This window comes from Carlito syrichta, unplaced genomic scaffold (genome assembly GCF_000164805.1).
Source record: "Carlito syrichta isolate Samal-C Ts95f unplaced genomic scaffold, Tarsius_syrichta-2.0.1 Scaffold76130, whole genome shotgun sequence".
NCBI classification, from domain to species: Eukaryota; Metazoa; Chordata; class Mammalia; order Primates; family Tarsiidae; genus Carlito; species Carlito syrichta.
The window spans coordinates 96121-160890 of record NW_007020226.1 but is presented as its reverse complement, the minus strand read 5'-3'; the positions used below and the strand labels follow the sequence as shown (position 1 = coordinate 160890).

The 64770-nt window shown below is 39.4% G+C and overlaps 1 protein-coding gene across 3 annotated transcripts; it reads left to right on the top strand.

Moving 5' to 3' along the window:
• The first annotated feature begins 22118 nt into the window (after positions 1–22118).
• Positions 22119–57671, top strand: ATL2 (atlastin GTPase 2). Of its 3 annotated transcripts, XR_002481690.1 has the most exons (14): positions 22119–22361; positions 40685–40819; positions 41068–41172; positions 44455–44505; positions 44805–44861; positions 46361–46453; positions 49319–49457; positions 50299–50426; positions 51797–51853; positions 52786–52857; positions 53513–53944; positions 55351–55365; positions 55463–55695; positions 55954–56031. XR_002481690.1 is itself a non-coding variant. In XM_021710194.1 (13 exons), exons 1-13 carry the CDS (start codon positions 22161–22163, stop codon positions 55568–55570), a joined length of 1593 nt encoding a protein of 530 aa, XP_021565869.1. In that variant the 5' UTR covers positions 22119–22160; the 3' UTR covers positions 55571–57671. The 3 variants fall into 3 exon arrangements, 2 of the variants coding, with proteins under 2 accessions (XP_021565869.1, XP_021565875.1); XM_021710194.1 differs by having other exon boundaries at positions 55463–57671; XM_021710200.1 differs by lacking the exons at positions 55351–55365; positions 55463–55695 and having other exon boundaries at positions 55954–57671.
• Positions 57672–64770: the final 7099 nt, after the last annotated feature.

Genomic DNA, 64770 nt, shown 5'->3' with positions numbered 1-64770 from the left:
CCCCCCCCCCCCGTTTCCAAGCATATGTATTTGCTTACCACAGGGAATCCTGACACGGACTTGAAAATTGCCAAACTAGAGAAGGGGCACCAGGAGGTGGAGTGGGGCACTCTCACTTCTTGTTCCTTTGTTTTTTTCAAATTAGTCACATTTTATCTAGTTGGAAGGACGTTTATTTGTCTGTTTTTGGCACCATTCCCTTCTTTTCACAGCTGCTCTTGTAGTAGGAATTTTGCCTGTATGGAGCCAAGTCTGGAATTTGAGTGAATTCTTCTCTTTTTTAAACTGCTGCTGTAGCAGTCATCTCAAGTCATCTAGAGATGTGGCAAAATGGAACTTAGTGTCTGATTTCCAGAGTCTTGGTGCATATCTTTTTGAGATTTGTCATGATAACCCTATTCTGAATTTAAGTGTAAGTGTGTGTGTGTGTGTATGTGTATGGACAACTCCTTTGTTAACTGGTTATTCCAAATTTCATGGCTCCCTTACAGGTTGATATCTTACAACTTCTACCAAGTTAATTTTGGGGCCAAAAAGGAAATGCTTAAGCTGCTTGCCTGAGTCAACGAAACCTGGTTTTGATGGATTCCTGATCCCTGTGTTATAGAGTCCTTGTACCAAAAATGCTTTTGGAAATGAGAATGTAGTGCACTGTTGTTTTATGGAGGTTTATAAGAAAATAGAATGTCTCATAAAACACATGGAATGATTTAGTGGTATCTGTTGCCTAGGCCAAAGAGACCAGCTCTTCCATGCATCTCTTGCCTTTTTTCCTGTCTCATCTTGACTCTGGGCTGCTTCTTGCTTTGTATCTGATGTGTTTAGACTCCCATTACACTTCTTACTTACTCATCACTTTCAGTTTATCTCTGCAACACAACTTTGATCCTGTTCCCAAAATTCTCAGTGGCTCTCCTCAGGGGGAATTCCTGCATTCTTGGCCTAGGGTTTCAAGGTTGACCTTAATCTGACCCTGGGGGTCCAGAGACATGCAGCCATCTCCCAATGTCTCCATTGAAAACCCTAGTTTAAATATCCAATATAGTGCTGCTTTTGTTTACTCAAATAGCATTTTTGTTATACTATAGTATCTTTTTTTACTTGTTTGTGTTAGAACCTTAAGAGTAAGGACTGTAACTGTTGAATTTTACTTCTCTATGAAGTGCCTTGCTCTCTAATTGTTAGCTTGAAGTAGGTAGGGTGGGGGGCCTTCCTCAGTATTCTGACACATTGGATAGGTGTACTGAGCATTGTTGGAGTCAATGCATATGAAACACTGAGTTGCAGGTTTACTTATCTATAAATATATATGCATATCTTACCAGAGATGGGCAAATATACTTTTATTGCATCTCATATTTTTAAGGTCTGCAATTTAAAACTTGCCCTTCTAGAAAGTTTATGAAGAAAAAAAAAGTGTTGTTCAAATGTTGGGAGACTGTAAATGATTTGCTGACTGTATAAATAAGCATTGACAAGGACATTTTTGGAAAAATAGCTGCCGGCCAAAATGTGCTGCAAAGATGAGAAATATCCTCCCCACCTCCTGTTTTATAAACAAGCTGTATTTTTGGTAACTTTTTTCAATTTCTAGAAATAATAATAATAATTCAGATCTGAGTTGTAAAGATACTCCTGTTTGGCATAGTTGGAAGATGATGGTCTTGACAATCACAAAGACCTGGCTGTGCATCCTGACTTGATCACTTATAAAATATGTATCCAAGCCGGGCTCAGTGGCTCAGCCTGTAATCCCGCGCCTTTGGGAGGCTGAGGTGAGTGGATTGCCTGAGCTGCGGGTTCGAGACCCTCCTGGGCAGTGAGACCTCATCTCTATAATAAATCAAAAAATTAGCCGGGCGTGGTAGTGCATGCCTGTAATTCCAGCTACTTGGAAGGTTGAGGTGGAAGGATTGCCAGAGCCCAGCAGGTTGAGGCTGCGGTGGCCGGGAGCGGCCACTGCACTCCAGTCTGGGCAACAGAGTGAGACTCCAACTCAAAAAAAATAAAAAAAATAAAAATAAAATAAAATATGTGTCCTTGTAGATTGCTTTGTCTGAGTTTCTGTGTCCTCCTTTATGAAATCAAGGGAACTCACAGCTGCCCCACAAAGTGATTGTGAAGTTTAAAGCGGTAATATGTGGTCTTGGCACATAGTGCTAAAGCCCCGCAAGTCCTTTCACCTAATCCTGCGTCAGAGTTGCTGTTGTGGCCGCTAGTGGGGTGCTTGTTAAACATGTAGACTTCTGGCTTCCAGGCCTGGTCAGCTGATTCCAGTTCTCGAGCTGGGGCCTAAGAATTTGTATTCTGAGCTAGCCACCTGGATGGTTCTTCAACTTAGTGGGCGTGGGACTCACTGTTTCATGGTGTTGCTGTGGCTAATTAAATATGGACAGTATAACTCAGTTGCAGACACATTATAATTAAATTACAGATGGGTCGACTGTTCTGTAGCAGACAGTTTTTTCCCCAGCCCGTTAAGGAGGGGTTATGTGTATCTGTAGTTGTGGTTATTTTGGTTACTGTCGTTTTTGTCCAAAAACCCAGTTTAATTTGGAACTTCAGGGATCTGGAAATCTCAGAACCAGATGTTAGTCAGTCCACCTCTGTCCTTTTAAACCCACCCATATTCTGTACTTGTCATTTTTACTCATAAGAATAGATGAGCTAATATTAGTGATTTATTTTCAATTACATGCATCATTCAAAAATGTGGCTGGTTTGAGTCTCTTTACTTTCTGTGGCTATATCATGAGAGAACACTGATTGATCTTTTTAAGAATTATCCAATATCAGTGAAAGGCAGTTTGGTGTAGTGGAAACAGCATAGGTTTAATAAAAAGGTAGAAGATTGAAATATTGATGTTTATACTACTTTTTAGCGGTAGAATCTTGAAGAATTTTTAAAATACTTCTTTGAATACACACATTTCCTCTCTGAAATGGATAAAGCTGAGTCACAGGGGTGTTGAGAAGATCATTTTATTGAGTCACTCAGCAAAAGTTCTCTTCCCTGTGGAGGTAAATTTTGAGGAAACTGAAAATGTTTCTTTAAAAAAATTGTAATGTATTTCAAGTTTACCAAAGTGACAGAGAAAGATAAATAGATGCCCAAGTACCCATTGCATTGATTTAACACATAATATTTGCCATATTGATTTTGAATTCTTAAATAAAATGTTACTGTACAGTTGAATAGTTTTCCCAGTACCCTTCTCTCCTCCCCTTTCTCCATAGATAACACATCTATCCTGAAAGTAGTGTGTATGTTTTGTTTTTTAACAGTTCCATAATACATATCTATATCCTAAATAATATAAAGTATTTTGCTGTGCTTAAAACATAGTAAGTGGCTCATACTATGGATTCTTTTGTGACTTGATTTAGTTTTTCATTTCACATTGGTTTTGAGGCTTATCCATATGTAAATATTTAGCTTCTAAGCATTACTTTCAATTCTCTGACTTATCTCATGTTTTATTTACCAGTGGTTATTTAAATTGCTCCAAATTTCTTTTTTGGAGTTACAAACAGTACTTCAGTGAAAAAGGAGTGATGTCTCTTTTTTCATGGACATATGTGCAGTAACTCCTAGGACATAAACAACTTACCTAAAAAATATTAAACCAAAAAAGTTTCACTACTGTATACTCTCATTCTTTAAAAACCTAGAACAAAAATATACTCTCCTTTACCTGCCCCCAAAAAGTACTAAGAGCAGATGTAAAGACTCTTTTCATGTCTTGACTTGAGGTGAGGTTTTCTGCAAGACTTCTTTGTAAAAGAAGATGACGAAGACCTGTAGTGTGAGGACTTGCAGAGCCTAAATAGAATGTTTCTGAATTTCTGTCTTGTTGCTTAAAGTTCCCTGAGCCATCATTCTAGCATCTCTTAAGGTGATAACAAAGTTGACTTCATAAACTGCAACCTTATTTAAAATAGTTTAAATTCCGTATTTTTTAAAAAGTACACTTATTTAAGTATAACGTTTAAGAACTGGTTAATAGCCGGGCTCGGTGGCTCAGCCTGTAATCCCGCACCTTTGGGAGGCTGAGGTGAATGGATTGCCTGAGCCCGTGGGTTCGAGACCTGCCTGGGCAGGGAGTCTTCATCTCTACAATAAATCAAAAAATCGGCTGACCGTGGTAGCGCATGCATGTAATTCCGGCTACTTGGAAGGCTGAAGCGGAAGGATCGCCGGAGCCCAGCAGGTCGAGGCTGTGGTGGCCGGGAGCAGCCACTGCACTCCAGTCTGGGTGACAGAGTGAGACTCCAACTCAAAAAAAAAAAAAGAACTGGTTAATATTTGGTGATATACTTTGGGAAATTATACATTTATAATCTATTTTACATTTTTCTTCATCTATTTAAATAAATGCATAAAAACATGCTTATATCTCAATGTTCTTTAAGTGGGAACAGCAAAAATTCTGTGACATCAGCTCTAGTTACTATGGAAACGGGGTAGATTTCAAGTGGAAAATAATATGTGAATCTTATGGGAAAAACAACTCTTTGTCTTCTGGTTTGATAGTAATGAAGGAAAGAGATGAACAACAGTTATATACTCTTTAAAACCTGAATATTTTAGGATAGCTTTTTGTTGTTGGCCCATGGGGCAGGGCTAATGGGGGCTAAAGTATTTGATAACTGACTTTGTTAATAGGTCCTTTTCTGGAGTCTTTAAAGTTTTTATTTTTGCAGTTTGCATTGTAGTTCCAATTTTGTATGAGAGAAATTTAACTTTATAAATTCTTATTAATGTTTTATAGGATCAAATTGTTAAGTTAAAATCTGTTCCTGTAGTATCTTTTTGACTAATAACTGCTTCTTTCCTTATTGAAGTCCAAGTTTGTGTCCTTGTCAGTGTTCTTATTCCAGGCCTCGTCAGTCTGGGGTCGAGGCACAACACTTCCATAAAAGCTCACCCAGGTCACTGATGGTCATTCTAGATCAGTAGTTTTCACCCCTAGCTGTATATCATTTCGAGACAGTTTCTACATCTTTTTTTTTCCTAATGGGGATTGTTAATGTACCTTGTTTTTTTGAACTTTATGTAGAATCCTCAATAGCTAGGCTGGAATGGTTAGTTGTATCAGAGTATTAGGTCTCCTGAGAAGAAGAATGGAGCATAGTTTAGCTCGAAAACTTTATTCCTCCCTTGAAAACTTTGCTTTGACATCATTAGAAACTGTATGAAATTATAGTAAATGAATGTCATTTACATACTAAGCATCTGTGAAATATCTTGACCCTTGTTATTCCATATTTCCTGAGCACCAGCAATCGTCTTGGAGTTGGCAAGGCCCTGTTTCAAGCTCCATTCCAGATTTATTGAGAGTATGCACTTTAATAAGCTCCTCAGGGCCAGGTGTGGTGGCTCATTCCTGAAATCTCAGCACTTTGGGAGACTGAGGTGTCAGGAGGATCACTTGAGCCCCGGAGTTTGAGACCAACTTGGGCAACATAGCGAGCCTTATCTCTACAAAAAAAGCCAGACATGGTGGCACATGCCTGTAGTCCCAGCTACTTGGGAGGCTGAGGCATAAGGATCACCTTAGCCCAGGAGGTCTTGCCACTGCACTCCAGCCTGGGTGGCTCAAAACAAAACAGAAAACAAGATCCTCAGGTGATTTATATTCCTGATAAGCTTGATAAGAACTGCTGTAGAGGAAATAACATTAAATAAGATCTGACTCTGTTCTTCCCCACACAGTGCTCTAATCATGTTTTCCTTATCTTGGAAAGGAATTGGGCTGCATTATCTTTAAAGCCTCTGTGAATATGTTAAATTTAATATAAGTATTGAGACTAATTTTTTTTTTTTTTGACTTGGAGTCTCATTCTGTCACCCAGACTGCCCAGAGGAGTGCAGTGGCCGCTCCCAGCCACCACAGCTTCGACCTGCTGGGCTCCGGCGATCCTTCCACCTCAGCCTTTCAAGTAACTGGAACTACAGGCATGCGCTACCATGCCCGACTAATTTTTTTGATTTTATTGTAGAGATGAGGTCTCGCCAAGTTGACCAGGTGGGTCTCGAACCCATGGGCTCCCATAGTGCTGGGATGACAGGCTGAGCCACCGAGCCCGGCTAATTTTTTTTTTTTTTTTTTTTTTTTTGAGTGAGGGTTTCATTCTCTTGTGCAGACTGGAACGCAATGGCATGGTCATGGCTTACCACAGCCTAGGGCTCCTGGGCTTAAGTGATTCTCCTGCCTTAGCCTCCTGAGCAACTGGGACTACCGGTGCACACCACCACGCTCAGCTAAATATTTGAGCCACCATGACTGGCTCAGGCTAATTTTTAAGAAGATGTACTAGAACTTGATTGTCCTCATGTGTCTTGACATGGTATGTATTATAGGGAGTTGATGAATATTCTATTGATGCTTGAAACACTTATAGATCTTAGAAAGTGCTCAATATTAAACAATCACCTCTAGAGTTCTTTAAAACAATGGATGTTAGTAACTTCATAATAACTTTTTGTTTTTTAACCAAAATATCTTGGCATGATCAGTTACTGTATTCATAGGAATTAATCCAGATGGAATGAATTTGTCATCATTGGGGACATTAAAACTTATGTTCAAGGCTCTATATTCAGATCATGAGAGAATATTTTGAGTTTGAGCAGTGTCAGAATTGGTGGGTAGTTCAGTTTTTCATCACATTGGTGCAACCTTCATGGGCAATTACTCTTGAAGGGAACTAATTAGAATATTTTTGTTCTAGAAAATGATGAATAAGTTCGTTGTATTCTTTCATTCTTTTGTTTAATAAATGAAAATGCTAAGGGGGAAAAGGATCTGATTTTTAAAAATCTGCCTTGTTGAGATATAATTTACATAAACTCACTGATTTTTGGAGTACAGTTTGATGAGTTTTGGCATATATATAGTTTGTAACCACAATCAGGATATAGAACATTTCCATTACTTTAAACAGTTTCCTTGGTAGTCAATTTTCTTTCTATACCCTCAGCTCCTGGCAACCACTGATCTGCCTTCTGTTACTGTAGATTTACTTTTTTCTAGGCTTTCATGTAAATAGAATCATACAATGTGTATGTATATGTGTGTGCCATTGATTTAGCATAATACTTTTTAGCCTTGTGTGTCTTTTACATATCAGTTACTTCTTTTCTTTGCTGAGTAGTAGTTCATTGTATGGATGTAACACAATTTATTCAGTTTTTAGTAAATGAGCATTTGGGTTGTTTCCAGTTTTTAGCTATTAAAAATAAAGCTGCTCTGAACATTTGTGGTCAAGTCTTGTTGCCATATGTTCTAGTTTCTCTTTTCAGTACTTAGGAGTGTGATTGCTGGTTATAGCTGTTTATTTAACTTTATATAAGATATTGCCAAAAAAGTTTTTGAAGTGGTTGTATCCTTTCACACTCCAGAAATGTATGTCATGGCCAATTACTCTCCACCAACTCTTTTGGTGGTCTTGTAAATTTTAGCTAGTCTGGTGATTGTGGCATTGATTTGTATTTCCCTAACATCTCATGGTTTTGAGTTTTTCTTGATTTATTTACCTTTGGTAGATCTTCCTTGAGCTGTCAAAATCTCTTGCTCAGGCTAGGCTCGGTGGCTCAGTCTGTAATCCCAGCACTTTGGGAGGCTGAGTTGAGTAGATTGCCTGAGCCTGTGGGTTTGAGACCAGCCTGGGCAACTTGGCGAGACCTCGTCTCTACAATAAATAAAAAATTAGTAGGGCGTGGTAGTGCGCACCTGTAGTTCCGACTACTTGGCTGAGGTGGATGGATCGCTGGAGCCCAGCAGGTCAACACTGAGGTGGCGGTGAGTGTGCCACAGCGCTCCAGCCTGGGCGACAGAGGGAGACTCCAACTCAAAAAAAAACATCTCTTGCTCATGTAAAAATGCAATAGTGGCTGGGTGTGGTGGCTTCATGCCTGTAATCCCAGCACTTTGGGAGACTGAGGCGAGAGGGTTGCTTGAGCCCAGAAGTTTGAAACCAGCCTAGGCAACATAGTGAGAGTATGTCTCTATTTAAAAAAAAAAAAAAAAAAAAGAACTGGATGCAGTGGCACAGGCTTGTAGTCCCAGCTACTAGGAGGCTGAGGTGGACGGATTGCCCGAGCCCAAGACATTGAGGCTATGATGAGCTGTGATGGCGCCACTGTACTCCAGCCTGGGTGACAGAGTGAGACCCTCAAGCAAAAACAACAAAAAAGAAACAATAGTTCTAATACAGTTGTAAGAGTTATTTATATATTCTGAATACTGAGTTTTGATTAAAAATTTGATGTCTGTTCGTAAGATATTAGTCTGTAGTTCGTTTGTTGCAGTATCTTTGTCTGGTTTTGGTATTGATAATACTAGCTCCATATAATGGGAAATGTTCCCATCTCTTTTTTTCTGGAAGAGTTTGTTTGGTAGAATTCACCAGTGTAGCCATCTGGGCCTACATTTTTTTTTTGGTAGGGTATTTAATGGATTTGCTTTTACAGCTGATTATTTTACTTCTAAGTTTTATTATTATTGCTTCTAAGTTTTAAGAGGCAATAATTGGTGAGTGGTTAGAACTCTGCTTTTGGAGAGAAGGTCTAGTGGTGGGGCAGACACAGAATTTTAGAATCACTTGGCTTTGTCTTAATATATTTTGAAAACACGTTTGATTCTTCATGGCAACCCTCTGTCCCTTCTAATCACTAAAGTGCATGGAAGTAGAAAAAAGGTTGAAAAGCAGTGCTAGGATATTTGAGAGACCCTCCCTGACCTCCAATAGCACTGGCCTGTGTCTCTATCTTTGGTACCCAGATCAACTTCATGTCTCACTAAGCCCTTTATTTGAATCACTGCTTAAAAAGAATATTCTATTATGAGCATTTTCTATTTTGGAAAATGTTAAATTTAAAAAATTTTAAATACAGAAGGGAAGAGAGCAATGTTTAGGAACCTTGTGTATACATCTCCAGACCCGAAGATTATCACATAATAGGAACTTTGTTTGATCTGTTCCCCCGTAGCCAGCCTCCTGCCAGATTATTGTGAAGCAAATAGCAGATTGTATGAATGGGTTTTTGTTGTTGTTATTTGTTTGTTTTTGAGTAGGAGTCTCACTGTTGCCCATGGTGGAGTGCAGTGGCATGCTCACGGCCACCACAGCCTCGACCTGCTGGGCTCAGGCGATCCTTCCAAGTAGCTGGAACTACAGGTGCACACCACCATGCCCAGCTAATTTTTTGATATATTGTAGAGATGAGATCTCGCCAAGTGGCCCAGGTTGTCTTGAACCCGTAGACTCAGGCAATCCTCTCACCTCGGCCTCCCAAAGTGCTGGGATCTACAGTTGTGAGCCACCATGCCTGGCTGATGTTTTACTTATGTCTTTAAAAGTTAAAGACTCTTAAGAATATACCCACATTACCATTATCACACCAGAAAAATAATTAATGTCAAATATCCAGTGTTTAAGTTTCCCTAATTGTTTCAATTTTTTTTTATAGCTCATTTGCTTGGACAAGACCAAATACTGCCTTTTGTTGATACATCTTTTAGGTCTTTTTACTTTTTTCTATAGGTTGTCCTTTTTCCTGTCTGCTTTTGCAATGTATTTGTCCAGGTTTTGGTATCTAGTGGAATTTCCCATGTTCTGGATTTTTCTGACTTCCCCTTTGTGGCGATGTTTAACACGTTCCTCTGTCTCCTATATTTTCCTTCTTGTAGCTAGATCTAGATGCTATTTCAGATTTAGATTTAAAAAATTTTCCCACCAATACTCTATAGGTGAGGTTCCATGCTTCCCGATATATCACATTAGGAACCGTCACATATCCGATGAGCTCCTTGTTAAGTTGTTTCGGGGGAGTTCGAAGTTGATCTATCTGTTATAATCCACCCCTTCAGCTTGTCACCCTTTGGTCTTAGTCACTGTGCCTTGCTGCTTTTTTGAAGACCACATTTCTAGGGAATAAAGATTACCTGGGTTCTAATTAGGGAAGACCTTAAACCTTACTTTTAATTGGTTCCTGGGGGTAGCAGTTTTAAGTGAGATCATTAGTGCATGTAAATGCATTATTTCTAATTGGGATCCTTCTAGAAGTTTTTCATTTTATGTCATGCTTGATCTTGAAAATGATCTTGAAAAGAACATTGGAAAAATATTTTAGACATTTACTAGGAACAAACATCAGATATTTACTATAAATATATTATTCTTTAGTAATGATATTTAAAATTAATATACCTTTTAAGGAATTTTTCTCCAGCAACTAGATTGGCTGAATTGATTGACAAAGACTTCTAAAAGCCTCTTCTAAAGCTCCTATTCGTCTTCTTTTTGAGTCGGAGTCTCACTGCGTCACCCAGGATAGAGTGCAGTGGCACGCTCACAGCCACCACAACCTTGACCTGCTGGGCTCAGGTGATCCTTCTGCCTCAGCCTTTCAAGTAGCTGGAACCACAGGCGAGCGCCACCATACCTGGCTAATTTTTTGATTTATTGTAGAGATGAGGTATCGCCAAGTTGCCCAGACTGTAATCAAACCTGTGGGCTCAGGCAATCTCACTTCCGCCTCCCAAAGTGCTGGGACTACAGACTTGAGCCACCATGCCCAGCCTAAAGCTCTTCTTCTAAGAGCAAAATTAAACTTGAAAGGATACTCTTTCCCTGGTAGATCCTTTAGCAACCATAGGAGGTCTATATTATTGCAAAGATCTTATGATTATTTTCAGAGTTGTTTTCATCTAAGTTATTATTTTTCTTGTTGATGCTCTAAAACTTTGAATGGTGAATGCCAGAGGAGAAACATTTTGCTTCAGTGATTCCTTGCTTTTCCACTTTGAAAGTGCTTTGTCGCTGAGCCGATGTCCTGTCCCATGTGTTAGTGCTTCTTTCTTGGTACTATATTAAGTGACACATTCACTTTATGAAAAATTCTGTCTTGTTGATGGTGATCTCGCATAGTAATTCCTTCCTTTTTTTTTTTTTTGAGTTGGAGTCTCACTCTGTTGCCCAGACTGGAGTGCAGTGGCCGCTCCCGGCCACCGCAGCCTCGACCTGCTGGGCTCCAGCGATCCTTCCGCCTCAGCCTTTCAAGTAGCTGGAACTACAGGCGTGTGCTACTATGCCCGGCTAATTTTTTATTTATTGTAGAGATGAGGTCTCTCCAAGTTGCCCAGGCGGGTCTCGAACCTGCGGGCTCAGGCAGTCCACTCACCTCAGCCTCCCAAAGGCGTGGGATTACATGCTGAGCCACCGAGCCTGGCTAGTAATTCCTTCTTAACTTCCAGGTAACATTACTGGAAAATTCTTCAGTATATCTGTAGTGGTATGAAAACACTTCCTACTGAGTTTCAGTGCCAGTTTTCTTCCTAAACCTCTCACATCATATTTTTGAGTTAAAAAGTTATTTCTTTTATAGCTTCCTATCCAATTTTTAAGCATTTTGTAGACTACAGATAGTACATCTGAGAAAAATGTTGCTTTGGTTCAGTTTTATGGATTGCATGGATTTGCTGATATATCCATTGTATCATTAATCAGTGTGTCACATTTAACAAAAATTACTGGTAATTACATTGATCTAGAGGTCTGTGCTTCCTTCAGTTACATTTCCTTGCCCTTGACAACTGTGCTTTGCTGAATACGATAGTTTGAACCTGGATGGTAACTTTTACTCTTTTATTCCTCACTTCTGTAGATTTAAAATGCCATTCTTTATTTCTAGAGACAGTTTACAGAAAGTGGAGAATACATGTTTGTGTTAAGCACAACTCCAGATTTTTAGTGTGGCTATCAATCTCAACTGACTACCCAGTGATCCTTAGTTTTGAGGTGGTCAGTGTTTAGACTACAAACACTATGAATTTTGACTGATGAGTTATAAATGTAAAAATTTGAATTTTGATTGTTATTGTGGGGGGGTCTTAATTACAATAACGGTCATGTAAGCAGAGTAGTAGGAGTTGTTGAAAGTAAAGCCATTTCAACTTGAGCCTTTGCTTGTTCTTACTCACAGAGAGGCACTGTTGAGGCCTCACCAGTTTTGCTGTCTGTAGTTAGAATTATAGCCAGTTCCAGCCTTGTTACTTCCATTCAGTTGACGGAACCACCTGTCCTATGGGAAAAACACAATTTGCTTTATAATGTTAAATTTAAACTTGTGTTTTGTTTGTTTATTTAAATTTTTAAACATTGTTTATAATTGACACATAATAGTTGTACAAGTTTAAGGGGTATGGTGTGATGTTTCCATACATGCATACGTTGTATAATGATCCAATCAGGTAGTTAATACAGTCATCACCTCAAACCTTTGTCATTTCTTTGCGGTTATAACATTCCTCTTTTCTAGCAGTTGTTGACGAAAAAGCCAAACTGAAATATTTAAAGAGGTTTATTCTGAGCCATTATGAGTGTCAGTGGCCTGGGGAACAGTCTCACAGAGGTCTTGAAAAAGTGTACCCAAGGCGATTAGGTACAACTTCGCTTTATAAGTTTTAGGGAGACAGAAGTCACAGGCTGAGACATAAATCCAGAAAGGCAGGACTGCTCGAAGGGGGCGGGGGGAGGTTTGCAGAGCGTAGGTGGATTCAAAGATTTTTCTAACTGGCATTTGGTTGAAAGTATTAAGCTTTGTATAAAGAGTTGAAGTAGAAAGAAATATTTGAGTCAGTATAGGGGGTTGTGGAAGCCAAAATTCTTGTTATGTAGATGAGGACTCTAAGCAGACTTGGGGAGAAAATAGATGGTAAATGTCTTTTTGGGGTCTTAAAAGGTGTCAGACTCTGAAGTTAAAACTCTCCTAGAACCAGAAAGACCAAGAAAGGGAAGGAGATTCCTCACAGATGTAGATTTCCCCCAGAGATGGCTTTGCAGGGCCTTTTTAGTATATGCCAAAGAAATATGTTTTGGGGTAAAATATTTTGATTTCCTTTAGGGCTTGCTATCCATCATGGGGTTGGTGTCTTATTGCCACAAAGAGTCATTTTGCCAGTCTTTATCTCTCATTTAATGCTATTGCTGGTCAGTTGTGCCTACACTCCAAAAGGGAGGGGTGTCCTACCTCCCTTTATGGCTGGAATTCAGTTTTTCAGCTTTCTGTGGGGTTCCCTTGGCCAAGAGGAAACCTGATCAGTTGGTTAGGGAGTTTAAGGTTCTATTTTTGGTTTATGCATCTTGAAATATACAGTATACTGTTATTTTTTTATTTTGGAGTCTCACTCTGTCACCCAGGCTGGAGTGCAGTGGCACACTCATGGCCACAGCAACCTTGACCTGCTGGGCTCAGGTGATCCTTCCATCTCAGCCTTCCATGTAGCTGGAACTACAGTCACATGCCACCACACCCAGCTAAGTTTTTGATTTATTGTAGAGATGAGGTCTCGCCAAGTTGCCCAGGCAGATTTTGAACTCGTGGGCTCAGGCAGTCCTCTCACCTCAGCCTCCCAAAGTGGTGGCATGAGCCACCGTGCCCGGCCACAATATACTTTATTAGCTGTGATCACCCAAATATGTAATAAGCCACCAGAAAGATATGGAACACGTCACCAATTCATGTGTCATCCTTGTTCAGGGGCCATGCTAGTCTTCCCTGTATTTAATATATGTTGCATTTCTGAGGGCTCTGTAGGAAGTAAAACATACGTAAAATAAACATGTAAGCCGGGCTCGGTGGCTCAGCCTGTAATCCCGCGCCTTTGGGAGGCTGAGGTGAGTGGATTGCCTGAGCCACGGATTGCCTGACCCGCCTGGGCAACTTGGTGAGACCTTATCTCTACAATAAATCAAAAAATTAGCCGGGCGTGGTAGCGTGCGCCTGCAGTTCTAGCTACTTGGAAGGCTGAGGCAGAAGGATCGCTGGAGCCCAGCAGGTTGAGGTTGCGATGGCCGGGAGTGTGCCACTGCCCTCCAGCCTGGGCGACAGAGTGAGACTCCAACTCTAAATAAATAAATAAATAAACATGTATAGAGCAACTGTGAGCCTCTAATTAGATTTTTAGCATTAAATTATATACTGTTTATAAGGTATCCCATTGTGCAGGCAGGACATACATGTTTTTAATTTTAAAAAACTATACTGTCTAAGCATGTAATTTACTATAGAATTTATAGAATTAAAGGAACTTCTGGGTGGTAATTTAAACATTTTTTAAAAAAGCTACTTAGATTGTAAACACAGTTTATATAAGATGCAACTAATATTAAACGTAGAGAAATGATCAGCCTTAGTCAAATAAATTAGTATTAAGGCAGTCTTAGGTCTGACACAGTGGCACACGCTATAACACACACTTTGGGAGACTGAGGCGGAAGGATTGCTTGAACCAGAGAGTTCGACATTAGCCTAGGCAACACAATGAGACCTCATCACTATGCAAAAAACAACAACAAAAAAAATAGTTGAATGTGGTGGTGTGTGCCTGCCTGTAGTTTCAGTTACTAGGGAGGCTGACGTGGAAGGAGCACCTGAGCCCAGGACTCAGCCTGGGTGACAGAATGAGACCTTAACTCAAAAAAAAAAAAAAAAAAAAAAAAAAATATATATATATATATAAATAAATGAAAGCAGTGAACAGTATGACTGAATAATTGAATTTTCAGTTTTATTTAATTTTAATTTACAAAACAATTTTTTTGGCATTTGATTCAATTATTAGAAAGCTTTAGGTATGTTTGGAACAACCTAGAAATTAGTACCTTTTCAGTTGTAAATTTTATGAAATTAAGCGATTATGTGCTTCCCATAAATATTTAGTGTCTTAAGTTGAGATGTGCTGTAAGCGGGAAATACAGAGCAGATTTTGAAGACAGTACAAAAACTATTAATCTTAAGATGTTGACTGTTGAAATGACAGGCGTGGTGACACACACCTGAAGACATACATTACAAACCCCATATTACAGATGTTGAACTTAGCAGACAAGTGCTTCTAAGCAGATATTGTAAATGTGTTCAAGGACTTACGGGAAAAAGTCTTCATAGGTAAATAGGTGAGTCTCAGCCAAGAAATTATAGAAACTATTTTTTAAAAAGAGGACTCTAGAACTGAGACATAGTGTAATTAAAATGAGATATTCATTGGAATGGTTTAACTGTAGATTGGAGGTAGCAGAAGACGGGTCCATGGACTTGAAAAGAGATCAAAAGAAATTCTCGAATCTGAAGTACAGGAGAAAAAAGAAGAAAACTTAGAGAGTCTCAGAGACCTATGGAACCATATCTAACATGCAGTTCGAGTCCCAGAAGGAAAACAAAATGAGGTTGGACCTGAAAAAAATATCTGAAGAAGTAGTAGTCATAATGTTACCAAATCCGATGATTTTAGGGTCTTACAGGCCCCCGAATCCCAGCAAGCCTTGATTAGGGTAAATAAAAAGAAAACCACATGTCAGCCTGCTGCTGAGAATCAAAGATAAAAGGAAGATCTTTAAAGAACCAGGAGTGGGTTCTGTTAAGTGATTTTCTTTCTTGACTGTGGGCTACGTTTTCTTCCTTTTTTGTATGTTTAGTAATTTCTGAATTATGTACAGTATGTTGTGTGCTATGCATTGTAGGGGTTCTGAATTTTCTTACCTGGTCTGTGTTGTGTCAAGCATTTCAATTCCTGGTGGATCTTGACCTTTTGTAGACTTGGCATTCATTATATATTGTTAGTGTGGATCTGTGGAAATGTTAGAGGAAACCTCCCTAACTTGGCAGACTAAATTTCCAGACTACCCTACAGATCTTTTCAAGTCCTGGTTTTAGGTTTTGTTTGAATGGCTCTTCCGTGGCCATATTCTAGGACATGGCTAAGCCTTAGTTCTAAGATGTAGCCTTTCTAGTGTCTCAGCTTGATGCTAGAGGCATTCATAAGATCTTTCCACTCTGGTGGGGCCAGAGCTCTAGTGTCTGAGCAGTGTTTGACTTCTGGTGTCTGTTTCTCAACCCTGCGGTAGCTGCCCTCTGGTAAGCCGTGCATAGTGTTGTGTTGCCCTGTGCCCGGGAGGCTTGTTGTACCTGGCCAAGGGCTTCTGGGCTCCACTCTGCATTGTTCCTTTTTCTCTGGTGTCCTGCCTCAAAGATTCCTACTGCTTTAGCAATCCTGGACTCAAGGCCTTCACTTGTGCTCTAGTTCTTTGTGCTGCGCTTAGGAAATTGTTCCCAGGCAGAGAGCTAGGGGTGGTCACGGGTTCTCCCTTTGAGTTTCCTTCTTGGGGATCACTGTCTTGTGCTGCCTGTTGTGTAGTGCTTGAAAAAGATTCCTCAGGTGTTTTGCCTAATTTTACATGTGGGCCAGTCTGGTACCAGTTATTCTAGTGACTGAAAGTCCCAGATATCTCTCTTCCCTATGTACCTATGTTTTTAAGAAAGCAAAATAGAATTGAGGATGATTTGTACTGCTTTGTAGTCTGTCTTTTTTTCCCCACTTAATTGTATGATGATTTTTTAAAAAGTATTTAATTGTTTTTAAGAACGTGTATATTTTTTAAGCTGTGTAATGTGTCAGTGTATGGCCAGAGTAACTGTTGGACCACTTTCCAGTTTGGAGGCACTCAACGTTAATTTTCACCACCAGAAATAACACTGGTAAACAGACTTGTATATCCTTGTCAGCATCTTTATTTCCTTATAATAAATCCTTAGAAATAGATTTACCATGGTACAGCCCCTTTAAGGCTTTTAAAAAATATGTGCTGGGATAAACTTGAGTACTTAAATACTGTTTTCATTTGTGTATAAAATATAAATGTGAAGTCCAAGTGCCAATCACTAAAACTTTGCTTTCGTGGGATAACTGATGTTTATAAGGACTGAGTAGAATGAATTGATGTTACTTTCCATAAAAACTTAAAGTTTTTATTTGGAATGTGAATAATAACTTAAAATACTTCCATTGCTTTTGAAAAGCGAATTATTCTTTGTTCTCTTTATAAGTTTAGTTTTGATGCAATCTAACATAAATGCTGTTACTGTAATGCAGATTTGTAGCTTTTTTATTGTCTTAATTTATAATTAAGCTTGAAGGTTGTTGATGGATCTAGGTGAGCCCTGAAGTATAAATTTTGCTGTTGGAATACAACCTGAATATATGAATTTGTCAGACGTAAGATAAAGTATGATAAAGCAATAAAAAGAAAGAAGTGTCTTTTTAAAATAGACTTTATTTTTTGGAGCAGTACTAGGTTCACAGTAAAATTAAGCAGGAAGTTCAGTTCACATATACTTCCTACCCTTATATTCACACACCCTTACCCGCTGTCAGCGTCCTCATTTGTTGAGATTTGTTGAAATTGTTGAACGTTCACTGACACATCATTGTCCCTTAGAGTCCACAGTTTACTTTAGGGCTTACTCTTGGGGTTTTATCTTTAGTAGGTTTTTGACAGTGTTTAATTACAGGTATCCACCAATATAGTATCATAGAGAATATTTTCATTACCCTAAAAATTTCATTTTGTTCTGCCTATTTCCTCCCTATCCCCAGCCCTTGAGCCAGTTTTTTTTTTTTTTTGAGTTGGAGTCTCACTCTGTCGCCCAGACTGGAGTGCAGTGGCACACTCAGGGCCACCACAGCCTCGACCTGCGTTGCTCAGGTGATCCTTCGCCTCAACCTTCCAAATAGCTGGAACTACAGGGATGCGCTACTACACCCAGCTAATTTTTTGATTTATTGTAGAGACGAGGTCTCACTATGTTACCCAGGCTGGTCTTGAACACGTGGGCTCAGGCTATCCCCTCGCCTCGGCCTCCCCAAAGTGCTGGGATTATAGGCTTGAGCCACTGCGCCCAGCCAAGACAGGTATTTTTTTGTAGGCCTTGTTGCAAGCAGATATTGGGTAGACTTAGTGTTAAGGTGTGGTGATATATTTGAGAAACAGGTGATCATCTGGGGTGTCTCATAGCTTTGACCTTGAAAGACTCATTTGAAGGCTGGAGTAGGGAGAACTGACATGGAACTGTGAATTCCAAAAGCTTAGTAGAGGGCTGAAATAAATGTACTTGTCCAGTAATTTTTTGACATTGAAGAATGGAAATAAAATCACATTTCTATATACAGGATTTAACTTCAGTTTAAAATTTCAGTGTAATGCTGAATTTAAAAAGACATAATTGTGTAGATAATCACCAAATGCTAATACACTATTTACAGATATTTTAATTAAATTTATATACAGATCTCTTTTTAGTCAATTGCCTGTGTCAGAGTTTGATGAAGTACTTTGTCTGTGTTTAGTCCATATTTGGTAGAGAAGTCATCTGGAGGTGAAGCTCGCCATTGTGCTCCTTTACACCTTTGAAAGGCTTCCTGCCCTTCCTTTGAATGCCTGTAGACTAGAAAAGGTGACAAATATGTAGACACAGTCTGCTGGTTTATCTGAAAGGCCTGTCTTTATCCATGCTAATAAGAAACCTGGCCACATAGTAACTGTAGTCAACTAATACAGGTGAAACTTCAAGTTAACAAAGATTTTCTGCTTTTTTTGTTGTTTAATTAAAAACAAACAAACAACAACGAATGCTTTTTGTACAATCAGAACAAAACTATTTGTTGGCTTTAACGAATCCCCAATTTTCAAGTTTGGTCATTGTGATATTTTAGTAGTTATTTTGAGTGGTTTTTTTTTTTCCACCCCAGTCCTATTGCCATACCTGTAATGAGTGGCAGGCTGGGCATGGTATGGCTGGAGTGGTTGAGGATGAAAGTATTTACCAGTACAGTAATGAAAACAGGAAAGGTAGATTTATTAAAGGAAAGATACATTGTGAAGGGCACAGTGGGCAGGACAACAGTGAGAATATCTGCTGTCTGCCGCCGAGTTGTTTTGTTTTTTTTCTTATTAAAGTGTTTAACTTGGTAGAACTTTATACTTTTTCTTGTAATTTTTATAGTCCATATACTTACTGCTCTTGAGTTGCTAGAGGTATTACCCAAACTAATCAGTCATCGAATTTGCTTATAAACTAGGTAAGGGCAGGTGTAAAACTCCTGAGTAACATGCTTGCATTTCATTAATTCAAGAAAATTTCTTTTCTCGTTAATGTCTCAGATACAACAAGACATATTTATTAAGCACCTGCTAGGCTAGGTGTCAAGCACTGTTCCAGGTGCTGGGAGATAGAATGGTCAGCAGGGTGACTGGGATCCTTTAGTGGCACACACATTCATTCTGTGGGGAGTGGGGATATAAGGTGCACTTGTAAGCAAATGAAAAAAGGTTATTTTAGATATTGAAAAGGACCATGAAGAACCCTGTTTCGTTAAAGTGATAGGGAAGGGAGTCAATGATTTAGGTTGCATGGTCAGGAAAGGCCACACCGAGGAGATGACATTTGAGCTGAGTTCTTGGAGATGGAAGCCACATAAATTTCTGGGGACAAGTATCACGCAGAAAGGGATAACATAGGACAGAGATTCTAGGGTGGGAAACAGGTTAAGCCTGTTACAGCAAGGAGGCTTTGGGAACAAACGAGAGTGTTATAAGGGAAAGCAGAAGGAAGGCTGAACTGCATCACATGGGATGTGGAGGCCATGGTAAGAAACTTCGGCTTTCTTGCTTTGTTTCTCTTTATTTTCTGGTTGTGGCAGGAAAGTAATTGAGAGTTGGAAGCAGGGGATTGGCAATCTAGGAGGGGAGACATTTAATAAATAAGTACTCACATAAATATTCGAATGATAGATTGAAATGAGCAGAGTATAGAAGGATTAAACCTGGTTAGGAGACCCAAGGAAGATTCTTGTTCCTGGGAAATACCTTTTAAGCTGAGACTTAAGGAATAAGTATGAATGGATTAGGGGAACAGCAGAGGAATATTGTAAGAGAAGTCTGAGTCTAGAGGGAGCTCAGTAGCATAAAGACTTGAAACAAGGCAGTAGCTCAGGCGTCTGCAATTTAAAGAGGGAGGGGAGCCCCCAGTGAGGCAAGAGGTTGGTGGTGAGTGTAGGACTTGGGTTGCCTATGGAAGACTTCAGTCCTTGGTCCGAACTGGGATTCTAAGGAGAGGACTTACCAGATTTGCATGTAGTGATGTGATTTAGTTGCTGCTCTGTGGGATGGGGCTGGGTTGGGGGAGAAGGGCAAGTGTGCTAATGAAGGGAGACCAGTTAGGCCACACCGTACGGTCAGATGGCAGTGGAGTGTGCAGGGCTGTGACCAGCGGAGATTCTGAAATGAAGACACACTCAGAATGTGACTGTTGATTAGATTGAGGCACAAGGAAAGGAGGAATGTATCAGGGATAGCCCGCAGGTTTGTGCCTGAGCAGGTGAATGGGTGGCAATGTCAGTACACAATGACCCCAGTCATTTGAAAGTTACTATAGTGTTTTGGCATTTTAAGGGGGAAAACAGGAGCTTCTCCTGTTGGGTTATTTTAAAATTACTGTTATTTTAGCAGCACCTGTAGTGCTTACTGTGCACTACAGTAGGTAGGTAGGTAGGTACGGTTATGCCCATTTTACAGATGGGAAAACAGGCACAGAGAGAAGTTAAGTGACGTCACGTGCATCTGGGCAGTTGTGCTCCTAGCTCATTGTTTTTACCACTAATTAAGTTTAGAAGCTTTTAATCACACAATTTGCATGCTGTTTTATCATTTATCTGGGCATAGCTAATGATATGTTTATTTGGAATTTAACTGTATTGTAACCTTTCCTGGAAAGTTTACTTTTTGTGCATTCAAATAGTGTACCTGACTGTTGCTGTATGCCATTGAAATAGGTAGTGATAATATCCTCTTTAATTAAATATTGATTGCTCTTGCTTCCAGAGACTCTCCTTTGAAGTTGCCTTCTCTTGATAATGCATTGTCACTGTTTGCAGCACATTTTGGAATAGTGCTGTTGACTTTGGTAGATACAGTTAAAGGTGGCTTGTGATGTGGAGGTAGAGGGTTTAATGCTCTTTGCAAATTAAATAAACTAGATGCCTCATTCTAGAAGAAATTTTAAAAATTCACTAATGTAGGTATATAGTCTTTGCTCTGTGAACTGTGGTAATATGGACAAGGCATTGTTGTTCTGTTAACTGTAATGCCCCACTTCTCAGTGGACCGGCTGTCTCCTTGAGGAGGAAGGACAGTCTTGCATTGAACGCAGTGGATACTGTGTGTCTCCTCAGGTTGGAAACTGACACTTAGTAGACAGGCTCAAGGAGAGGGTCTCTAGAACATTCCATGCAGCAGGAGAACATAAGGTCCCCAGGCGTAACACATTGCTTTGTGGGATCAAGCTGTTGGTAGAGAAAGAGCCAGACATGGAACATGTCCTCTGGAGCTAGGAACTTTTAAAAAATAACAGAAACCTAAACTTTGGACTTTTGTCTTGGCTGATTACATTTCCTGTGTTTTTTTCTTCATCATCATTCAGCAAAGTTCTTTCTGCAAAGGTTGCTTATTGTGGTGTGTTGTGAACAAGGGGAAGGGAAGGGTTTATGTAGCTGTTTGGGGAGCTGTCTAATCTGAAAATGGCGACTGTGGTGTTTGGTGAGAGGAGCCCGGGCGGGAGATGAAATTCTAGGATAGAACTCATCTCACTGACCACTCCTTTCTGTGAAACATTAATCCAGCGAGAGGGGCTGTACTACGTAGGTTGCTCTTATTAAATTAGGAACTCATTATTTTATCACTTTTGGAAACTTGTTGGGATCCTGACTTTGCTATTTAAGTTCCAGAATGAAAAATAACATGCACAATCCATATGTATGCTTTGATCTTTGTAAAGTGGAGTGATTTTCTAGGTGATGCCTGCAGGGAAAATTGGAATCTGAAGTGTCAGGTGAAATAGATTTTCTCTCTCTGTATGTAGTGTGTATATACAGTTGCAAAACTTGTTTGCAGAATAATGTGGTGCTCCTGAACAGCTGCTGCTCACATTTGGATGTTAAGGCTTGAGACAGGCCATACTTTCTGCTTATCTGTATAGACAATGGGAAATCTTGCTAGTACTCTTTGTCCTGTTTATCTGTATAGACAATGGGAAATCTTGCTAGTACTCTTTGTCCAGGGGGAGTGAGAAATCCAAAGGAACATTGCTATTTGTAACTATTCTCAAATGGGGGTGGGGCAGTCATCTTTTGGGAATTTTGCTTTAGTTGTGGTTCGTAATGAAAGTTTGCATTGCAGGGACTGAAGTAACCTGTTTCTTTCTTTTTTATATTCTAGGTGAGAATTATGAAGATGATGATCTAGTAAACTCTGATGAGGTTATGAAGAAACCATGTCCAGTACAGATTGTTCTTGCTCATGAAGATGACCATAACTTTGAGCTTGATGAAGAAGCTTTGGAGCAGATATTGCTACAGGAGCACATCCGAGATCTTAACATAGTAGTGGTGTCTGTGGCAGGAGCTTTTCGTAAAGGGAAATCATTCTTGCTGGACTTCATGCTTAGATACATGTATAACAAGGTGAATAGTGTCTTTTACACTGAACCCAATTACAAACAAAAAACTACCAACCAACCCTGTTTTTTAAAAAAATAGACAAAACCCAGAACTGTACCTTTAATTTTATAGAAAGATAGTTTTGTGGGGCTTCTTGTGGGGCTACAGTAGTATAAGTTTGAGCTCTTCATTCTTCTCCATAATTCCTTTCTGCATGTAATACATATTGATACATAGGCTTCAGTCTCTGTGTTCCAGGTACTGCAGCTCTAACTCAAGCTGTCTGAGTGTACCCTGAAGGTCTCTGGAGTACTGTGTGTCTTCTTTTCCTTCCTGTATTTCTTTACACCTTCTTCTTCTTGGTCTCCTTTACTGTGAGTAAAATAGGTGGATAGAGACCCTTGTCAAGTACATCCATGTTCCTCAAGTAAGTTACTCTTTGTGACAATTGCTTTTTGAGATAAAGTTCTATTTTGTAGAGTGTCTTCCTTGGCTATCCGTGACCTCTGAGCCTCATCTCTTGTCCTCTCTATCGTTTTTGCTATTGTTTTTGCTGTTTCTTGAAAATGCCATGTCTATTTCTCAAATTTTGTGGTATTCTTGGCTAATCTTTTCATAGGGGCCTTCCCTGACTTCTAGGACTGTTATATCCTCTTCTTAGCTCTCATGGCACAGGTCATATGTTCTGTTGATATTACTTTAGTTGCTTATTTTTTCTGGCTGGTTTGATCTCTGTCAGGGATGGGCTTTCTTTTATCAAGCACTTAGCAAGATCGGTCCTTAGTAGGCACTTACTGTCTGCCTTGATTGATGAATCACCCTCCCTGTAAATGTTTTCATTCTTTTTATTTTTGGATTGGGGTCTCACTCTTGTTCAGGCTGGAGTGCATTGGCAGGATCATGGCTCACCATAGCCTCGATCTCTTGGGCTCAGGTGCTCCTTCCCCATCATCCTCCTGAGTAGATGAGACTGCAGGTGTGTACCACCACACCTAACTACTTTATTTTTTAATTTTTTTGTAGAGATGAGATCTTACTATGTTGACCAGGCTGGACTCAAACTCTTGGGCTAAAGCAATCCTCCTGCCTCAGCCTTCTAAAGTGCTGTGATTACAGCCATGAGCCACCATACTGGCCTCACATTTTTACTTTTTGATACTACCAGATAGTTTTTATTTCTCTCTCTCCCTGACTTTGACATTCTCCCCTGAAAAAAAACAACAAAATATATTTCACTTAAATTGGAATGTTTTTCTAATAGTTGAAAGTTGGGCCAAGAGAATAGGAGTTTGAAAGGGACCAAGGAGAAAGAATTGGAAATTTTAGAGTGGCACACTTCCTGGGAATTGCTCTATAGGGAACTTCTGACATTCAGAAGCCTCCTGAATTATTAGCAACAACACTGACAGAATCATGTAATTGTTTAAACAGCTTTCAGCATGTTCACCTTTATGAGTTCTATATAAATCTGTAACTGGGCAGGCATCTGCCTTGAGATAAGAAATAAGGGAAATATTCACAGTTGGTTTTTCAGGAAGCTTTTCAGCAAATTATTTTCAGCATCATCCAGTATGCCTGAGTATCAAGAATGTAGTTCATATACAGAACAATATTTTACATAGTTAGGAAATTTAGGAAGATATATTATTTTAATGTTTTTCCATTTAGATATGATTATTTCCAATAGTTTTACGTCTGAAACAGAGAAATGTGTATAAGTAGTGGCATGTTCTTTTTTTTTTTTTTTTTTAAACTGTACATTTAAAGATGGTAAAGAATTTCTGTATTTTGAGGTCCTTTAACTTCTTAAGTTAGCTTGTGTGTATTGTATCTGAGTCTGAGCTGTTCACTGCAAATGTATTTGATTCCAAGTAGGTCACAGGTAGTAGAATGTTAGAAGAAGGAGGAAGCTTAGATCACTTGTCTAGGAATGACAGATAAATTTCACCTCAGGTGCCATTTCTGATTCCATCTCTGGTCAATTAGTAGTGGCTGTTCAAAGCGGGAGTAGCAGTTCCTGTCTGTCATGTATCTACCTTCTCTGGACTAGTAGAACTGCCCCTTTCCTGGGCTGTGGGCACAGGAACCGAAGCCACTGAAAGGTTAAGACCTAAGTGAGATTACTCACCTAGTAAGTGGTGTCTAAGTTGAAATGTCTTTATTAACTTTCATTGATAAGGTTTCCTTATAGAATTCCTGATATAAATCACCTTATTCTGTTAACCAAAAATTATATTTTAATTGTATCTGAATTATTTTGGGATAATATGCCTCTACTTACACAGATTTAGTGGTGAGTCATGCTTTTCCTATGTGATGAAAGTAAAGAAGGAGAAGTAACAACGCAGAGTTTTGGATTTATGAGCGTGTCTGCCTGCAAAGGTGGGATGCTAGCTGGGAGAAGTAGAAGAGCAGTGACATGACATTGTAGGACTTCACTGTTGATCTGAGTCAGTTCGTGTAAGTATGTTGTTTACCAAAGTGGTGCGTAGTTACACAAGAGGAGAGTAAGGTCTGGAATCGATACAGAATTGGCGGTAGTGGTGTGAGGGAGACAGACTTTCTCCTCCCAAATCCACATGTATGCGTGCAAGCTATTCCGTGTCTCCCCCTCTTCTAATTCTGATTTGATTGTTCAGGGGTGTACTTCAGGAACTTTTATTTTTTCAATGTTTTCTCTTTTTTCCATTGAAGTATAATATACATACAGAAAGGCACACAAGTCTTAAGTGTACAGCTTGGTGACATTTTACATATGTAAACACCTATGTTACCAATCACTCAGATGAAAACATAGCTCAACTTCCTGCCCTTGTTTTCCCTCCCAGGTAATTCATATCTACCCCGAAAAGGTAACTACTGTTCCGAACCTTACCATAGGCTCATTTCAGTTGTTTTTTGAACTTCACATGAATGAAATCATACCATAGGTATTTTGTGTTTGGGTTATTTTGTTAACATTATAACTTGGAGATATACCCATGTTTTTGTGTTATTTTTGCTGCCTTAGTATTCTGTTGTGTGATTACATAATATTTTGTTTATCCATTTAATTGTTGATACATATGCTTTGATGATACAATTTTTAGTTAGCTGATTTTTGTTAATCACACTCTTCCAAAATAAAGTAGATTACCCTAGTATCAATAGCAATTGTTAGGAAAATACTGATCAGATTGTTGCATCTGTCTACCGTAAAAGTAGTTTCAATTCAAGGAATCAGTTTATAAAGGTCAAAATTTAGTAGAATTAGATATGTAAAACTAAACACAGTTTTTGGGATATTGATACTAAGTAATGGTGATAGCTGTTAGTGAACTCTTCTTGATAAGGATTCTTAATTCTGTATAGAGGTGCTATTTTTATGCTAGTCCCTCTTTTTCCCTTTTAAAACTTGATTAAGATGAATTTTAGACATTTGTAAAACTGGACAGTAGTATAATACATGCCCATAGATTTAACAAGTTTTTAGCATTTACTGACTGCATTAATTGCATTTCATCTATACTCCAACTCACTACATACTTATGTATTGTTTTGAAGTAAATCCCAGACATCATATCATTTCATTTGTAGGTATTCCAGTATGTGTTTCTTAAGAACTTTTGTAGACATTACAATAATGTCATCATACAAATCTATATACACATTCTTAATATCATGAAATGTCTTTTAAGTGTTTTCCAGTGGCCTCAAATGCTTTATTATTTTTTTAATAGTTTGTTTGAATCCAACCAAATGAGGCCTGTATCATGATTGATTGTATTTAAAGTGTTTTAAACTTTTTCGGGGTTTTCCTCTCTCTCTTTTTTCCTGTGTTTATTGTTAAAGAGACTGGTTGTTGGTCTTACAGAGTTTCCCTCTCTGGATTTTCTGATTGTATCCCATGTTCTCGTGTCCTGTGAGTTTCATGACAAGTGTTAGATGGATCTAGAGACCTGATCAGACTCAGGTTTGACTCTTTTTTGGCAAGAGTATTTCCCAGGTGGTGATGTATTCTTCCATCAGGAGGCACACACTGTCTTTTAATATAACAGTTTTTGAATCTTTGCTGAATTCTAGGTATTTTGATTACTAAGCATTTAATAGGCATTATCTTACTCCGTATTCATAATAATCCTATGCAGTAGTGGTAGTATTTCAACTTGGTAGTTGAAGAAATGAGACTCTGAGTAAGTGGCAAGGCTGAAATTCCAGATTGTTCAATTCAGTGCTGAAGCCTTTATTTATGTGTTTGCTTTTTTGAGAAAGCAAGGTTTATTGAGATGACAGAAAAGCTCCCACAGTGGGAGGGGACGTGAGGGGGTTGCCCCCGAAGGCTTTATTCTAAAAACTGTTAGGTAAAATTATGTTCGGCCATTTCCCCATATGTCTTTAGTGTGTAAAGTGTACAGGCACCTTATGGGACATGCCTCCACTAAACTGTTTGTGTGTAAGTGTTCTTTTTCGTTGTCCGGAGTTGTCCCGACAGGAGGACATGTGTAAGTACAGTCTTCTGTGCTGGCCACTGCTGTCCAAGCTTCATAAATAAAGGGTCTTTGCTCAATTTGCTGTATAAGAATTTTTACTCTATCTATAACATTTGCTAATGGCATTTTAAGGGTTTCCTTTATAGTTTTTATTCTTTACTGCTTAAAGAGCTGCTTCCAAAACTGTTGCCAGAGATCAGGAGTAAAAACTATCTTTAAGGATCTTGCGTACCATTACATATAACTTGCCAGAAGCACAGATATCTCAAAATCAGCCCCATGGGAAGTCGAACTCGATTTCATCTTCCTTTTTAAGGCTGACAATGTCTGAGATGTAAGACTCATAGGAAATTTGTGAACACATGAAGGAAAACTTGGCTTGTTTCATGTTCTTTCTCAAGAAAGAAATGTATTTGGTAGAAAAACATTGCTTTTAAAATGCTTCTTCCTTGGGTCATTTCATTATTTATTTATTTTATTGGGCATAACTTGCATACGCAAAATGTGTACACCTTAGTGTGGCCAGTGAATTTTCACATACATATGCTGCTGTCATCACTGCCTCTCAGATCAAGACAGAACATTTCTTGCATTCTCAAAAGCTCCCATTTGTTCTCCCTATTGCTGTGTATAGCTCTCAAGGGCCACTGCTATTCTGACTTGTGTTAGCATAGATTAGTTTTGTCTTTTTTTGGAAGGTCACAGAAATGTAATCATAAAGTTTGTATTCTTGTGTCTGTTTTCACTCAGCATTAAGCCTGAGATATTTACCCATGTTGTTACATGTTTCAAAATACTGTTACTTCTTGTTGCTTAGTGATATTTTATTGGATGAACAGATCACAATGTATTCACCCCTTCTTCTTTTGATAGACTTGTAGGTTGTTTCTAGTTTTTGTCTATTACCAATAAAGCTGCTGTGAACATTCATATACAAGTCTTGGTGATGTAAACTATTCTGTTGGGTTTATACCCAGGAGTAGAAATGCTGGATTATAGGGTGAAATACTGACTTGACTTTAGTAGGGACTGCCAAAATCTTTCCAAAGTGGTTTTACTAATTGCACTTCTACCAGCAGTGTGTATGAGACTTACAGTGGCTGCATATCTTGTAAACTGTACTGTCAGTCTTTTAAATTCTAGCCTGTTGGTGTGCCTTTTGTTGTTAATCTCACATCATTATACTTGGTACAGGTCCATTTGCTCATAAAACTATTTGCTAGGTTGAATGTAGAAGCTTAACTTGTTCATTTATTTATGACTTTAACGGAATTGACTTTTGGATACTTCACTTATTACAAATTAAACATTGCATGTAACTTATGTAACCAGCTGCTGAAATTTTGAGTTTTGTATTATTTTTGCCAATGTGAGAAGCAGGCAAAATTTGGTCAGAATTTTAAGAGTCAATACGGAAATAAAAATGATGGGCTAATTTTTTTACTCCAAATATAAGTCAGGGGATTGAGTACAGAGGTTATGTGGACTACTTTCTTTTTATTAGCACATCGCCCCCCCCTCAGGATTTTGATTTTGAAATTGAAACCAATTGTCTGTTCTCCCATATGCAGATTTTAAGTGAGTGTAAGTGATTTTAGTTATGAAAACTTCATCAACTGTTGCCAAAGCTAGAGGAACTAGAAATAGACGAGACGAATGTGTCTGCAGTATATTGTTTGAAGTCCTTATTGCATTGTTTGAGGAGAGACTTTGTTGATTGTATTCCTGAGCCTTTGACCTGAAACAGTCCTGTCATGAATAGCCTTTGAAATACCTTTCCAGCTTTAAACCCCAGGTGTATGGACTGCCTCTTTTTTAACATTATAAGAAGTATGGTACCTGTCTTATCACATATCTCAATTCTGGATTTGAGAGAACATAAGTTACAGATCTTTTTCCATTCTGAAATCTTGTTCCTGAAGTTAAATGTACTATTTCTAGAGTAATTGGTTCTAATTGGCAATTTATTGAAGAATATCTCAAGTAATCTACTGACTGCTCAAACACTTCTTTTAGAATATTTAGGGAGTTAAACTATCCTATGTAATTTAGGTTTCTTTTATATTAATATTAGCTTTTTTTGGAGGTTACATTTCTTTTAAGGTAATTAACCCCCGCCTCCTTTACCCATTCTTCCAGGACAATGCTGATGAGCTTCAGAGTGTTTTCTCTTTTCTTCCCTCCACCCTCTTTTGTCTTTGAGATAGGATCTCCTGGGCCCAAGTTAATTGCCATCCTTCTTAAGTAGCTGGAACTAGAGACACCTGGTGATGTGTCTGGCTTCAGAATTTCTTTACTCTTTGAATTTTTTTTTTTTTTTTTTTACAAATTTCTTTCCTTTTTTTGGACTTGGAATCTCACTCTGTTATCCAGGCTGGAGTGCAGTGGCATGCTCACAGCTACTACAACCTCAACCTGCTGGGCTTAGGCGATACATCTGCCTCAACCTTCCTGGTAGCTGGAACTGCAGGTGTGTGCTACTACGCCTGGCTAATTTTTTGATTTATTGTAAAGACCAGGTATCGTCAAGTTGCCCAGGATGATCTTAAACTACTCCTGTACTCCAGTACTCCTGCCTCAGCCTCCTGAAGTGCTGGGACTTGTGCACTAAGGGTATTTGATTTTTTGTGTTTCCTTTAACAGCTTTATTGAGATATTATCATGTATGGTATAATTCATTCACTTAAAATGCACAATAAAGTGGTTTTTAGTATATTCACAGAATTGGGCAACCGTCACCATTGCTAACTTGAAAGCATTTCCATCATCTCAATGTGAATCCCTTGCCTTTAGCTGTTAAGTCTCTACTTTTTCTTCAAACCCTTATCTCTAAGGAGCCCCACTAATCTACTTTCTGTCTTTATGGATTTGTCTGTTCTGGACATTCATATAAATGGAATCATATATGTGGTCTTTTGTCACTGGCTTTACTTAGCAAAATGTTTTCAGGATTCATCGTAGCACATATCAGTACTTCATTCTTTCCATGACTTAGTAATATTTCATTGTATGGATATACCACATTCTATTTATCCATTCATCAGGTAGTGGGCATCTGGGTTGTTTCTAACTTTATGACTATTATGAATAATGCTATAATCAATAACATGTATAGCGCATTCATTAATCATATGATGTAATATATCGATGTGTGTATATAGTAATAATGATTATGTGAGATAAGGATTTGGCTTCATTTTTTGGTTATGTATCTGTTCATTTATCATAGTACCATTTATTTGGAAAAACTGTTTTCCTGTTGAATCCTCTTGGTACCTTGTTGAAAGTCAATAGGCCTTAGAGATAATGGATTTCTTTCTGGACTCCCAATTCTGTTTTGTATGTCTCCTCTTATGCCAGCCCTACACTGTCTTGATTATTGTTAGTTTGTAGTAAGTTTTGGAATCAGGAAGTGAGTCCTTTTTATTTGTTGTTTTTCAGGATTGTTTGCCTATTCTGGGTCCTTTGCAGTTCCATATGAATTTTAAACTCAGCTTCTCAGTTTCTGTAGAAAGTTAGCTGGGATTCTGTTGGTGATTGGTTGAATCTGAAAGACAAGTTTGGGTAGTATTGCTGTGTTAACAATATTAAGTCTTCCGATCCATGAATATAGGATATTTTCCCATTTATTTAGGTATCTAATTTCTTTTAGAGCTGTCTTTGTAGTTTTTTTAAGAATATTTTTGGACTTCTTTTGTTAATTTTCCTCTTTTGGCTTTTTAAATGGAACTGTTTTCGTAATTTCATTTTTGATTTGTTCATTGTAATTTTATAGAAATAAAATTGACTTTTGTATATTGATCTTGTACCCTTTAACCTTGCTGAACTTGTTTGCTAGTTCCAATAGTCTTTTAGTGAATTTCTTAGAGTTTTCTATATAAAATATTATGTCATCTGTAAATGGAGATTGTTTTATGGCTTTCTTTCTAAATCTGGGAACTTTTTATTTCTCTTTCTTGGCTGATAGTCCCAGCTAGAACTTACAGTTGTGTTGATTCCAAGTGATGAGTAGACATCCTTGTTTATTTTCTGATCTTTAGGGGGATGGCATCTAGTTTCTCACTACTATTTTAGCTGTAGGGTTCTTTGTAGATTTCTTTTTCTAAGCCAAGTTGAGGAAGTTTTTTGTTTTTTTTTAAATCATGAACGAGTGTTGGATTTTGTCAATTTTTTTTTTCTGCACCTATTGCTATCGTGATTTTTCTTCTTTAGCCTGTTGATGTGATGGGTTACATTTATTTACTTTTGATTATTGAGCCAGCCTTGCATCCCCGAAATGAATCCCACTTGCTCATCTTGTGTAATTATTTTCATATATTTTTAGTTTCAATTTGCTGAGAATTTTTTGCATCTGTATTTATGAGATCTACCAGCCTTTAGTTTTCCTTTATTTGTAGTATCTTTGTCTGGTTTTGGTATTAGGGTAATACGTAGAATGAGTGAGGATCACCTCTGCTTCTGTTTTCTGGAAGAACTTGTAGAGAACTGATATTATTTCTTTCTCAAATGTTTGGTAGAATTCACCAGTGAAACCATTTGAGTGTATGTACCCAGTGCTATACATTCTTCTCTAATCACATCTTTTGCTTTATTTTACAAATTTTTTTAGCTTGTATTTTCATTTTAATTCAGTTCAACATATTTTAAAATTTTTATTGAGACTTCCTTGACACATGCATTATTTAGAGGTGAGTTGTTTTAAATTCCGACTATTTAGGGGTTTTCTAACCATGTTGCTGTTACTGATTTTTAGTTTAATTCCGTTGTGGCATGAGAGCATACTTTGTATTAGCTATTTCTTTAAATCTGTTCAGGTGTGTTTTAAGGTCCCGAATGTGGCCTGTCTTGGTGAATGATCTTGGTGAGTTTGAGAAGAGTGTATATTCTGTTGTTGTTGGATGAAGTATTCTGTAATGTTGATGGGGTTCACTTGAATGCTGGTGCTGTTCATTTCCAACTATATCATTAATTATTCCAAGTGTAATGGTAGATTTGTCTTTTTCTTCTTGCAGTTCAGTCTTTGCCTCATATATTTTGTACTTATTAGGTGCATATACATTAAGGATTATTATGTTTTCTTGGAGACTTGACTTTTTTTTTTTGGAGTTGGAGTCTCACTCTGTCGCCCAGATGAGTGCAATGGCTGCTCCCGGCCACCGCAGCCTCGACCTGCTGGGCTCCGGCGATCCTTCCACCTCAGCCTTCCGAGTAGCTGGAACTACAGGCGCGCGCTACCATGCCCAGCTAATTTGTTTTTTTTATTTATTGTGGAGATGAGGTCTCGCCAAGTTGCCCAGGCGGTTCTCCAACCCGCGGGCTCAGGCAATTCACTCACCTCAGCCTCCCAAAGGCACGGGGTTACAGGCTGAGCCACCGAGCCCAGCGGAGACTTGACTCTTTTGTCAGTATGTAATGCCACTCTGAATCCTTGTTCTGAAGTCTGCTTTTTCTTTCCTTGTTCTCAAGTCTGGTTTGTCTGAAATTAACATAGCTATTCTAGCTTGCTTTTGACCAGTGTTAGCATGATATGTCTTCTTCCATTCCTTTACTTTTAACGTATCTGTGTCTTTGTATTTAAAGTGGATTTTTTGTAGACAGTATTTAGTTGGCTCTTTTTATCTAAAACCCATCGCAAGTGATTATTGATATAGTTGGATTAGTAGTTGCCATGTTTGTTAGCTGCTTTCTGTGTTTTGCACTCATTTTTTGTTTCTTTTTAATCTTCCCCCTTTTCTGCTTTCTCTATTTTTAATGAAGCATTTTACCTGTTTACATTTTCTGTATTCTCTTAGTATATGTTATACTTCTTTTTTTTTTTTTGAGTTGGAGTCTCACTCTGTCGCCCAGACTGGAGTGCAGTCCAGTGATCCTTCCACCTCAGCCTTCCAAGTAACTCGAACTACAGGCGTGCTCTACCACACCTGGATAATTTTTTTATTTATTGTAGAGATGAGGTCTCACCAAGTTACCCAGGCGGGTCTTGAACCCGCGGGCTCAGGCAATCCACTCACCTCAGCCTCCCAAGGCGCGGGATTACAGGCTGAGCCACCGAGCCTGGCTTGTTATACTTCTTTAAAAAAAAACCCAAATGGTTGCCTGCAGTTTGTAATATACATTACAGCTAACCTAAGTCCATTTTCAAATAGTATTACACTGCTTGATGAATAACGTAGTTAGTTACTAGGGTATTCCCAGTTTCTCCCTCCTGTCCTTTATAGCATTACTGTCATTCATATCCCCCATCTAATAACCATCTAATAGATTTTATTTTACTTTTTTGTACTTCTCTCTCTCTTTCTCTTTGTGTAGATTTGAGTTCCTGACCTATATCATTTTCCTTTTTGCTGAAGTTGTATTAGTGACACACTCTTTCAGATTTTATCTTCAAGTTTTTACTTCTCTATAAGTTTGGTTGGATAACTTCACTGTATACAGAATTCTAGGCTGATGGCTTTTTTTCCTTTCAGCTCTTTAAATATCTCACACTACTGTCTTTCTGTTTGCATGATTTTTTTTTATGAGAATTCCAGTGTAATTCTTACCACTGCTTCTCTATGAGTAAAGTGTTTTTTTGTCTTTAAGATTTTCCTTTTGTCTGTGTTATTTTGCAGCTAGCCTGTGATATACCCAGTAGGGATTTTTTGTGTTTATCCTGCTTGGTGTTCTCTGACCTACCTGGATCAATTTCCTATCTTATAATTCCAGAATATATACCATATCTGAGTCTGGTTCTGATGTTTGCTTTGTCTTTCGGTTTTATTTTGTTTTGGCTTTTGTTATGGCTTGTAATTTTTTTGCTGAAAGGCAGACATGAAATATCAGGTAATAGGAGCTGAAGATTTAGGCTTCTAGTGTGAGGTTTTATGTTACTCTAGCTGGGAGATAGGTTGTGCTTAATGTCTTTTGTAGCTGTGGGTCCCAGAGGATTCAGTTTCTCCGTCTTTTCCATTGTCTTTGGGGTTTCCCAAGAACTTACATTAAATAGAATCTGTATCTTGCAGCTTTCTTAGTTGCAATTCAGTCATTATTTTGGAGCCCTGTTAATACTGCGGTCAAGTGAAGGCGAGGGAAACACTGGATATCACCTTGTGGTTAAATCTTAGGGTTTTATGTTTTGTTTTTGAGACAGGGTGTCAGTATGTTTCCCAGGCTGGTCTCCAATTCCTGTGCTCAAGCGATCCTCTCAAATAGCGGGGGTCTGTAGTGTGCCATTGCACCTACTCCTTAGTTTTTTAGTGGGCCTGAGTCCCTGGGCTAAGACTTTCATTTTTTAAAAAAATATTAAACCAGATAGGAAAGCTAAAGGAGACTGGAGTTGGCTAATTGCTCCTCCCAAGGGTCAGATAAAGCGCTGGTAAGGTGATTTTCCCAGGAGGGCAGGCCTTTGTTATGGAGACTGCTCTGGGTGGATGCAGTTCATAATGGGTACTTCCCCTGGGTGAATTTAAAAATGGTTACTTCTCCCCTCTCCCCGGAGTCATGAGGGAAGTTGATGTCTGTCTTTACTTTGAGCGTCTTGTAGAGCTCCTTGAGGTAAAATTCAGGGAAGTGCGGGGTCTGCGAAGACAGAACCTCTAGTAGTTTTTAACTCTCAAACATGTCCACTCACAGCTTCCAGCAGTTTATCCAAATTGTTGGTTAAATGTTCCCACCCTGTGCACCAATCTGCTCCTGGTGAGCTGACTTCAGTTTATGAGATTCTTTTGTATTTGTTTCTCTCTCCAGATTTTAGGGTCGTGCTTGACCTGTGTTAGCAGTTATTTGATCTAAGATAGGAAGGTTACTGCTTTTCAGTTTGTTAAGCTTTTTTCTTGTAAAGATGGCTGTGACAACTGTGAAGCTTTTTATATGTGAGAGTTCAAACTGAAATTCCAGTGGAAACTGTAAAGTAAAATCTCCATGTCAGACCTCAGTTTAATGACTGGTGTCTTCCCTTTCTATTCTGGTAGCCTTTAAGGGCACCTTTTGAAAAAATTGTGGAAGGTTATCCATGGTTGTTCATGCCTGTAATCCCAGCACTTTGGGAGGCCGAGGTGGGACGATTGCTTGAGCTCAGAAGTTGAGACCAGCCTGGGCAACATAGTGAGGTCTTGTCTCTACAAAAAATAAAAAAAAGTTAGCTGGGTGGCACACACCTGTAATCCGAGCTACTTGAGAGGCTAAGGCAGAAGGATTGCCTGAGCCCAGAAGATTAAGGCTGCATGACCGGTGGTTGTGCCACTGCACTCCAACCTGGGCAACAGAGTGAGACCCCAACTCATCCCCCCAAAAGAGAAAAGTGATAAATATGCATAACAAAATTTAGCACTTTAGCCATTTTTTAAGTGTCCAGTTCACTGACATTGTGTTCCTATATCACTGAACTGGACACAATGCTATGCAGCCATTACTACCTTCAACCTCCAAAACTCGTCTTTCTTCCCCCCAAAGCCCTGTACCCATCAAATGTTAACCTGCCACCCCTCCCCCCAGCCTTTGACAGCCACCTGTCTGCATTCCTTCTCTAGCAATTTGACTGCTGAAAACTCCTCATATGAGTTGGAATCATACATATTTGTCCTTTTGTGTCTGACTCATTTCATTTTGCAGAGTGTCTTCAAGGTCAAGGACACCTTTTAAGCAGAGCCTTTTTTTAAAAAATTGCAGAATTCCTCTTCAGCTTGTACCTAAGTCGCTAGAGTTGTCCTTTCTGTGGGTTTGTAAGTTGGGTCAGTCATAATGTCACTGATTTGTTCAGCCCCAGAAGGGAGGAGCTGGCAGGAGAGGGGCATGGGGGCAGATGAGCTGTTAGACAGTTTTTAACTATTTTAGAGTCAAAAGTGTCATAATTTGTTCCAGGACTTGCAGAGTGTTCTCACATATTCAAATGAAAATACCCATTATGATTGATGGGCAGAATGTGTCTAGTACTCATTCTGCCAGTTCTGGTGGTGAGTGTTAATAACCTGTTTCCTGAATAAGTAGCGGTTTATACAGATGAAGATTTTCATGTGTGGTGGTTTTTGTGGGGAATGCCTGGCAGCTGGCTGGGGTCTTCCCTAGCAGGTTAATGCCACTTGGATCTTCATTTCATCCCATTTTACTCCTTTTACACCTAGCAGTGATGGGTTATGGCTTCTGGAAGGTCTTCACTCTTCCAGCCAGTCCAGCTTGTCTGCAGACAGGGAGTGTGTGTGCTTTGATACCTGGAGGCCAGGCCGGACCACCAGCCCTTTGTCTACAGTATCTGTAGCTGTTGTTTCGCTCTGTTGCTAGGGAAATACTCCCTTTCCCTTGGTGAAATGTGAATTTATTGCTATTTAGAGTAGGTAGGGCTTCTTTATTGCTGATGAATATATCACAAGGGTAACTCTTTTTGGCAAGGGTTGTGTTTATTCACTGACTATACTTCCAGTTTAGATGATTTTGGGTTGTCTTTTGCAATTGAGGTTTATTCTGTAAGATTTTGTATTTATTTTCTGGGAGGAATAAGGTTACTTTTGGACTTTTGAGTTTTGGGGCTTCTTTTTCTCCATAGTAATAATGGTGCCAGATTAGTGTTTTTTAAAAAATGGTTAGGTTTGCCTTCAGTAAATTATGACAGCAAATGGGGTCTGCTATCAGTGAGGTTGCCTCTAGCACCTGCTAGAATGTTTGTTCTTCCCTGCTGTATCCCCAGAACAGTGATTGGTGGCCCAGGGTAGAAGTTCAATGAAGTTTTACTTTTTTTGAGTCAGTTTCACTGTCGCCCAGGCTGGAGTACAGTAGCATTATCATGGCTACCACAGCCTTGACCTCCCGGGCTCAGGCAATCCTTCTGCCTCAGCCTTCCAGGTAGCTGGGGCTACAGACACATGTCACCATCTCGGCTAATTTTTTGATTTACTGTAAAGACGAGGTCTCTGCGTGTTGCCCAGGCTGGTCTCAAAGTCCTGGGCTCAGGCAGTTCTCTCACCTCAGCCTCCCAGAGTGCTGGGATTATAGGCGTGACTCACCGTACCCAGCCTCAGTCAATATTTACTGAATGAATGATTGAGTGTGTTTTATGAAAGCTGTCAGTGTTCAATATCATGGGGAAATTAATAGAATGCTTCAGGTCTTGAAAAATTCTGATTGGGTTCTCTGTCTTATCTTTTCGTTCGTCCTTTGACGACTAATAAACTTAGTATTTTTGTAGCATTCCCATTACAGGATGACCCAAGAAGAGATGATACCTAGTGGGTAGGTTGTTTCTTCTGTGACACCACTACTTTTCCAACTTTCTTTAGAAGGGGTGCTTAGCAAGCAGATAAGCTTATGATTTCAGTCATCTGTATTCTCAAAAGTTTATTTTTACTATCTTCTCCATGTAATTGTATTATTTCTAGAAATAATAAAAATGTTGTATTCTATGTTTATTACTCGTCTTCAAAAGGTGCACATTGAAGCTTATACATTTTTAAAATTTCTTCATGTATTTAACAACTCTTTGGAATGCTTACTACAAGCCAGGCCATGTTCTATGGGCTGGGAATGCTTATGGAAATGTAACAAACAAAAGTGCTTCGTGGACCTTGCATTCTTGTAGAGAAGCTAGAGGTATGTAAGATGGAGAATGAAAGCGGATTCCCTTGAGGGTAGATTCTTCTAAGTTACTTGTGTGGGTTGCAACTTTTACAAATAATAAATACACAAAATACCAGATTTTTTAATGACATTGTGGGGGAATGAGATGCCATGTGTGAGAACTTGTAACAATGCAAGGCACTTTGATAGGAGCAGTTTGGTAAACAAAGGTTGAGCATGCAGCCCTTACTCTCAGGAGACTCGCACAAAAACTGCAGTGCAAAGCCATATAAAGGTAACTATGTACAGTGTCAGTAAGTGCTTTAAGAGTGCAGGAAAGTGGGAGTTTCATGGTGACCTTTTTGGTGTGGTACAGTCAGGGAAATGTGTGTTGGGATCTGCGGGGAATATCAGGAAAAGAGAGTTAGAGCTGACCAGTTATGCTGGAGATCTCCAGGTGATCTAGCAAGTAGTGGGGAGCCCCGGTGATTTCAGCAGGGCAGTGGCATGATTGCATTTCTTATAACAATTAAGCAACCGTGGGAGGATGGGTTTGCGGATAGAGCAGGGAGATGGGAGCAGACCAGTGTGGAACATCCAAAATACAGCCCAGGGGCAGGATGACCAGGTGTGTGTGTGTGTGTGTCGGGCATCTTTCCTTTAGTTCCTGTGAGGGGTGATTCCTGAAACACCTGTCTCACTGGTTTGTTGTGGGTAGAGTCGTGCTAGGTGGCAGCCTTGCAACTAGCCGAGATGAGGTCCTGAAGTTGAAGGTATTGCAAACTGAAGAAAAATAAAGGAGCTGGGCTCGGTGGCTCAGCCTGTAATCCCACGCCTTTGGGAGGCTGAGGTGAGTGGATTGCCTGAGCCTGCGGGTTCGAGACCATCTCTACAATAAATAAAAAATCAGCCGGGTGTGGTAGCACGCGCCTGTAGTTCCAGCTACTTGGAAGGCTGAGGCGGAAGGATCGCCGGAACCCAGCAGGTCGAGGCTGCGGTGGCCGGGAGCATGCTACTGCCCTCCAGCCTGGTGACAGAGTGAGACTTCAACTAAAAAAATAAAAAAATCAAATAAAATCTCTAGATTAGCCAGGCACAATGGTGTGCACCTCTAATCTCAGCTACTTGGGAGGCCGAGGCTAGAGGATCACTTAAACTCAGAAGTTTGAGACCAGCCTGAGCAACAGGCTGCGGTGACTGGGAGCGGCCACTGCACTCCAGTCTGGGCGACAGAGTGAGACTCCAACTCAGAAAAAAAAAAAAGAAAAAAAAAAGGAATCCACGAGAGTTTTGTAACTGACAGGATTTTTGTAGCCTCCTGAGGATGGGAGTGTTGTGGAATAATAATAGTAATTATAGATGGTTGAAGTTTAAGGCTGTGTTAGATGATGGTTTGGATGATACTCTTTTATCCCCCACTTTTTATTTTTTTGTTTTGAGTTGGGGTCTCACTCTGTCGCCCAGACTGGAGTGCAGTGGCCGCTCCCGGCCACCGCAGCCTCGACCTGCTGGGCTCCGGCGATCCTTCCGCCTCAGCCTTCCGAGTAGCCGTAATTACAGGCGCGCGCTACCACGCCTGGCTAATTTTTTGATTTATTGTAGAGATGAGGTCTCCCCTGCCCAGGCGGGTCTCGAACCTGCGGACTCAGGCAATCCACTCACCTCAGCCTCCCAAAGGCGCGGGATTACAGGCTGAGCCACCGAGCCCGGCTTCTCCCCCACTTCATATCTGCTTTTCGTAAGTTGCTTCCTCCATTATTGGTACTGCCTGAAACATGTTTTTGCCATTCCTACTTTAGGCTTTGTGGTCTGCTTCGGTCTAGATAACCAAGCTTATTAGAAGCATTTCTGAAACAGGAATTTTTCCTATGACGTACGTTGAATAAAGGATATATGTACTCTAAGTTTACTGAAAGTATAGGGATCTTGATTTCTGCCAAAGATATTCATTATGTCCCAGATAAATCACCTTGTGATATAGTAACTGTTGTATTCTTTCATAGTATTATAACAGTTTAACTCTATGGTACTAGTTAAAACATTTATTATAAAAATTTTTTAACAGACCCTAAAATAAAGAGAATAATAGTATAATGAAAAGAGAAGAGAATAGTATACCTGCCAACATTTTGCTGGTCTTGTTTTATCTATTCCCTCCCTGATTTTTTCTCCCCTTTCCTCCCCATACCAAGCAATCATCATTACTGCAGTTTAACAAAATCTAATGAGATACCAAGTCTGGGTTCACATTTCTCTGTTGGTTTCAGAAAAGGGTTTTAAAATAATAATAATAATAATTGGATTGTTTGAATCAGGTTCCAGACAAGTCTTAGGGTTATTTTTAGAGTTGATTATTTTTTAAAGATAAAATTAAGGCAGCGTGAAAGCATTTTAGTATATGTGAGGGAACCCAAAAAAGTCTGGGAATTTATTTATAAATAATTGTCTCTTCTTACATGTTTAAACTTTAGTCATCTTCAAAGTACTCTCCATTTGATGCAATACACCTATCAAGATGCTTTTTCCACTGCTCAAAACAGTTTTTGAATTCATCCATTTTGATGCTTTTTAGTGCATCTGTCATTTTTTTTTTTTTTGTTTCACCTCTTCCACTAATGTTGCCCTTTGAGGACTTTTTTCATCGGGGAAACCAAAAAGTCCCTCGAGGCGAGATCAGGTGAATAGGGAGAGTGGGGTATAGGGGTCATGCTATTTCTGGTAAAAAACTGCTGAACACTCAGCACAGTGTGGGCAGATGCACTTGTAAATCACCCATCATGAAATGTGCAAACGCTTGAAAGAATCTCCAAAAAAAATTTCCCAAAGTGGAACATAGCCTCTCACAACACTGGCTGGTACACTGGAGCCAGTGGGTTCTTAAAGAATACTTATCTAACGGGGGTAGCCTGTACTACAAAGGGCCTGCCCTCCAAAAAAATAAATGCTTTTTGGGGGGGGGGTTCCTTCTCATAAGCTATTTTAACAGAGCATTGCTGTTTTGACAGTAATTTTGTGTGGAACTAAGTTTTGCTTATCTGTACAAGAAGATTTGCTGAAAACATTTTAGGAAATTTTCCTAGAGAGTGAAAGTGAGTATGACCCCACTACAGAAACCTAAAGAGTAGTAGTGTGAACTGATTTGAGAAGATTCAGGTTTGGAGGAGACCATGTCTATAAGACACAGCCTCACATGGGATTTGGGACTGTTTTTGTAACTACTTATATTACACAGTGTATTTTATCTTTCTGGACTTAGCTTCCTCATCTGTAAAATAAACAGTGGGTGATTTCCTTAGGTTCTTTTAGTTCTTAATTATTTGTGTTTTATTTTACATTTATCCTTGACTCCAACAGGATTCTCAAAGTTGGATTGGTGGAAACAATGAACCGTTGACTGGCTTTACCTGGCGAGGTGGTTGTGAGAGAGAAACAACAGGCATACAAGTTTGGAATGAAGTATTTGTTATTGACAGATCTAATGGAACGAAAGTAAAATTCTATTTATACTTTTCTACTACTTTTTTCTTGGGTTACTTTCTGTCTTTACTTTAGAAATCAAAACAACACAGAACGATTAAAGCTGATAGCTTTAACACGTGGGTTACTATGTCTAAATGTATGAAGCATAAGTACTTTTCTTGATTTAATTACTGATTTTCAAATTTATCATTTTATATTTGATTCTGTAGTCATGCTAGTGAATATTTTACTAAGTATCTTAAACTCTTTAATTCTAGGTTGCTGTGCTGCTTATGGATACCCAGGGTGCCTTTGATAGCCAGTCAACTATCAAAGACTGTGCAACGGTGTTTGCTCTGAGCACTATGACCAGCTCTGTCCAGGTGAGGCATGAGATTAAATGGTACTATGAGTTCACTTACTTTTGACCCCTCCTGAAGACGACTTATTTTTTTCTTTTGCGGTGAGGTTTCCCTATGTTGCCAAGGCCTGGAGTGTTGTGGCTGTTTACAGATGTGATCATTCACACTGTGGCTTTGAACTTCTGGGCTTAAGCAGTCCTTTTGCCTCAGTCACCAGAGGAGTTGGGACTATAGGCATCTGCCACCTTACCCTGGCAAAATGCCTTTTGGTTGAAGGGGAAAAAAAGGATTAAAGTAAAGAGAGCTAGTTGCATTTCTTTTTTTTTGAGTTGGAGTGTCACTCTGTCGCCCAGACTGGAGTGCAGTGGCTGCTCCCAGCCACCACAGCCTCAATCTGCTGGGCTCCAGCGATCCTTCCGCCTCAGCCTTAGTTGCATTTATTACTGGTTATTTACATCTGCATGCTTGGTATTCTGGCTCACAATATGAAATTTCATACTTGGATAGTTACAAAGGAAGCAGTAAACCAATAGCTAGTCTCTGTTTTTTCATTATAGAATCTATGCTTTTTTTTTGAAGAAAAAGATATTACATGTTATCAGTAATTGAAATCATCCAGATGGCTGCCAGATACAATAAAGGGTAGAGTACATTTTGGTTTGTTTGACTAAACCAAGCAAACAAAAAACTCAAGTAATTAAACTTGGAAGTTTAGTTTTCTATTCAATATATGTGACAGCTCGTACTCGGTTAACTGAAGGAGATAAAAGCATAAGTATTTAATTTAGGAAGCCTAAGTAATGCTTATATAGCAAATCTAAGTATTGATAGCACCTGGTTTAACTAGAAAGGGACAAACCTTCTTGTTTTTCACTTGTATTCTAATTGTGATTAATGTTCTATCAAGTTCTCTTGCTAGGTCTTCTCTTTGCTGATATGCTAAATCACCACATGTCATTTTTGTATTTCTTTACTTTTTCTTCTCTGAGATCATCTTGGTTGATAACATCGCTGGCTAATAAGTGAATTATTGAAGTGTGCTGATAAGGCCCAGTTTGTGGTGGTGTATCCAGAAGTGTATTTGCAAATTTTTTTTTAATGGCTATGGGATTCTTCCAAGTTTTTCTTACTGCTGGCGGATCATAGGTGATGCTGTCTCAATGTCTTCGAATTTTTGTTATGCTTTCCAGTAATGTCTGGAACATAATGACAAGTCTCTCTAAGTTCTTCCCTCCTTCCTCAATTTGAAGTACTTAGCCATCAGAGAGGAAAGAAAGTTAGATATTAACATGAGCTAAAAGAAGAGAACTTTCAGCCTGGCTTCAGCTTATAAGGGCTGGAGATATCTGTTATTACCCACTAAGGGATGCTATTGGGGACTTTCCAAGTCTTTTTTCTCTGATCTTGCAAGATGGCAAAACTGCAGTTCTCTTGAGGCAAGCAGAAGCCATCTCTTTGTGTTTGTATTATCACATTATAGCACCTACCCTCAAGTTAGCTGGCTCTAGGGCCTGCCTTAAGTTACGAGGAGTGAGTTCTCTGTCCTAAATTTGTCCCTTGGTCTTCTTTATTTATTCAACTTTTGGTTAGTAGGAGACCTGGTTTTGGACAGCCACCTAAAGCCACTTTCTTAACTGTAAAATGAGGGTCTTTCTCCATCTTGCCTGTCCTCCATGTGGTGGTTGTGTACAGTCAGAAATGCGATCTAAGTGAGATATTGCATATAAAAGTGCTCTGTAAACTATGCGTAACCAAGAAGATTAAGGTCTTTATTATTGTTTTCTTCTTGACTTTTGTGGTTAGTTTTCTTTCCTTACTTAAAATATCTGGCGGATAGATCAAGGACAGATTGATCTCCAGGTCATTTATTCTTTCAACAAATAATATATTAAGCACCTATTAAGTACAAGGCGCAGTGTGCTATGTCCTAATGACAAGTCCCGCCTCTCTCTGGTTTGCAACCTACCCTGATTGAAAGGATCCGGACCTGTTTTTTACAAGCTAAACCCAATTGGGTGAGAATAGTTTGTCTTCCCATCAGGTTATACATTTAAATCTAAAGTTTAATCATCTCAGTCATTAATTACTTTTTTTTTTTTGAGTCGAAGTCTCACTCTGTTGCCTAGACTGGAGTACAGTGACCGCTCCCGGCCACTGCAGCCTCGACCTGCTGGGCTCCAGTGATCCTTCCGCCTTAGCCTTCCAAGTAGCTGGAACTACAGGCGCACGCTACCACACCCGGTTAATTTTTGATTTATTGTAGAGATGAGGTCTCGCCAAGTTGCCCAAGCGGGTTGTGAACTCACGGACTTGGGCGATCCACTCACCTCAGCCTCCCAAAGGTGCGGGATTACAGGCTGAGCCACCGAGCCAGGCATTAATTACTTTTTAAATACCTTGTTTGGAATTAATCAGTAGCTGAGAATATCATTTCAGGCTTGCTGGCCTATACTGACTATTTATATTCTTGACCTCCAAGTGGTGTGACCAGATTATCACTTAATCATTGTGAGAACAAATTGTTCTAACTTTGGAGGAACTCTGTGTACTCAGATAGAAGTTATTTCTTAGCAGAGGTGATATCTGTTGGTGACCACTTTTCTCCTGTAGTAACCTAGATTACCTTCTGAAGACCTGTCTCAGAATTACTGGACAAAAATCTCCCTTTCCTGAGGAAACTTTGACCTTCGTGTATCAGCTCTGGTCTATGGGAAGCCTCCTAGAAATTCTAGAAAGAGCAAGAGTGCCACCTACTGTTTTAGCTTCCATGGGCTGGTGACATTCTCATATTGTGAAGACTGAGTTAAAAAAAAAAAAAAGGAACCACATTAAAGTCAGTGGTAACTGAGGCACCACTGAATGAATGAATGCGTGCTCTGGTTACCAGGGAGGAATTTACCTTTGTAGAGCTATTGCCCTCATGTTCACTGACTTAGAAAAATGATTGTGGAGACAACCTTCACTTTTTAAAAATGATCATGTCATAATATTAAAGAACTTTGAGAAGGAGAAAAAGAAACTTACTATATAGTATACTTTAAAAAATGTCTACTACTTTTAGACCATGAATATGCATGTATTCATGATATTTACATATTTTATCACCACTGCGTCCTCCTTAATGTTTTATCTTAACTGCTATAGTTAGGAGAAAAGAGAAGATCATGTGCCACTGGTTGAAATTGTAGCTGGTGATTTACTTGTGCTAAAGTACAAAATAACCTTCCTTTCCACAAGTAAAATTATATGCAAGCCAGGTATTCAAATTAAAACACCAAAGAAACATAAATTTTGTTTTAACAGGTATATAATCTGTCTCAGAATATTCAAGAAGATGATCTTCAACACTTGCAAGTATGTATGTCTCAAATTGCCAAAGTATTGAAAATTCAATTCTCACTGTATTGTGAATTCACATGTAGAAGCCTATAATGTTAACAAGATTGAATGTTATATGGATTTAAACTGATATACGACTTCTTAACTGGAAGAAGTTTCATATATACTTCGTGCATTAGCAAATTCAGTGCTTTTACTTGGCTTTCAAATGATTTTAAAGGCTCTGACATCTGGTGCTTTGACGTAGAGTAGTTTTACACATGTCTTCTTTCAGTCTCTTTGGGAGCATTATTTTAAATAACTTGATTTAATAGTTATTTACAGAGTATGGAAGACTCGCAATGGAAGAAATCTACCAAAAACCATTTCAGGTAAATATGTGTTTTAACATTTTCAAAATTTACCCATGCGAAGGTGTCAAGCCACTTCAGCTTGTAACTTTGGTGACATCGGGATATTACGCAGACTCATTTCTAGCAGCAGATTCAGTGTTGAAACCAGCCTGCAGTAGAGTCATCACCACCTTACTAACCAGTAGTATTAACAGACGGGAAATGGACACGTAGGTCTAGGCTTCTTAATGCTTTCATTTAGATTAAGGGGGTAATGTTTCTCTTAGTTAGATGCTATTTAATTCTATAGCTTAAGACAACAGGAAGTATAAGACAGTCATGTCACCTTTTTTTAAAATATGTGATTAAACAACTACAAAGTAGATTAAGGGGGTAATGTTTCTCTTAGTTAGATGCTATTTAATTCTATAGCTTAAGACAACAGGAAGTATAAGACAGTCATGTCACCTTTTTTTAAAATATGTGATTAAACAACTACAAAGTGTTCCAGATTTCTTTTTTGTGGTATAAGTTGAAGTTAGTTGTGTTATTCCTTATTTTGGTTTCAGATGACTTATTTTTTTGAAGCAGGTGTAATTTATAAGGCTGCCATGAGTACTCCTTGGTCAGCAGCAGTTGCAGTAGGGGAGCATGACTCCACTGTGTTTGCTCGTCAGTGTGTGAGGTCCCTCCCAGGTGACAGCATTGCTACTGAGTGTTACTGCGAGGGGGTTTACATGGATTCTGTCTTGCTCTTGTCTGACTGGTCTGGCTCAGGTGATCATTTTTATGAAATAGTTGGGCAGATTTGGTTTCATTTGAAACATACTCTATTTGACCTCTGTTGGTTTTTCTGAACTGGGGTAATTTTGCCACCAGGGGACATTTGCTGATGTCTGGAGACATTTTTGGTTGTTGTAGTTGTTGGGGAGCTTCATGCTACTGGCATCTAACACACACAGGCACAAATGCTGTTCAACACCCTGCAATGTGCAGGACAGCCAAGCACAACTAAGAATTATCTGACCCAGGGGGTCAGTAGTGCCTGGGTTGAGAAGCCTAACCCTGTATGCTTAAAACATTCTGGGAAAATGGCTTGCTTGACACCAAAGCTATGATCAGTTTAGGATTAGTCATTGAGAATTAGTTGGTTTTCTAGTTTTCTAATCCTGATTTAAAATTATAACCTGTGTCCTGAATATCCATTTTGTTCACTTTAAAAAATCCCATGCTGCTTGTGGTGACTTTTGCCCATGTGCAGTGAAGTTCTCAAATGGTGGCGATTGCTTGGTAAGTTGTATCTCAAAGACAAGAAGGCTTTTAAGTTTCTTATTGAAATATGATACATGTGTTCAGAAAATTACTCAGGTCGTAAGGGTGTAGCGTGATGAAATTGACGTAACCATGAGCAGTACTGACCGTAGGTTACTGACCCTTTTGGTAATGATTGTTTAGGAGAGTAAGGGAGGCTTCAGTTGTTAAAGCTGTGATTTTCATAAGATTTTAAAATAAAGTATTTCTGTCTCTCCTGTGTATAGACATTAATGTTTTTGATTCGAGATTGGAGTTATCCTTATGAGCATTCATATGGTTTGGAAGGTGGCAAACAGTTTCTTGAAAAGAGATTGCAGGTAAGTCCTTGTTTCCCAGAGAGGAGAGGGTAAGCACAGAGCCAGGGAAGGGGTGGGCTGCTTAGACTGCTGCTTACACTACAGTCTGCATCACAAGAATAAAGCATAACTTGAAAGACAGCCCAGGTGGCTCAGGACATAGTTGGGGAAAAGTACATTGGTTTCACTCCTGTCAAAGAAGGCAATAGACCAAGTATTATATTTTTCTCCAGAGCCGACTTTCTGCTACACAAATAAATACTTAATAGCTAATCATTTAAAGGGACTCTTTTCTTTTCTTAGATTGCTTACGTGTCGCTGAGCCAACTGAGCTTCTGAACAATTGGGACAGGTTAGATCATGTGCATACATTGAACCCAGATGATGGGAGACCTTCTCAAAGGAATGTGTCCTTTCCCAGTGACAGCATGTAGAGCTAGAAAAGGGATCTTTAGCATCATCTAGTTCAGCCTTTTTAATGCATAATGAAACTGGGGTCCAGAAAAGTGACTTGCCTATGGTCACTTAACCAGTTACTGATAATTGGGACTAGGACCTAAATACACCTGACTTCTGTGCACATGCCTTACCCTGGTGATAACCTCACCAACATGCTCACGAGCCTCTATTCCCAAAGGTACTCTCCCGTGGAAATACTCCGAGAAACCTGCAGATCAGATACTCACAGACTAGCCATCTACTCATGTACACTAAAGATGTGGAGAGATCCCTTCATTCATAAGTAGGAGGGTGCTCTCTTGATTAATAAGATTTTGCTCATCTATGGGATAATGAATTTTGTTTCTCAAACACATTAAAGACTTGGGGTACTGTGTTCTTTTTTTGTTTTTGAAATGAAATTAAAACTAATTCCTCTTTCTTGGAGTATTTGAAAGGCATTTCCAGACCCTACTGTGAGAGATAATTTGAGTCATCCAGAGATTTTTCTGGTTTGTTTAAAAGAAATTAACACAAAGCCCAGCAGGCATACTAACTAAACTCAAAATTATGTACCTCAAAGACAAGAAGGTTTTTAAATTTCTTGTTGAAGTTGATACATGTATTCAGAAAATTACTCAAATCGTAAGGGTGTAGTGTGATGAATTTGTACAAATGAACATAACCAATAGCCATGTAGCAGGCATCTAGAAGCACCCACCTCCATACATGCTCCAACACCAAACCTTCAGCGCTACCCTTATTTCTCACAGACTTGGTTTTTGTACATGGATAGAGTCACATACTGAATGTATCTGTGTCTAGCTTTTTTTGCCCAAGATCATGTTTCTGAGATTAATCTATATTGTTGCTTATGGTTTAGTTCATATATTCTTATTGCTATACAGTGGTCCACTGGATGAATAGACAAGTTTTTTCGTTCTGCTGTTGATGGAGATTTAGGTAGTTTCCAGGTTTTAATTAACAGATAGTGTGTGTTTTGTTAGAATGGTTTTTAAGAGTCTTTGGGAGACTATGTGAGTTAAGTTGGGATAAGTGAGTAGTTATTCAAAATGTTTCTAAGTTTAACATTTTTCTGGAGGATGGGGGGACACTCCATCAGTAAGGGTACCTGATCTCAAACCAGGCAAAGTGGGGACCAAAGTCAGGCCCAAACTTTACCTGTTACCTGTACAATGACCATTTGTATACCTAATCCTGAGTTGTACCCCACATCTTTAAAATAATTAGATAAATAAATAAAAGATTTTTCTTTCTGAAAATACCTAGCAATTTCCCCTCTCAAACTCTTGATAACTTGTAGCGGGGAGACAGAGAGATTGTCACACCGAAACTGTTATAGGAAGTGGCATTTTATTACGCCGAGCCCGGCAGACTTGATGGGCTAATGCTTCCAGGTCGAGCCCTGCAGAACGGGAGAAGCGGGGTTTTATATCTTCGTTTAGGTAAGGGAGGGGGTCGTGTTGAGCAACTACACATTTTTTTTTCTTTTTTTTTTGGAATTTACAACGTGGTGTTCAGAAAAATCAGATTTTTCAAAGAACAAATGGTCTCCAGGAACTGCAGGGCAGCAGGGTCTGTAAGCAGGGTTGTAAACCGTCAACTTCAAAAGAGGGGTTTTGGATAAGTCTGTGAATTAGTTACTTTTTTGCATTTCCATGAGAGCCATCAGTCTTTGGCCATCTGGCTTTTTCAAACAAAACTGGCCTGGCAGGTCTTTAGAGCTTGTTGCTTGACTTTCAAAAGGAAATACCTTTAACTGCTACCAACCCCCCTTTCTGCCACAGGGTTAGTGGGAGACAATTTGTCATCCCAGGTGATTGCCATGGGGCCAACTGCTGACCCTGAAGCAGTTACTCATGTGTTTCTACGTTCATTCACTCAATCACACGAAATATATTTGAGCATTTGCCACGTTCTGCTGTAAACTAGCAACCATCATGGAACCCTGTAATGTTAACTCATTTCTAGGGTTCTTTGGATTGCACTTAATAACTACAGATTAAAAAAAGTGCAGTCCAAAGACTTAGCTCTCATTTTGCTCAAGGGCTAAACTAACCTTTTTATTTGTAGGCAAATTGGTAATTTGCTTTTTTGTTTTGTTTTGGCATTATAAGTACTTTAAGGTAAACTCTTGATTTATTTGCTGGTATGTAAGTCACAACTACAACTTGTTATTCAGATATTAGATATTATGACCAATTATTATTTGTATTTTTTGCTGTTCCAAGCAGCTTACTTAGGGTGAAAAAAACAAAACATCTTTTTTGGTTTAAGAAAATGTGGAGCCTCAACAAAGTGGTTAGAAATGGCCTTTAGTAACTTTTTGTATTGTCAAAAAACACTCCTCTGGAGTAGCATTGGCTTGTGTGTTTTCATGTTTCTTTCTTCAGTTTACAACTTCACCCTGTTTCCTTCTGCCCTCAGGTAAAACAAAATCAACACGAAGAGCTACAGAATGTGAGAAAACACATTCACAATTGTTTCTCAAATCTTGGTTGCTTCCTGTTGCCACATCCTGGTCTTAAAGTTGCCACTAATCCTAGTTTTGATGGGAGATTGAAAGGTGGGAATTCTCATTCTTGTTAAAATCAGAATTTACTTATCAGAAGCTGAAAGTTTTTTAAAAAAAATACATGACTCATTTGACACTCGACCAAATGGACTTCATGACACCTACAGATTAAAAAAAAAATGGCCCCTTAAATTTCCTGCCTTGTATTGGAAGAGGTTTGGATGCAATGTTAACATAGTTATAATGCTCTGTATTGTCTCTTCAGCTTTCCATTGGTTTGTTTGTGACCATCTAGCATACTGATAATTTTATACTGTGGTCTGTTGCTTAGCTCTGATGTCCTGAAAATTCTAAAGGCTGGGAACATTTCTGTGTGTCAACTGATTGCAGTCTGCTAAAAGACCTTACCATTTTACTGTATCGATGCAGTCAGATTTCAGTCTCTTTGTTCAGGGGTGATAATACAATTTTTTTGTGAGTATGATGACAAAAGACTTGATTGGCGAAACTTTTACAGCATGGCTGGAAAGATGAAATCTGGTAGTAAAATTTAATATAACTTCATGAATTGTTTGCCTCTTTAGAAAAGGATATTTTAGTTAATACCTACTGTGGAATTTGTTTCAGTTGTCCACAAATTGCTTTACTTATTATTTGAGCTAGAGGAATTATTGGGAGATGGGGAAAATGGGCTTGCAGAACAGGAGAGATTATATTTTTTCCTGTGTGATATGACATGTTTGGATGAGCCTTTCAACCCCCAAATGAATCTACTTAAGTAATAGATACCATGTACTCTTACTTCATAAAACAGAATTTTATGAAATCTCACTAATGAGGACTTACTTAATTTTTTTAAAACTAATATGTTGATCAATTTCATGTCCACTAGATATTGATGACGACTTTAAACGAGAGCTTCGAAATCTCATTCCATTGCTGCTGGCCCCTGAAAATTTGGTAGAAAAAGAGATTAGTGGATCTAAAGTCACTTGTAGAGATCTTGTAGAATATTTTAAGGTAGGTGAACTCTTAAGTGGCTTTGTCTAAGATAGAAACATAGTTGACGTAAAACTCATTTGAATGTACAGGCAATTGCTTGTTTTTATTTCAGAGGAAAAAATAAAATAACATTTTATAATTGATTCTTCTGCCTTGAATTGGGTGTATCAGTATTTAAGGATATTTAAAAGCAGACTAATTGTGTCTTCTAGACAGTGATCTTGCTTACAGAATTTTTCTACTTTTTCTCCGTCTTTGATATGGAGAGAAGAGCTGGTCATCATATTGTAATACCACTCTGTCATTTGCAAAGAATAGGAATTGGGAGCTTAGTTCTGCCTCTCCAGTTCTCACAAAAACACTCCCTCAGAGTTCTGGAGACTTGATAAGAGCACTGAAAAGACCTATACTGATTTCCAAGTTCAAGTGTATTATTCACATTTTTTTTCCTGTATTTTTCTCTAGTCTTTTATAATTTGCCTTCCAGAACAAGACCATTAGAAGGTTGTATTATTCATAGTAGTTATCAATAGGTGAAAAAGGGAGAGTACAGTTAACTAGGAGTTTGTTTTTGTTCACTTATTGGGTATTTGATGGTCACATTTATCTTGTCTTTGTTTAGTTATGAATTAATTTTGCGTCAGCAGAAAGTCGAGGTGAAAGACTCATCTTTCCTTCTTATTCTTAAATCACAAATTAGGTAATTTTTTATTAAGTTAAATTATAATTTAAGCTGGTCAAAGTAAATAATGGATTAAAATTTTTTAAACATCTGTTTGAAACATTGGCAGTAGGGGAGAATTATGGACTTCTTTTCATAAAGTAGATGGTGTATTATATATAACTTGAAATATGAGATTTAACTTTTATACAAGTTGGAGTTATGTTAGCAACATATCTCTAGGATATTATTTAGTAACATATAAATAATATTGAGAATAGGGTTCACTTTGTTGGAACAAAAGAGTTTGATTTTTAAGCAAGGCTCTGTGGCTCATGCATGTAATCCCAGCACTTTGGGAGACTGAGGCAAGAGGATTGCTTGAGCCCAGGTGTTTGAGATCTGCCTAGGCAACATAGAAAACACTACCAAAAGTACAGAAAATTAGCCGGGTGTGGTGGGGCATGCCTGTAGTCCCAGCTACTTGGGAGGCTGAGGCGGAAACATCGCCTGTTCAGGAGGTTGAGCCTGAGGTGAGCTGTTACCGTGGTACTGCACTCCAACCTGGGTGACAGAGTGAGACTCCAACTCAAAGTCTGTGATTTTTAAAGCTTAGATTTTCTTTTAATGGTGTGAATTATTTTTATATTTAATGATTTTTCTGTCTTTGGGGATGTAGAACCTAATTACAAAACTCACCAATATAATGAATCTTTTCTCTTTTTAGGCTTACATTAAAATTTATCAAGGAGAGGAACTTCCGCATCCAAAGTCCATGCTTCAGGTAGAGAGAGAGAGATGTATTGTGTATACGTATTTATAAGGAGAACGTGCTTTAGAGAGATAGGTGCTGGTAATGGGAGGAGGTACTTTTTTGCATGCAGATACATTTTATATATTTAAGGCCATATGTGCCATGGTCTTAAGGTCTCTGTATGATGTTTTGTAACTGCAGATTGCAGGCCTTGCACAGGTATAGCCACCAGAAATAAGAGTCCTCAGTACCTTCTCTTCAGAAGCTGTACGTGTAGGAACATCCTGCTGCGTCAGGTGGCTTCATGTGGGCCCCTCCGAGCAAAGCTGCTGCCCTTTCCTGGCCTTTGACAACAAGTATTATTTGAGACTTATTATTAAGGCTTGTTTTTACTTGCCTCTAGTGAATTTAGGCTTTCTCTCTCTCTCTCTCTCTGTTTTTTCTTTTTAAAGTGGTGTTCTTTTGGGACAGTGCTATTTTAGCCTATTCATAGCTTTAAAAATTTACAACTTTGGGCAGTTTCTCAGTTTCATAGCAGATTAAACAGTATTTTCTAATAAAACTCATGCAGTAAGTGTTCTGTGGGTTTGAAAATGTCTTTTTGTAAGACTTGATTACGAGAGAGAGAGAGAGAGAGAGAGAGAGCGCGCGTGCGCCATGTGGGTAATTCTTAACTCCTGGCACCTGGAAATTCAGCATACTTTAAGATTATATCTGTTCATCTCTGTCCGTTTCCTGAGCATATGTAGCATTTTCTACAAACCCACTTTGACATCAACCTGAACAAAACAGAATTAGGCAGGCGGTCCTATTAGAAGTACTTAGCACATCCTTTATGCCAATGTTCCCTTCCGCAGAAAAGGAAAGCCACAAGTTGCTATTTTCTCTGGTTCATTTTTAGACTTGTTTATTGAACATAATTTAGTGTGTTTTGCCTAACACTAGTACTTTTTATTTTTTAGGCAACAGCTGAAGCCAATAATCTTGCTGCAGTAGCAGGAGCAAGAGATATCTATTGCAAAAATATGGAACAGGTTTGTGGCTAAAATCTACATTGGTTGCTGGAGTGGGGTAGAAGATTCTTATATTTAAAATATTTGAGCTGATTTGTGCTGCATATGGATTGTCATGTTACTTCATCCCCCAGTTCCCCTGTATGATCTCTGCTGGAAATAAGCCGTAAAAAAATAATTCACATGATGAAAGTGCAGGATTCAGGTGCTGAGTTATTACATAAACTGTGCTGTCATGTTTTCTGACACGTGATTCAGAGTGCTATTATTAGTAACCTGTGATGTTAGTCACATTAGCTTAAGGTTGACAGCACTAAGCTTGCTCAAGCATGAAGATTCATGTGTAGAGTGCTAGATTTTACCCACTCTTTTACCAGCAACCTTGCACACCTTGATGGTGCACTGGTGGGTCAAGTGAAGGCGGCAGGTACAGAGTGCCATGGAAGTTTTTTTGTCTTCCGTTTTATAGGTATGGCAGTCATATTTGGGAGGTTATTTTGGTTGAGAAGTTCAACATCTGAGAAATAAAAAGGTTATGATTAGCGGTGAGGTATTATAACTAAGCTTAAAACTGAACTGTGTGGTTTGCCTTTCCGAGACTAAAAATTGTGCATAGGGAATTTCTTGCAAGTGTTTCTTGTTCCTAGCACATAATTCTGTGATCCTGTCTCTACAGGTATGTGGTGGGGACAAGCCTTACATTGCACCTTCAGATCTGGAGCGAAAACACTTGGACCTCAAAGAAGTGGCGATTAAGCAGTTTCGTTCTGTAAAAAAAATGGGTGGAGATGAGTTCTGCCGTCGTTATCAGGACCAGCTTGAAGCTGAAATCGAAGAAACCTATGCAAATTTTATAAAGCACAATGATGGCAAAAATATCTTCTATGCTGCTCGTACCCCTGCCACACTGTTTGCGGTCATGTTTGCTATGTACATCATCTCAGGACTGACTGGCTTCATCGGCCTAAACTCTATAGCTGTCTTGTGTAACCTTGTCATGGGGTTAGCACTGACATCCCTTTGTACTTGGGCATATGTTAAATACTCTGGGGAGTTCAGAGAAATTGGAACAATGATTGATCAGATTGCTGAAACACTGTGGGAACAGGTTGGTATCTATCTTTTGGTTTTTCAGTGACTAATCCTCATTTTCCCCACTCCCCACCTGCTGCAGTATTTGCACCCCTACTTTTCCTTTATATGAGGATGGTGTCAGATGGACGTTTCTGCTTTGCTTGTATGTAGCATCTGTATGAATTGGAAAGCTTTTTTCTTTAAAGTCATAATCCTAGTGTACTGTGTTTGGCCTAAATCTTTGATATTCTCTGGATAGATTCTAAGTTGTAGACCTGGTTATCCCAGACAGTGGTCAGGACTAGAGCCTCTAATGATTTTTTATTTCTTTGAGAAAGGAAAATATAATCAGTGAATGATTTTGAAGGTAAGGAGGAGAAATTTGGAAATGTAATGCTTTTGGAAAGCAGTGTAGGCAAGAAACCGTGCAGGAAGATGACTGGATGGCAGACAGGTCTCCGCTGCCTTCTGTGAAGTTAGTGGTGCCTTCCTGATGTACCAAGGAACCCTCCTGAAGGGATTTCTCACTGAAGAGACCTTAACCTCTGGACTGTGAAATGCTGTTGAACAGAGAAAAAGACAGCAAGCGGAGAACCAGCGCTTCCTCATCATCTTTGACCTCAAACCAGAATTCAAACTCAGGCTGTGAACTCTTGCCCAGCAGGTGTCTACCAAGGAAAGCCATTCTATATGTCTGCCACGTGTGTGCTGGAATCACCTGTGGATGGAAAATTCCACTTAAGGATGTCACTAAAATGATCATCATGAAATACTTGAACATCTTGTCAAGGACCAGAGTGAAAGCTGAAGTTATATTGATGAGTGTTGTAATTGGCATTTTCAGGTGTCGTTTCTGTGCTCATGAAGCATTGAGCCTACTTGAGGATTTAGGATAGTAGGTTCATGCTTTTTTGGGTTTTAAATTCAAAAACTGAAGACAGTTTTTTTTAAAAAAAGAAATTTGATTGGATATTGACTTTTCTTGTAATAATGTCGTTATTTTATAAAGTGCCCCGTGATGTTAATTTTAGAGAAATTTCTCTACTCAAATCTGATTTGGAAGTTTGTTTGGATATTAGTTAAATTTACATTTTTCCCTCTTAAAATCACACTATGTTTCTTTGCTATCTTCTCCTAGAAGGTGGATTATTGCAACCTCACTTTTTAAAAAGATGTAAACTACTTTAAAGCTTTGGACCACTAATTTTCTGCAACATGATTTTCAGGCATTGTATGATGTCTTCTTCCGAAAAATATTCGCCTCCTCTACTGCACTGGTGGTAGGATTGTAGAGGCACCATTATTGCAAAACAGTTAAATGCAAGGTGTAAGGTCATTTCAGTCTAGCTGAGGTAAGGTGATCACTAGTCAGAGGAGGTCGGTGCTGTGTCAACAAACCTTGTCTAAATGTCTTTGCATTTCTCTTTTCTTTTGCTTCAGAGGAGTCCCAGGAAGGTGAGAAACAATCCAAGTCTCAAATTCGTATAGTCTTAAGCTCTGTAGCTTTGAGGCACTCTGAGTCACCCTCCTAACGAATCACTCCGTGTTTTAGGTGTTTTCCAAACTGTTTGAAGTCACTAGACGTCGAATGGTTCATCGTGCTCTTTCATCAGCACAGCGACAGAGACTGTCATCCAACAATAACAAGAAGAAAAATTAGACAGTATTTTTAATTTTTTTCTCTATCTGAAGTGTTCACACTTACACATGTAGGACAATAAGCAGGACCGTCTGGGCCGGTCTGCATAATGCTGTATACATACCAGATTTGATGCTGCATATAGGGTATGGAATTGCACATCCATCTCATAGGAATTGTAAATGGTTTGAGTAAGAGGAAAGTAGTTTTTGTTGCGTTACACAGTGTCTAACTGTATTATTTGTAGTGTCATAACTTTTTGTTTTGGGAGAAGCGTCTTTTTATTTCCCATATTCCTGGTTATTTTCATCATTGCTTTGAATTGAATTTTTATATCTATTTTTATATGTAACTCTTTTTTTACCTCATGTTTTTGTTTGTTTTGCACATTTCTCATACCACAGGTATTGAAGCCCCTGGGTGATAATTTGATGGAGGAAAACATAAGGCAGTCTGTCACAAACTCTATCAAAGCAGGCCTGACTGACCAGGCGTCGCATCATGCCCGGTTAAAGACAGACTGACAGTTCATCTCCTCACGGACTCCACTCTCTCTCTCTCTCATGCTTGCTGTACAATGAGAACTCAAATAAAAATAAACCAAAGTTTACAATCAACTGTAGAAGTAGTTTAGTGTAACTGGCTTCACAGATGGCTGCCACAGAGTGTGAAATTGCTGGTTGGTTTTAAGCATTCTTTTCATGACTCCGAGACCTGCATGTGGGCTGAGGAGCGTTAGTTTTTCATGCGCATTTGTGCCATGTTTAATTCTTTCGTTTCTTTTTTCTTAATCTAATGTTAGAGAAATCTGTCTTATGTAAAAGGATATTTCAGGGAAATATTTTAAGAAATCTATTTAGAGTCTCTTTAACACAGTGTCCCATTGAAATTTAATTTGTAGAGAAGCTATGAATCGCTGTGTCAAGAATCAGATCGGAATGACAATGAAGCCTTTATTGAGCCACTACTTTAAAAGAATATATTGCTTTACTGCCTTCAATACCAGTATTACATAAATGCATGTGTCAGAAACTTCACAGAAATTACATGACAACTCTTGTAGCTGAGAAAGTCATTCTGAGGTGTACATTTGTTTTGCCTTTTTAAATTTATAACCCTGCCCTAAAAGGAGATGCATATCTGGGAAACTGAACTGTCTTTTAGCAGTTTAGCCTTCATGTACATAAAATATGCCATTAATTTTATTGGGGGAGAAATTCCATCCAAAATGTTGCCTACAGCTATGAGTCAAGAGTGTCTGAACAGTGTGTAGCTTTTATTTTCTAAAGTCACAAATAGGGCATGTATATGAATTATAAATATATAAATACAATTTTGTATTAAAAGTTTTGTAGTTTATGGCAAAATCTGGTCCTGTGGTAGGTTAAGTACAGTCCCTGTGAAAGGAATGTTTGTGGCTCACGTCAGTGTGTGAATGCATAGACAATTTGAAGTTTTTGATATATTTGTGATATTTATCTTCCTTGAGCACTGCAATCTCACCCCCCCAAGGGAATTCAATGGGAATGTTTATTGTGACTTTGTCCTCTGTTGCATTTTAAAGTTATTTCCTGTAATTTATTTTCAGTACATAATTAAAAATTTGTTGTATATATAAGATGAAACTTGTGATTCTTCTTTAAGGAATTCTTCAAGTATTTGTTCCACTACATAAACCATATTTGTTTTTGCTGAAAAGAGCATGAGCAGGAAACACCCAAGCTGAGAGCTCTAAGGTATAGTGCCTTGAAGCTAAGCTTGTACAAAGTTTATTTTCCTGTTTCTTTCTTTGTAAGGGAGAACTTATGATTAGCCTAAGTGCAGATGGAGGTTTATTCATTTCTCTCTTGCTCTCTCTCTCTCTCTCTCTCTCTCTCTTTGTGTGGCATATGTAAGACTAGCATTTATTCAGTACATTTGTAGTCTTTATGATTTTTTTTTTAAGGCAAAGAAAATTCAGATGTTGAGTTGCATGCATGAAAGCTCTAAATTTACTTTGGTTGATACATTTTTCCTTCCACTCCCATTCAAATCCTGTTTTTATATGGATTGTATTTGTTTCTGTCTGTATTAAGTTGCTGCCTACTCATCTGTTCTTAAACATAAAGAATCCACCTGAAAAGTTGTCTCTCTTTATTTCTTTTACCATCCTGTTTTATGAATGCTGTGGGCTGTTTTTAATGAATGAAAAAATAAAAAGTTTGTTGTATAGCGAATTTTTGAAATTAAAGACTGACTTAAAAAAAAAAAAGAGTTGTGGAATCTAGACCATTGGATTTCTTAGTATTTCTTGTTGGAAAGAAGATGTAATTCTCTACAGGACTCAAGAAAGCACTTGCTGCTTCAGTTGGAGACTCAACATAGTTAGACTAGAAGCAGTAAAAGGGATTAAAGACAAGCACAACACTGGATTGAAGTAACGACTTTGGGGTTAGTGTATTTTCTACAGTTTTTAGAGTCTGTGTTACAAGTTCGGTTTTTTGAAAAGAAATGCAGATTTTTCTCAATCACAAATGATTTATCTTTCTATTTAAGACACAGAGAATTTACTTTTACGAAAGGGGCAATTTATGTGCCCTATTTGTTTCTCGTGAAGATAACTCACTAGTCATCCATGCTTCGTTGAAAATATTCTATTTGTAGACTCAAATAGCAGTATTTCACTTTTGAGGGTTATATTTTCAGAGAACTCTGAGGTGGGCTTGTTTCATTGTGCTTGAATTAAGCTGAGACTCAAGTTATTGGCATGAGTGCTGTTATTTTGTTGCTGCAGGATTTTTAAAAAGTGTCTGGACTTGATTAAGAGCTTATTAAAATATACTGTATAATTTCGAAAACACTGTGGTGGTGACCTCTGCGTGTGTACATCCCGATGCCTCTCAGAACGCAGCTTTGTAGCTGGTTAGCCAGGCAACAGACCTTTTGTTGGCTAGCTACTTATCTTCTAGTGTGGGTTGCCTACGTCTGCTGCACGCTTTTAGGCTTCAGCCTGAAAATCCATGGCCTGAGTTCCCACCCTGACTTGACTGGATGGGTCTGCACTCCTTAGTACTTTCCTGTTTGTGTCATGGTCATGGGCGAGGTAAATACCGCCAGAGTCACTGGCAGCTGTGCTCCGGCAGCCATCTTCTCGCTTGGCCGGAGTTTTCTCGGCCATTGACTGTCTTACTTGGGTTCTGTCTGGAGCCTCTGCCATAAAGAGAATTTAATGTTGGGAATCTACCAGTTGTCAGCTCATGGTCCAACGGCCAAGTTGGGGCTTTCACAAGCAGCACAGAGAACCGCTATTGTCTCTAACTTAAGTATTTTGGTTTTTTGAGTCAGAGTCTCACTCTGTCGCCCAGACTGGAATGCAATAGTATGATCACGGCACACTGTAGCCATGACCGCCTGGGCTTAGGTGATCCTTCTACCTCAGCCTCCCGAGTAACTGGGATGGCAGGCGTGTGCCCCCACACCTGGGTAATTTTTCTTTTTTTCCCCCCAAGAGACAAGGTCTTGCTATGTTGCCTAGGCCGGTCTCGAACCCCTCAGCCTCCCAAAGTGCTGGGTTTACAGGTGTGAGCCACCATCCTTAGCCTTTACTTAAGTCTTACATTAGATCCTAGGAACTCTTTCCCTGCAGCTTTGCATTTTGCTGGAAGTTAGACTGAGGAATTGGCTGCCCTTAACATGCTTCAGTGAGATATATTTTATGTCCTTATAGATTTGTGACATTTGGGGCTGTTCAGTGTCAAAAGATATCAACTGACCAGGTCAAAAGTACCTAAAAATACATATGAAAGAGCTTAGGGGAGGAGGTCCCGGCTTTTGTGTGGCTCAGGGAAGCACTTCCGCTTATGTGTGAGCAGTTCTCGACTTGTACCAGCTTGGTGCCTTAGAGGAAACCTCCGCACAGAGCCTGGGCGTCTTCAGCTGTAACCTTGGCGGCCTAGGCCTTCACTGCCCTCCCCGGAGGCCCAAATCAGTCTGAGGCTTCAGACGCCAGGTAATCTTCCTAATTTGAGGTGGGAACGCTGTCTTGGCTGCATTCTGAAAAGCACTAAGTAGTGGAGGACACAGGGTGATGCTAGTACTGAGACAGGGTGAAATGACCCATGATATTTTTACTTAAAAAGAATCCTATGGGCAGGAAGGGAACATTCCCTGTCAGTTGGATTGTCCGCCTGAGAGGTCACCATTGCTTCGTTGGGGGTGTGCTATCAGTCTTTCTTGTGCTCATGGACATGTCTGTCTATGTGTGAAACATGCTCTTATTTTTTTTTTGAGTTGGAGTCTACTCTGTTGCCCAGGCTGGAGTGCAGTGACACACTCACAGCCACCCCAGTGTAGCTGGAGTCTTTACAGAGAGAGACAGGAGGGACAGGGAGGTCACTTTGCCAGGAAACAGCATTTATTTGTGCCGTACCGGCACAGCAGATTCACATCCAAAGGTTGAGCCCTGAGCGCAGGGGGCGTTACCTTCTATACAATTTTAGTTTCTTGTTCCCGTGATAAGGCTTACATATTAGTAACATACTGGTTAATTTGTATCATCCAAGAAAGTTCTTATCTAATGGTGCTAGAAGAACTCTATTAATTATCCTGGGAAGGCTTTTATCTTACTGTACTAAGGGGGACCCCCACTCTGTCCTGGGAAGGTCTTCACCTTATGAGACTTGGGGGAAGGGCTCCCTGCCTCACCAGCATCGATCTGCCGGGCTCTGGCGATCCTTCTGCCTCAGCCTTCCGAGTATCTGTAACTACAGGTGCGCACTACCACGCCCAGCTCATTTTTTTCTTTATTGTAGCGACAGGGTCTCACCAAGTTACCCAGGCTGGGCTCAAATCCCTGCGCTTAGGCAGTCCTCTTGTCTCAGCCTCCCAAAGTGCTAGAATTACAGGCTGAGGCACCCAGCCCAGCCTTGCTCTTCTTATTTTACACACAAATGGAATTGTCCTGCACATGATGTTTTTTCAAACAACATGGACGTTTTCCCAGGTTGCTAAGTGATCTTTAGTGCCCACGTGGTCACTTGGATTCTTCTGAGGGTAGATGAGGTTTTGAGTCACTGCTAAGAATTTCCTTTTATGACCGTTTTCCTCCTACCACAAGAGTTGTTGAGGAGCAATAAAACTTGAAGAGTTCTTGGGAAGCAGGTTCAAGATGAGAAAGTTGTGCCAAGTTCTTTTTTGAAGGCTCCATCTGCTGACCCTGTACTTCTTGGAAGCCGGTTCATAACACATTCCCCCCGCCCCATTTGGACTGTTGAGAGTTTTTTTTTGTTGTCTTTGGGGGTTTTTTTGAGTTGGGATCTCAGTTGCCCAGGCAGGAGTGCAGTGGCACGATCACAGCTCACTGCAGCCTTCACTCTCTGGGCTCAGGCAGTCCTCCTGCCTCAGCCTCTTAAGTAACTAGGACTACAGGCCTTTGCCATCATGTCTGGCTAATTTTTTTTTTTTAATACTTTTTGTAGAGATGAAGGTCTCACTATGTTTCCTAGGCTGGTCTCGAACTTCTGAGCTCAAGCAATCCTCCTGCTTTGGCCTCCCAGAGTGCTGGGATTACAGGCATGAGCCACCATGTCCAGCCAAGAATTTTTAAAAACTTTCTGATGTTTACATGGTAATTAGTAAACAACATCGTTATTCTGGAGCCACCAAGAGTGAGCAAGAGAAGTTATCTAAAATGGTGTCGGTGGGACTTCCTAGTTACAAAACAGGAAGACCACCTGAAAACCTGTGCAATATATATCTCTTCCAAATGGAAGAAAGCATTTAGCAGTAAGTTAAAGAAACCATACTTTGTGCACCTTTTTCTGTCTTCCAAATCCATCTTCCAGATCATACTTAATGTCCTCTGGTTACTTAAAGAGAATAAACAAGATGGATTTTGGAGGGTAGTGATCGTTGCTGTTTTTGTCTGTGGAAGAAAGCATTTATCGGTAACTTAAAGAAACCATACTTTATGCCCCTTTTAAAATTTGAGTCAGTGTCTCACTCTGTTGCCCAAGCTGGAGTGTAGTGGCACAGTCATGGCCCACTGCAGCCTTGACCTTCTGGGCTCAGGTGATCCTTCCACCTCAGTCTACTGATTAGCTGGGACTACAGGCGCACTACCATGCCCAAATAATATTTTGATGTTTTGTAGAGACGAGGTCTCACTATGTTGCCTAGACTCGTTTCGAACTCCTGAGCTCAAGCAAGATTCCACACATAAGTGAAAACATGCAGTATTTTTCTGTATGTGGCGTATTTCACTTGGCGTAATGTCTTTTGGTTTATCCTTGTCACAATTGGCAGGGTCTCCTTTTTAAAGGCTGGATGGTATTTCACTGTGTGTGTGTGTGTGTGTGTGTGAGTTTACTGGGGGTACCAAAAAAATGTATGCACGTTTTAAGCAATGTTATCTATGTATTACTTTTCAAAGTTGAATTATGGTAGCAATGTGTAGTATGATGTTCACTCAAAAAATGGCGCTAATCAAATGAATGCTAGCATCACCAAGCGGCAGGAAGGACAAAGAAAATGGCAGAAGAACAGTTGTCATTCGAGGATCGCAGGACCATTTTGAAGTGGTACTTGAAATTCGAGATCATTGCAGAAGTACAACAACAGAGGCATGAGTATGCAGCAGAACTCCAACACACCTAACAATTGCACGTATTTGTGATCAGTTTGAGACGCATGGTCCTGTGTGTGACGTGCACAAGGGAAGATCCAGGAGGCCTCGTGCAGCAATACCTGCAGTAATATACCGTCAACAGAAATGCCTGGATACTGATGGTAACTACTTTGAGCACCTCTTGTGGTTGCAGAAGTCAAACATGACTTGTGTTCATCTTTTTTCTTTTTTAGTTGCAGTCTTACTGTCACCCAGGAGTGGAGCTAGAGTGTGGTGACATGATCACGGCCACTGCAGCCTCAACCTGCTGGGCTCAGGCTATCCTTCTGCCTCACCCTTCCAAGTAGCTGGAATCACAAGTGAGCACCATCACGCCTGGCTAATTTTTTGATTTATTGTAGAGACCAGGTCTCACCATGTTGCCCAGACTGGTCTCAAACCTCGACTCAGGCAGTCCGCTCACCTCCATCTCCGAAAGTGCTGGGATCACAGACATGAGTCACCATGCCTGACTCATCTTTTGTTATTGGTATATATTGAGTATTGCAACTTTAATACATTTTATTTCTTAAAATGTGTATATCTCGGCACCCTCTGTGTGTACACACACACACAGACTTGGCACCCTCTGTGTGTACACACACACACAGTTTCTTCATTTATCCATTGACAGGTCGTTTCCATGCCTTGGCTATTGTGAATGATGCTGCAGTGTGCATGGGAATGCAGACATCTTTACAAGGTAGTGATTTCTTCTATAGGTATATACCAAGAAGAGGGATTGCTGGGTCATGGTAGTTCTATTTTTAATTTTATAAGGAGCATCCATGCTGTTTTCCACAGTGGCTGCACCAGTCTACATTTCCACCTGCAGTGTACAAGAGTTTCTTCTGCACATCCTCGCCAACACTTGCTATCTCTTGTCTTGATAAAAACTGTCCTAGCAGGTGTGTGGTGATACTGCATTGTGGTTTTGGTTTTTGTTCCCTGATCAGTTGTATTGAGCACCTTCTTATGTACCTGTTGGCCATTTTTATGTCATCTTTGGAGAGATGTCTGTGCAAGTCCTTTTGCCCATTTTTAAAGCTGGGTTATTTGGTTTCTTTGCTATTCAGTTGTGACTTTCTTATATATTTTGGATGTTAATCCCTTACAGGTGAATGACTTGCAAATATTTTCTTTCCATCCATAGGCTGCCTTTTTGTTGTGTTAACATGTCTTATAATAAATTCTAAATATTTTGAGAAAAATACCATTGTTTTACATTTTTGCAAATAGAGCAGTCAGTAGGCTTATTAGAAGACAGCTGTACTCTCATGTTAGCATCTACATCCATGTGTTGCAATATGTTGTTTTGGTTGAAGTGTATGAAGAAAATTTGGCCCCACACAGATATATAGTTGAAAAGGGAGAGTCTTACAGAGTCCCCAAAGTGTCTTGGGGTGTCCCAGGGGTCCTTGGACTACACTTTGAGAACTTCTGCCCTAGATGAAGAAATACCCTTGGCAGTCATGCTAAACGATGCCCCAGTGTGACTTTGAAAGGACATGCAGTACTATCTTTTGCTTTATTTCCAAGTTTTGGATCATTTTTCTCGGTACTTCAAAGCGCATGTCATGGCTTTTTTTTTTTTCTTTTTTCTTTTTGCCAGAAACAGATTGGGCCAGACAGATCAAATTCTACTTGTAAACAGTGGGAATTGGGATTGTGTTATTTATTATAAATCCCTTTCTTTAAACAGCCTCCCTCAAACAAACAAGATTTTTTTTCCCTTTGTGAGAAATTTTAAAAATATAAAAACATTCACCCTTAATACTTTGAACTCAGTAGATATAAACACTGATGCCATTTCCCTCTCTTTCTAGTCTTATCTGTGTTTGCACGTAAACGTATTAATATTTGCCATCAGCCCTCTGTATTTGTGGGGTTCACATCTGTGGATTCAACCAATTGTTGATCAAAAATATTCTGGAAAAAGAATGATTGTGTCTGTACTGAACATATGCAGACGTTCCCCCCCCGTCGTTGTTCCTTAAAACAATATAGTCAAACAACTGTCCATAGCATTTGCATTGTATTAGGTATTATAGGTCATCTAGAGATGAGTGAAGGAATACAGGAGGATGTGCATAGGTTATATGCAAATAATATGCCATTTTATATCGGGGATTTGGGCATCACAGACTTTGGCACAGACCTCTGGGGTCCTGGAGCCAATCCCTCATGGATATGGAGGGACGACTGTTCGAGAGTTTGGTGACCATGCTGTATGTTCCCTGGCCCTGCCCCTAGAGATTGCGATTCACTTGATCTGGGCCTGGACATGAGTATTATTATTATTATTTTTGAGTTGGAGTCTCACCCCATCGCCCAGGCTGGCTTGCAGTGGCATGCTTATGGCCACCCCAGCATCGACTTGCTGGACTCAGGCGATCTTTCTGCCGTAGCCTTCCAGGTAGCTGGAACTACAGGCGAGCACTACCACACCCAGCTAATTTTTTGATTTATTATAGAGATGAGGTCTCATCAAGTTGCCCAGGCTGTTCTTGAACCCGTGGGCTCAGACAGTCCTCTCACCTCAGCCTCCCAAAGTGCTGGGATTACAGGCTTGAGCCAC

Excerpts from the sequence above, each read along its gene's own strand:
- ATL2 (XM_021710194.1), top strand. The coding sequence starts at position 22,161 with ATGAAGAAACCATGTCCAGTACAGATTGTTCTTGCTCATGAAGATGAC. Across the intron at positions 41,173-44,454 it reads CTATGACCAGCTCTGTCCAG|GTATATAATCTGTCTCAGAA; the intron begins GTGAGGCATGAG and ends TTGTTTTAACAG. Across the intron at positions 52,858-53,512 it reads ATTGCAAAAATATGGAACAG|GTATGTGGTGGGGACAAGCC; the intron begins GTTTGTGGCTAA and ends CTGTCTCTACAG.